We start from the raw sequence: 72,089 nt of genomic DNA on the forward strand, positions 1-72,089 counted from the left end.
TGATTGGTTATTTATTTATTTATTTGATTCTATTTTGTTGTTGTTTCAATACCTCTTTTTATTTGAAGGATTATGGCTAAGGGAAAGACTAAGAAGTTGCGAATAGCTACTACTCATTCAAATGGGAATGAAACAACTGCTGGAAATCAAGGGCAACTAAGTAACTTAGGTACCAGGGATGCAGATCAACATCATCAAAGTACATCTAATAGCCAAAATCAAGGAAACACAGATGCCTCTACACATGTTTCTCAACATGAAAATGGGAGAGTCCATGACTATATTATTCAAGGTATTAATTACTTCATAACCCTTTATCAACATGTTGAATCATTCATTTTGAGATTCATAAGTTTTTATCTGAATGGATGATTATTTACATGTATATAGACTAAATGTTCCACATTACAAGTGTTACAACACCAAAGAAGAGAAACAAAAGTGAGCGAGTGAATACGAGGGATACAAATCCTTTATTTATTTTTCTAATGACAAACCAAATTTTTTTTTTGTACATTACAATTATTAATTTTTTGTAACGAAACAGATCCAGAAGGAAATAGAAGACGAGGAAAAACTGTTCTAGCAGATGTATGGAATTTACCTGAAGGACATCACATTGTTGTTGATGTCAATAGTGAGATGCAGCCCATTGGAGATGAAGGAGGGGTAATAGGTTCATTTGGTGGGACTATTGCAAGAAATGGAAAGCTTTGCTCTCTAAGTTACACGAGATGGGATCATTTGAAAAAGGGTTGTAACAGAAATAATCAAGCAATGATACTAAAAGAAGTTGAGGTAAACAAGCTAAGGTCTTTATTTACGATTATAATTTAGTGAAGGATTTGATGTTACATTTTGATATAAAAATACTTTTATGCTTGTTTTTCTTACTCTTTTTTTTTCCAGGCTAGATTTCTTTATCCCAAAGCTACTGAGAAATGGATATTGAAATCAATTGGACATAAATGGAGGGATTATAAGTGTTACTTGAAAGGGCTGCATTATGATGAGAATACAGATATTACTGTTTTGCATAGTAATGTTCCACCAGATGTTGAATCAGATCAGTGGATTAGCCTTGTAAATTTTTGGAGATCAGATGAAGGAAGGGTGTGTTTTTACTCTTCTCGTACTTTGTCTCTTCTCGTTATATTTAAAGTTATGTTGAATTTTTTGAATTGTTATGGTGTGTTTCTCTGTTTTGTGATATATGCACTGATCATGAACTATGTTCATTTGGTGTTAATATAGAAGAGAAGCAAACTTGGTAAAGAATCACATGCGAAGGCTAAAGTGAAGCCAATTTCTACAACTGGTACAAAAAGTCATGCCCGTGTTGGTGCAGAAATGGTACAAAAAGATGGTTTATACTTTTTTTTTTTTTAAGATTAGCCTTATTCCTAAACTTAGCAGCCATATATCTCCTTCCTTATTTACCTTATTTTGATAACGTTTGGTGTATTTTTTGAAGAAAAAAAGGGTGAACAAGAGTCCAACAAGAACTGAACTTTTTTTAGAATGTCACCAACATAATAAAGAAGTTGATATTACGGTGTGTGTTTCTTGGTTATTTACTGATTTTGCAATATTCTTATTATCACCTGTTTGAATTTTCTATCTGAATTTATTACTTTTCATTATAGAATCAAATTAGGAAAATTGTTGATGAACAAGGCGGGCTAGAAGTAAGCTTAAATGATGATCCTGTTGCAAAGGTATTAGGTAAAGATCAATATAGCCGTGTTCGTGGTTTGGGATTAGGGGTCAAGCCGTCAGATTTTGTAGAATCTTCTGGGCCATCACGTCATAAAGGCCTAAACATGTCCACAAAAGATGAAACATTGGTTTTGTATTATTTTCGCAAACTGGAGGGTTTAACACAAAGACTAAGAAAACGTGTCAAAAGTCAGGGAATGACCATACATAAGTTGAAAAGGAAGCTCCAAACACATTATGGTTCTGACTTCGATAATTCTGACTCGGATGGCTTAAGTGATTCTGACTCTGATGGTTTAAGTGATACTGAAGCTGGTGAATCTGATGAAGAAGAAGAATCTGATATTCCGCTAACAGACAAGGTACTAGTTGTTTTTGTATTTTTAAATCTAAGGAAGAAAATAATAAGCTTGCTTTTGATAGATGTTGTACTTTACCTCTGTTCTGAAATTATGGGCATGTGAGGCTAATTTGATATTTGAAGTATAGCATAACTTCTTTTTTTTTTGTAAAATATATCTTCTCTGAAATTTTTGTCATGACTTTCTATTTCAATTGTGTTTGATATAGGGTCAAAATGCTTCAACTTCTAACAATGATGGTTCTCTTTTGCAACGCTCAAATTAGTTGTTGGTTTAACTTCCCAAGGGTAAGATTGTTTGCAATCTTATTTTCACAAGTTGTGCCATAATATTATTTGAGTATTTTATAATGCAAAGGAAACTAGCATGAGTATGTTGGGGAACTTTTTAACCTCCTAATATTTATTTCTTTTTCCAGATTAATCTACGAAGCAGCGAGATAGAGAAGTAGCTGATGGGAAATTATGTGGCGTAGTATGACGATCGAGGACAACACGGTCCCTTGATTTTTATTTTTTTAGGAACAACGCTTGTATGCTCTTTCTTAATTAAGCAAGCAGCAAGCTGAACATTTAAAGAGTATAAGAATATTGATTCCAGATTTAGCATTTGATGTTCTAGATACACTAGCATACCTTGAATTGTCTTGAGGACTAGCATACCTTGAGTTGTCTTGAAGGATACATGTTTGGTTGTTACTTTAGAGACCTTTGGAAACTATCAAACTATGTAATTTAGTTACCAATAGTTAAAATTTTGTTCTTTCATTTCATTTGTCTATTAAATTTATAAGTTTTTGGATATTACATGTGGATCATGAAAATGTAAGAAATGACAACCTAATTTTAGTTGCTTCATAAATATTTTGATGATTTTAATGGTTATTGTATGTACAACGGGATTTAAAATTGATACCAGCCAGCGGCGCTTTGAAAGCGTCGGCATATTCTTACGTCAGTACTACAGGGAAAATGAACCAGAGAACAACGGCGCTTTAAAAGCGCAGCTACTTCTGTAACGGCGCTATACAAGTGCCTCAGTAGGTTGCAAAAAGCGCCACAAATCAGCGGCGCTTTATTTGATATATACCGACGTTGTTAATTTGCGCCGCAAAAGGGGGTAGCGACACAAGCAAAGAGAGCGCTTTTGCTGGCGTCGGTATAAGTCTTAGCGACGCTATTTAGCGCCGTAATAGGGTAAACGTTTGCGTCGCTATAGGCTGTTTCCGCACTAGTGTTTGCGGGACTTGCTCCCACGTCATCACCGGTAATATCCTTCTAACTCACATGCATTCTTTGGGTTGGGCATCTTTATTGCGGGGCATTGGTTGGATGGGTAGTTGTGCCCCTCCTAGTTTCGTTTTAGGCCTTGAGGACATGGCCTAATTCGAGCTTGGGGGGAGATTTTATTGTTTGCTACTTTGATCTCCGTGTGATGGATTGCTTGATTTTGTGAATATTTTGGATTTTGTGCATATTTCTTGATTAGTTTCATTGATTTTGTGAATATTTTCTTTATTTTCCTTTTCTTTTCTTTTCATTTTCTTTTCCTTATTTTCTTTCTCTTATCTTTTTCTTTCTTTTTCCTTTTCAATCTTTTTCAAGGCAAGCTTTTCTAGCTTTTTAGGCATTATTCTTGATTTGGGCAAATAAAATTGGAATTTGTAGACTAGAATGCTTTTATTCCTAATTGGTAGATGGTAGCACGGTTTTTAATGTCTTGGGTCGAATCTAAGATTTGGTGTTAAGAAAGTTGGTTGAACTCTGGGTACCATGCGTCTTGAACCCTTGGCTTGTGGTAAGATGGTGTCGATCTCTCTAGTGATTTGAAACCGGAGAGAGTGGTATTTTCTCCTTTGTGAGGTTCATGTTCAAAGAAGCCCAAACACATATACATATATTGAGTGGCATGGATCCTTGGCATTGACTTTCTTACTTCCCAAATTTGACTATTTCCTTCCCGAGACCGCGACCGAACTACTTTAGGGGACGATAGAGGAATTTCTTTTGGTGACTATTTTTCTTTTTAGTTTAGGACTTTATTTCCTATTTTTCTCATATATTTTTGTTTGCATTTACCCCCTTGCTAGCCATTTGAGCCTTGCCCCTTCATTTCTTATGAGCACATTACAAGCCTATTAGCCTTTGTTTTATTTTCACCCTTAGAAGTGATAGTGAAGCTTTGTGTTATGATGCTTGAGGTTTTGAATGAATATGCAAAGTTGAGGAATGATTGTTATTGGCATGAATGGCAAAGTTTGGGAAGTATGTTGTATATAGTGAATAAATAAGCAAAAGAAAAAGTTTTGAAAAATCCAAAAATAGAGAAAAACAAGGCAATAAGAAAAGTTTCAATTGAAACACAAAAAAAGAGAAAATCAAATCAAGAAAAGTTCAAAAAGAGTTTTAGTTTAGTGTTGTTGTTGAATAAGCTTGGGGGTACCCCAAATAGGTGGTATGAGTTTGCTTTTGGTTCGATTTGCTTGAGTTGAGTTCATTCATTGCGCTTCACTTTAGGTATGAGCACCAAATCCCAAATTCGTTCCACACCTTACCCCTAGCCTACGTTTCACCCTAAAAAGTCCTCTTGACCCTTTTGAGTTGAGTCATTGTCGGTGGATGGAGAATTTGATCAAGTTTATGGAATGGGATTGTCATGCTAAGATGTCGGGTAGCCTAATCTTGTTTTCCGGCGCCTTCGCGGCGTCTCGAGACGCTATTCTCAAGGGTGGATAGGATCTAGAGATTTGACGTGGTATGCTCGGTTGAAGGGGAATTGATTAGTGCTTGCCCTTAGTTCGCTTTGCTTGACTCTTGAATATTTCACTCGATTTAGGACATTGGTTAGCGTGCATTCGTCTATTTAGTTAGTAATATTAGCATTCTCTTGTGCTTGTTCCATAATAAAGGCCCTTATCTTGAGTTTTGTAGTTTCGTTTTTCATTTTCTTTTCCTTTCTTTTCTTTTTCTTTTCTTTTCTTTCTTTTTCTTGGTTTGTTTTCCATTTTAGTTCTTGCCTTGATTCAAATTTTTGGAAGAGTTATGGGTGTTTCTCTTTGGAAACCCTTGCGAGATCCCACTCGCCCTTATGAGCGATTGTGGGGTTCAAAGAGCTTGTTTCATGCGCTTAAATGCAACCGTGATTCCTACGAAAGTGAGTTAGTGTGTATTCTTTTAGTTCTTATTTTCGTAATTTTGATTTTTAATAAACAAGCAAAGGGTTAGCTTGGGGGAGTTTGATGAGCGACATTTATGTCGCTCCTAGCTTAGGATTTTAGTTCATTTTATTAGCATTTTATTATTATTTTTGCTTAGTTTTATCGTTTTCGTTCGTTTATTGCATTTTTGCATTTATTGTAATATTTTCTCGTCTTGCGCATATTTTAGTCGTTTTTGCTCTAAACGTGCCTTTTGTGCGCATTCTTATTGCGTAAGGTTTGTTTTGAGTATTAACGTAATATTAATGTGTCATTATGCTTGTCGACGAGTTATATGTGTTACGATTTGTAAAAATGTTAAACGAATTAATAATAATGTTTTCGATTTTTAATAACGTGTATTGCGATTTTTACCAACAGCAGCAATACAAGAAACACACACGAGCCTTGCAAGTGCAGCCACACGAGCCAAGGCAAAGCAGCCCCAACAGCTACACTCGTGCACACACAGCAATACGAGCAAGTACAGTACAGCAGTAGCGCGCATTCAGCTTCGTTGCATTCATTTCCAAGCTCCTTGCAGCATCTCTTAGTGCCCATTTGAGTGCCATGATCCAATCCTTGCAGCAGCCACAACATACACGCAGCAGAACAGTCGCAGCAGCATAGCGCAGTCAGAATAGTCTTCTGTGCGATCGAACAGTCTTCTGTTGCGACCGAACAGTCTTCTGTGCGATCGAACAGTCTTCTGTGCGATCGAACAGTCTTTTGTGCGATCGAGTTTCAGGGCCGGTGCGGTCGCACAAAGCTGCGCCAGAAGAACAGAGTGTCTTGATTTTTCTGTGCGACCGAATGTAATTCTTTGTTCGACCGCACAGCTCTTGTGCGACCAAACAACCCATTGTGCGGTCGAATACGGCTGCGGGGCTGCTACTATAAAAGATTAAATCGCAGCATTGTTTCATTAGGTTTTTATTTGGTAAAAACACGTAATTAGTTTTAGGATTTCAAAATTAGAATTCTCTCTCTAGAACTAGTTTAGGGCTTAGATTAGAGATTAGGATTAAGGATTCTTAGCCTCAAATTCTTGATTCTAAATTCAATACAATCATGTTTAATTTTCAGATTTCTTTCCTTTTGCTTTGGGCTTTGTTCTTCATTTTGTTCTTCAAGTTTCATGCAAATTCTTCAATTCAAGGTATAATTCTTCTTTTCTTTTGATTTGTTCTTTAATTGCTTCATTAATTTCGTTTATGCTTTGATTTCATGCCTAAATTCTAGAATTAGTTTCATGCTTTGAATTTAATTGATTTTTCCCCAATTTTTGTAGTTTGAATTTTCTGAATTTTATTGTTTCAATTAGCTTCATTAGTTCAATTAGTTTCATGATTAGGATTAATATTAGTTTAATGTTGATGTTAATCATGCTAATTGAGTAGTTTAGTCTAGAGGTTAGGGATGAAGCCTTGGCATTGATTTTGGGGTATTTTAGGGAAAATTCATGATTGATGTTGTGATTAAATGTGATTTAGTGATAGGATTTTCTATGATCAATTGAGTAGTAGTTGCAAATGCTAGTTGATTGAATTAGATTGGAATGTATGATTTAGGTTTGGCAAGACATTGTGAGCCTAATTCATGCAAGTGAATGATAGTTCCTATTATATGCAAGTTTATCTAGTTTAGGATTAGAAAGCTTTCCATAGGCTAGGTTGCTTCGCGTGCTCCATCCGAGAGGTGGCGAGCACGTCATTAGTTTTCATTCCCCTAATTGCTATGTCGTTGCATATTCATAAATGTCTTGACCTTGTTATTTCTTTGATTCGATTCCATTGCCGATTCCCGAATCCTCTAGAATTTCTTTATTTGTTTGCTTTTCTAGCTCTGATTAGATTAGTTCAAAAACTCAAATTTCATTCGAACTAGCTTGTGAACGCATAGAGTGAATAGTCAAACATATCCATTCCTATGGGACGATCCCTATACTTGCCGTTTTAGTCCATATAGCCGGTTAGTTAGGTGTTTTATAAATTTTGTTTGATTTGGTGAATTTCTATTCAACGACGAAAAAATACCTTATCAAAATGGTGCCGTTTCCGGGGATTTTAGTTCATTTTATTATTATTTTTTCTTAGTTTTATCGTTTTTCGTTCGTTTATTGCATTTTTGCATTTATCGTAACATTTTCTCGTCTTGCGCATATTTTAGTCGTTTTTGCTCTAAACGTGCCTTTTGTGCGCATTCTTATTGCGTAAGGTTCGTTTTGAGTATTAACGTATTATTAATGTGTCATTATGCTTGTCGACAAGTTATATGTTTTACGATTTGTAAAAATGTTAAACGAATTAATAATAATGTTTTCGATTTTTAATAACGTGTATTGCGATTTTCTTATTTGCTATCGACTCTTTGCATGTGTGGCGACGAAGCCTTGTGTGTGTGCATACCAACAGCAGCAATACAAGCAACACACACAAGCCTTGCAAGTGCAGCCACACGAGCCAAGGCAAAGCAGCCCCAACAGCTACACTCGTGCACACACAGCAATATGAGCAAGTACAGTACAGCAGTAGCGCGCATTCAGCTTCGTTGCATTCATTTCCAAGCTCCTTGTAGCATCTTTTAGTGCCCATTTGAGTGCCATGATCCAATCCTTGCAGCAGCCACAACATGCAAGCAGCAGAACAGTCGCAGCAGCATAACGCAGTCAGAACAGTCTTCTGTGCGATCAAATAGTCTTCTGTGCGATCGAGTTTCAGGGCCTGTGCGGTCGCACAAAGCTGCGCCAGAAGAACAGAATGTCTTGATTTTGTTGTGCGACCGAATGTAATTCTTTGTTCGACCACACAGCTCTTGTGCGACCAAACAAACCAATTGTGCGGTCGAATACGGCTGCGGGGCTGCTACTATAAAAGATTAAATCGCAGCATTGTTTCATTAGGTTTTTATTTGGTAAAAACACGTAACTAGTTTTAGGATTTCAAAATTAGAATTCTCTCTCTAGAATTAGTTTAGGGCTTAGATTAGAGATTAGTATTAAGGATTCTTAGCCTCAAATTCTTGATTCTAAATTCAATACAATCATCTTTAATTTTCAGATTTCTTTCCTTTTGCTTTGGGCTTTGTTCTTCATTTTGTTCTTCAAGTTTGATGCTAATTCTTCAATTCAAGGTATAATTCTTTTTTTCTTTTGATTTGTTCTTTAATTCTTTAATTGCTTCATTAATTTCGTTTATGCTTTGATATCAAGCTTAGGGTTTTAGTTCATTTTATTAGCATTTTATTATTATTTTTGCTTAGTTTTATCGTTTTTCATTCGTTTATTGCATTTTTGCATTTATCGTAACATTTTCTCGTCTTGCGCATATTTTAGTCGTTTTTGCTCTAAACGTGCCTTTTGTGCGCATTCTTATTGCGTAAGGTTCGTTTTGAGTATTAACGTATTATTAATGTGTCATTATGCTTGTCGACGAGTTATATGTTTTACGATTTGTAAAAATGATAAACGAATTAATAATAATGTTTTCGATATTTAATAACGTGTATTGCGATTTTCTTATTTGCTATCGACTCTTTGCATGTGTGGCGACGAATCCTTGTGTGTGTGCATACCAACAGCAGCAATACAAGCAACACACACGAGCCTTGCAAGTGCAGCCACACGAGCCAAGGCAAAGCAGCCCCAACACCTACACTCGTACACAAACAGCAATACGAGCAAGTACAGTACAGCAGTAGCGCGCATTCAGCTTCGTTGCATTCATTTCCAAGCGCCTTGCAGCATCTCTTAGTGCCCATTTGAGTGCCATGATCCAATCCTTGCAGCAGCCACAACATACACGCAGCAGAACAGTCGCAGCACCATAGCGCAGTCAGAACAGTCTTCAGTGCGATCGAACAGTCTTCTTTTGCGACCGAACAGTCTTCAGTGCGATCGAACAGTCTTCTGTGCGATCGAACAGTCTTCTGTGCGATCGAGTTTCAGGGCCTGTTCGGTCGCACAAAGCTGCGCCAGAAGAACAGAATGTCTTTATTTTGCTGTGCGACCGAATGTAATTCTTTGTTCGACCGCACAACTCTTGTGCGACCAAACAAACCCATTGTGCGGTCGAATACGGCTGCGGGGCTGCTACTATAAAAGATTAAATCGCATCATTGTTTCATTAGGTTTTTATTTGGTAAAAGCACGTAATTAGTTTGAGGATTTCAAATTTAGGATTCTCTCTCTAGATTTAGTTTAGGGCTTAGATTAGAGATTAGGATTAAGGATTCTTATCCTCGAATTCTTGATTCTAAATTCAATACAATCATGTTTTCCTTTTGTTCTTCAAGTTTGATGCTAATTCTTCAATTCAAGGTATAATTCTTCTTTTCTTTTGATTTGTTCTTTAATTCTTTAATTGCTTCATTAATTTCGTTTATGCTTTGATTTCATGCTTGAATTCTAGAATTAGTTTCGTGCTTTGAATTTCATTGATTTTCCCCCAATTTTTGGAGTTTGAATTTTTTTGAATTTTATTGTTTCAATTAGCTTCATTAGTTCAATTAGTTTCATGATTAGGATTAATATTAGTTTAATGTTGATGTTAATCATGCTAATTGAGTAGTTTAGTCTAGAGGTTAGGGATGAAGCCTTGGCATTGATTTTGGGGTATTTTAGGGAAAATTCATGATTGATGTTGTGATTAAATGTGATTTAGTGATAGGATTTTCCATGATCAATTGAGTAGTAGTTGCAAATGCTAGTTGATTTAATTAGATTGGAATGTATGATTTAGGTTTGGCAAGACATTGTGAGCCTAATTCATGCAAGTGAATGATAGTTCCTATTATATGCAAGTTTATCTAGTTTAGGATTATGCGAAAGCTTTCCATAGGCTAGGTTGCTTCGCGTGCTCCATCCGAGAGGTGGCGAGCACGTCATTAGTTTTCATTCCCCTAATTGCTATGTCGTTGCATATTCATAAATGTCTTGACCTTGTTATTTCTTTGATTCGATTCCATTGCCGATTCCCGAATCCTCTAGAATTTCTTTATTTGTTTGCTTTTCTAGCTCTGATTAGATTAGTTCAAAAACTCAAATTTCATTCGAACTAGCTTGTGAACGCATAGAGTGAATAGTCAAACATATCCATTCCTATGGGACGATCCCTATACTTGCCGTTTTAGTCCATATAGCCGGTTAGTTAGGTGTTTTATAAATTTTGTTTGATTTGGTGAATTTCTATTCAACGACGAAAAAATACCTTATCAAAATGGTGCCGTTTCCGGGGATTTTAGTTCATTTTATTATTATTTTTTCTTAGTTTTATCGTTTTTCGTTCGTTTATTGCATTTTTGCATTTATCGTAACATTTTCTCGTCTTGCGCATATTTTAGTCGTTTTTGCTCTAAACGTGCCTTTTGTGCGCATTCTTATTGCGTAAGGTTCGTTTTGAGTATTAATGTATTATTAATGTGTCATTATGCTTGTCGACAAGTTATATGTTTTACGATTTGTAAAAATGTTAAACGAATTAATAATAATGTTTTCGATTTTTAATAACGTGTATTGCGATTTTCTTATTTGCTATCGACTCTTTGCATGTGTGGCGACGAAGCCTTGTGTGTGTGCATACCAACAGCAGCAATACAAGAAACACACACAAGCCTTGCAAGTGCAGCCACACGAGCCAAGGCAAAGCAGCCCCAACAGCTACACTCGTGCACACACAGCAATATGAGCAAGTACAGTACAGCAGTAGCGCGCATTCAGCTTCGTTGCATTCATTTCCAAGCTCCTTGTAGCATCTTTTAGTGCCCATTTGAGTGCCATGATCCAATCCTTGCAGCAGCCACAACATACAAGCAGCAGAACAGTCGCAGCAGCATAACGCAGTCAGAACAGTCTTCTGTGCGATCAAATAGTCTTCTGTGCGATCGAGTTTCAGGGCCTGTGCGGTCGCACAAAGCTGCGCCAGAAGAACAGAATGTCTTGATTTTGTTGTGCGACCGAATGTAATTCTTTGTTCGACCACACAGCTCTTGTGCGACCAAACAAACCAATTGTGCGGTCGAATACGGCTGCGGGGCTGCTACTATAAAAGATTAAATCGCAGCATTGTTTCATTAGGTTTTTATTTGGTAAAAACACGTAACTAGTTTTAGGATTTCAAAATTAGAATTCTCTCTCTAGAATTAGTTTAGGGCTTAGATTAGAGATTAGTATTAAGGATTCTTAGCCTCAAATTCTTGATTCTAAATTCAATACAATCATCTTTAATTTTCAGATTTCTTTCCTTTTTCTTTGGGCTTTGTTCTTCATTTTGTTCTTCAAGTTTGATGCTAATTCTTCAATTCAAGGTATAATTCTTTTTTTCTTTTGATTTGTTCTTTAATTCTTTAATTGCTTCATTAATTTCGTTTATGCTTTGATATCAAGCTTAGGGTTTTAGTTCATTTTATTAGCATTTTATTATTATTTTTGCTTAGTTTTATCGTTTTTCATTCGTTTATTGCATTTTTGCATTTATCGTAACATTTTCTCGTCTTGCGCATATTTTAGTCGTTTTTGCTCTAAACGTGCCTTTTGTGCGCATTCTTATTGCGTAAGGTTCGTTTTGAGTATTAACGTATTATTAATGTGTCATTATGCTTGTCGACGAGTTATATGTTTTACGATTTGTAAAAATGATAAACGAATTAATAATAATGTTTTCGATATTTAATAACGTGTATTGCGATTTTCTTATTTGCTATCGACTCTTTGCATGTGTGGCGACGAAGCCTTGTGTGTGTGCATACCAACAGCAGCAATACAAGCAACACACACGAGCCTTGCAAGTGCAGCCACACGAGCCAAGGCAAAGCAGCCCCAACACCTACACTCGTACACAAACAGCAATACGAGCAAGTACAGTACAGCAGTAGCGCGCATTCAGCTTCGTTGCATTCATTTCCAAGCGCCTTGCAGCATCTCTTAGTGCCCATTTGAGTGCCATGATCCAATCCTTGCAGCAGCCACAACATACACGCAGCAGAACAGTCGCAGCACCATAGCGCAGTCAGAACAGTCTTCAGTGCGATCGAACAGTCTTCTTTTGCGACCGAACAGTCTTCAGTGCGATCGAACAGTCTTCTGTGCGATCGAACAGTCTTCTGTGCGATCGAGTTTCAGGGCCTGTTCGGTCGCACAAAGCTGCGCCAGAAGAACAGAATGTCTTTATTTTGCTGTGCGACCGAATGTAATTCTTTGTTCGACCGCACAACTCTTGTGCGACCAAACAAACCCATTGTGCGGTCGAATACGGCTGCGGGGCTGCTACTATAAAAGATTAAATCGCATCATTGTTTCATTAGGTTTTTATTTGGTAAAAGCACGTAATTAGTTTGAGGATTTCAAATTTTGGATTCTCTCTCTAGATTTAGTTTAGGGCTTAGATTAGAGATTAGGATTAAGGATTCTTATCCTCGAATTCTTGATTCTAAATTCAATACAATCATGTTTTCCTTTTGTTCTTCAAGTTTGATGCTAATTCTTCAATTCAAGGTATAATTCTTCTTTTCTTTTGATTTGTTCTTTAATTCTTTAATTGCTTCATTAATTTCGTTTATGCTTTGATTTCATGCTTGAATTCTAGAATTAGTTTCGTGCTTTGAATTTCATTGATTTTCCCCCAATTTTTGGAGTTTGAATTTTTTTGAATTTTATTGTTTCAATTAGCTTCATTAGTTCAATTAGTTTCATGATTAGGATTAATATTAGTTTAATGTTGATGTTAATCATGCTAATTGAGTAGTTTAGTCTAGAGGTTAGGGATGAAGCCTTGGCATTGAATTTGGGGAATTTTAGGGAAAATTCATGATTGATGTTGTGATTAAATGTGATTTAGTGATAGGATTTTCCATGATCAATTGAGTAGTAGTTGCAAATGCTAGTTGATTTAATTAGATTGGAATGTATGATTTAGGTTTGGCAAGACATTGTGAGCCTAATTCATGCAAGTGAATGATAGTTCCTATTATATGCAAGTTTATCTAGTTTAGGATTATGCGAAAGCTTTCCATAGGCTAGGTTGCTTCGCGTGCTCCATCCGAGAGGTGGCGAGCACGTCATTAGTTTTCATTCCCCTAATTGCTATGTCGTTGCATATTCATAAATGTCTTGACCTTGTTATTTCTTTGATTCGATTCCATTGCCGATTCCCGAATCCTCTAGAATTTCTTTATTTGTTTGCTTTTCTAGCTCTGATTAGATTAGTTCAAAAACTCAAATTTCATTCGAACTAGCTTGTGAACGCATAGAGTGAATAGTCAAACATATCCATTCCTATGGGACGATCCCTATACTTGCCGTTTTAGTCCATATAGCCGGTTAGTTAGGTGTTTTATAAATTTTGTTTGATTTGGTGAATTTCTATTCAACGACGAAAAAATACCTTATCAAAATGGTGCCGTTTCCGGGGATTTTAGTACATTTTATTATTATTTTTTCTTAGTTTTATCGTTTTTCGTTCGTTTATTGCATTTTTGCATTTATCGTAACATTTTCTCGTCTTGCGCATATTTTAGTCGTTTTTGCTCTAAACGTGCCTTTTGTGCGCATTCTTATTGCGTAAGGTTCGTTTTGAGTATTAACGTATTATTAATGTGTCATTATGCTTGTCGACAAGTTATATGTTTTACGATTTGTAAAAATGTTAAACGAATTAATAATAATGTTTTCGATTTTTAATAACGTGTATTGCGATTTTCTTATTTGCTATCGACTCTTTGCATGTGTGGCGACGAAGCCTTGTGTGTGTGCATACCAACAGCAGCAATACAAGCAACACACACAAGCCTTGCAAGTGCAGCCACACGAGCCAAGGCAAAGCAGCCCCAACAGCTACACTCGTGCACACACAGCAATATGAGCAAGTACAGTACAGCAGTAGCGCGCATTCAGCTTCGTTGCATTCATTTCCAAGCTCCTTGTAGCATCTTTTAGTGCCCATTTGAGTGCCATGATCCAATCCTTGCAGCAGCCACAACATACAAGCAGCAGAACAGTCGCAGCAGCATAACGCAGTCAGAACAGTCTTCTGTGCGATCAAATAGTCTTCTGTGCGATCGAGTTTCAGGGCCTGTGCGGTCGCACAAAGCTGCGCCAGAAGAACAGAATGTCTTGATTTTGTTGTGCGACCGAATGTAATTCTTTGTTCGACCACACAGCTCTTGTGCGACCAAACAAACCAATTGTGCGGTCGAATACGGCTGCGGGGCTGCTACTATAAAAGATTAAATCGCAGCATTGTTTCATTAGGTTTCTATTTGGTAAAAACACGTAATTAGTTTGAGGATTTCAAATTTAGGATTCTCTCTCTAGATTTAGTTTAGGGCTTAGATTAGAGATTAGGATTAAGGATTCTTAGCCTCAAATTCTTGATTCTAAATTCAATACAATCATGTTTTCCTTTTGCTTTTGGCTTTGTTATTCATTTTGTTCTTCAAGTTTGATGTTAATTCTTCAATTCAAGGTATAATTCTTCTTTTCTTTTGGTTTGTTCTTTAATTCTATAATTGCTTCATTAATTTCGTTTATGCTTTGATTTCATGCTAGAATTCTAGAATTAGTTTCATGCTTTGAATTTCATTGATTTTTCCCCAATTTTTGGAGTTTGAATTTTCTGAATTTTATTGTTTCAATTAGCTTCATTAGTTCAATTAGTTTCATGATTAGGATTAATATTAGTTTAATGTTGATGTTAATCATGCTAATTGAGTAGTTTAGTCTAGAGGTTAGGGATGAAGCCTTGGCATTGAATTTGGGGAATTTTAGGGAAAATTCATGATTGATGTTGTGATTAAATGTGATTTAGTGATAGGATTTTCCATGATCAATTGAGTAGTAGTTGCAAATGCTAGTTGATTTAATTAGATTGGAATGTATGATTTAGGTTTGGCAAGACATTGTGAGCCTAATTCATGCAAGTGAATGATAGTTCCTATTATATGCAAGTTTATCTAGTTTAGGATTATGCGAAAGCTTTCCATAGGCTAGGTTGCTTCGCGTGCTCCATCCGAGAGGTGGCGAGCACGTCATTAGTTTTCATTCCCCTAATTGCTATGTCGTTACATATTCATGAATTTCTTGACCTTGTTATTTCTTTGATTCGATTCCATTGCCGATTCCCGAATCCTCTAGAATTTCTTTATTTGTTTGCTTTTCTAGCTTTGATTAGATTAGTTCAAAAACTCAAATTTATTCGAACTAGCTTGTGAATGCATAGAGTGAATAGTCAAACATATCCATTCCTATGGGACGATCCCTATACTTGCCGTTATAGTCCATATAGCTGGTTAGTTAGGTGTTTTATAAATTTTGTTTGATTTGGTGAATTTCTATTCAACGACGGAAAAATACCTTATCAAAATGGCGCCGTTGACGGGATTTTAGTTCATTGTATTAGCATTTTATTATTATTTTTGCTTAGTTTTATCGTTTTTCATTCGTTTATTGCATCTTTGCATTTATCGTAACATTTTCTCGTCTTGTTCATATTTTAGTCGTTTTTGCTCTAAACGTGCCTTTTGTGCGCAGTCTTATTGCGTAAGGTTCGTTTTGAGTATTAACGTATTATTAATGTGTCATTATGCTTGTCGACGAGTTATATGTTTTACGATTTGTAAAAATGTTAAACGAATTAATAATAATGTTTTCGATTTTTAATAACGTGTATTGCGATTTTCTTATTTGCTATCGACTCTTTGCATGTGTGGCGACGAAGCCTTGTGTGTGTGCATACCAACAGAAGCAATACAAGCAACACACACGAGCCTTGCAAGTGCAGCCACACGAGCCAAGGCAAAGCAGCCCCAACAGCTACACTCGTGCACACACAGCAATACGAGCAAGTACAGTACAGCAGTAGCGCGCATTCAGCTTCGTTGCATTCATTTCCAAGCTCCTTGCAGCATCTCTTAGTGCCCATTTGAGTGCCATGATCCAATCCTTGCAGCAGCCACAACATACACGCAGCAGCATAGCGCAGTCAGAACAGTCTTCTGTGCGATCGAACAGTCTTCTGGTGCGACCGAACAGTCTTCTGTGCGATCGAACAGTATTCTGTGCGATCGAACAGTCTTCTGTGTGATCGAGTTTCAGGGCCTGTGCGGTCGCACAAAGCTGCGCCAGAAGAACAGAATGTCTTGATTTTGCTGTGCGACCGAATGTAATTCTTTGTTCGACCGCACAGCTCTTATGCGAACAAACAAACCCATTGTGAGGTCGAATACGGCTGCGGGGATGCTACTATAAAAGATTTAATCGCAGCATTGTTTCATTAGGTTTTTATTTGGTAAAAACACGTAATTAGTTTTAGGATTTCAAAATTAGAATTCTCTCTCTAGAATTAGTTTAGGGCTTAGATTAGAGATTAGGATTAAGGATTCTTAGCCTCAAATTCTTGATTCTAAATTCAATACAATCATCTTTAATTTTCAGATTTCTTTCCTTTTTCTTTGGGCTTTCTTCTTCATTTTGTTCTTCAAGTTTGATGCTAATTCTTCAATTCAAGGTATAATTCTTCTTTTCTTTTGATTTGTTCTTTAAATCTTTAATTGCTTCACGATATTTATGTTATCATTCTATGTTATAATTTTCTTATATTATCGTCCATTTACTTTGTTATTTAAATTATTCCAATGCTTTAGTTTATGAGAGATGGGTAGTATAAGAAGGGCATATAAGATAGAATTATATGTGCATTAGTAGCTAGTCAATGCTAGCATAAGAAATTTATTGTTATGTACGTGCGTGTGCTAATTGTTTAAGTGTTACATTTAAATGTGCATAAAGAATTGTTTGCTTCCACCAAACTTATTGCGTTATTGAACTTTGTTTATAAGTTGGTTGGAAATCGTTAGTGAGACCCGGAATTGTTTATTTCAGGAATAAAATGTTTCTTTCCAAGTACACCAATATAGGATCCTTCGAGAAACTTGATATAGAAACCCCTGATATTTACGTGAAGAAAATTGTGTTTGGATGTGAATATCGTGCTAAAGTTCAAGGGCAACCTATCTTAATGAGAAAGGATACCATAGCAGCCACTATCATTAATTGCTTACCTAACAAATTTCCATACCTAGAAATCAAGGAAAAGTTTAAAGACATGCATTCTGATAATGGAACTCCAAACTTGGCTAAGTATGGGACTTGGGATGGTAGATGGAAATATGACTCAGAAATTCTGACCACCATTATTGAGGCGGCAGAAAGTGGGTTTAGAGACGGTAAAATCGTAGGGAGTCATGTTGGGGATGCAGTTACAGAAGAAACTATAGGAGTAGGTGTAAATAATGAACTAGAGGAAAATGATGTAGCTGTGGAGAATGAGAATGTAGGGGTTGAGACAGAGAATCCTAACCCAGTGGCCCATGAGCCAACCATTGAAATTTCTAGTGATTCAGATGCAGAGTTCGAAAGTGAACAGGAGATGGCAAGTGAGCCTAATCAAGATGAAGACATGGAAGAAGATGCAAACTTTGAGGAAGACCCCGATGAAGACCCTGAGGATGAGTTTGATGATCTTGAGATCTAAATTTCACTCCGCAAGTTTAAGGAGCAATTGATAGGCAAGAGGCCACAAATACTTTGAAGTCATAATAGTTAATTAACTCTTTTATGTTTTAAAGACTAAGTAGCAAAGCTACAACAATTTAAACTTAAAGTTTATTGAAGTTTGAAATGTTCTTTATTATTTTCAAGGATGTAATAAACCTTTATGGAGTTAGCAATAAAAGTTAAAGTTTTCAAGGAATTGTTCTTTATTCTATTTTGAGGATTCCATAATACCCCAACCTCTAGGTAGTACGTCATGGATTAATTGTTTATTGTTTGCATACTCAATGTGAATTCTGGGTAACTTTAATTGCCACAAAAATATTAAATGATTTGAATACATAAAGGAAGTGAGGGCCAATCTAGACCCTCATGACCAATATGATTCAAAATGTTATGCCTTATGTGCAGCGTGTGAATGTCTTTCGTGAATTATTGAGGATGATTATTTTTCAATGATTATTGCATCTTGTAGACGACCGTTGCACCTTCGTAAACGATTTTCGTGCCTTCGTAAATGATATGTATTAATATGAACATTGTTGGTTGACACGATCTTTATGGTCAATTCAAATATTAAATTGTATGGGATAACGTATAGGTGTTGTTTCAAACCTAAAGTAGAGTATACTAATTGCAGGTCGCGTACTAGAATGGCCAACAACAATGATCTAGCTGCTGCGATTCGCCTCTTGGCGGAAAAGCTAACCCAGGAAAGAACTGAGCGTCCCGATTCTGCAGGGGAAATGTTTGAAAGAATTTCCAAGGTTAAGCCACCGTATTTCAAGGGGCAAGCAGATCCAACCTTCCTGGAAAATTGGATTAGGGAGTTTGAGAAACTATTTGAGGCTGTGAGTTGCCCTGGGAGTATGAGAGTAAGTCAAGCTGTCCTTTACCTGAAAGATGAGGCCGACCTTTGGTGGAGGGAAAATGGAACTAGACTAAGTGCTGCTGACGGGTTCAATTGGGATTCATTTATTGTTGCCTTGAGGGGGAAGTTTTATCCTCCTTTTATGAGAAAGCAGAAAGCACAGGAGTTCATCAACCTTAGGATGGGGAATATGACTATTGCTGAATACTATAGCAAGTTTATAGCTTTATCGAGGTTTGCACCTGAGGTTGTAGCTACGGAGGAGCTGAAAGCTCAAAGGTTCGAGCAAGGGCTGACTGATGAAATTCAACTGGGATTAGGTGGGGAAACTTTTACATCCTTAGACATAGTGTATGGGAGAGCTGCTTATATTTATGGTCTGCAGTCTAGAAGGGACAAGAAAACTATAGTAATTGGGGAAAAGAGGAAAGATTTTAATACTGGGGACAACCAAGAGAACTTTAAAAGGAATAGGAACGGAAATGGAGATGGAAATTTCCAAGAAGGAAACAATCAGGGGCACCACAACAACTCGAACCAATCTGAGAGAGTGCATCATTGCAAGATGTGCAGTAACAATCACCCTGGTAAGAACTGCAAAGGAGACTTAGTGACCTGCAACTATTGTCAGAAAAGAGGGCATAGGGAGTATGAGTGTAATAACCTGATTTTTAAGCAGCTTTTAAGTAAATGCTAATCTATTTCATTGGCTAAATTTAAGTCTTAAAATTATTTTAAGATTAATTTTCAGTTTCTGGCTTACTTACATGTTATTAAACAAGTTAATTTTTATCAAAATCAATTAGATATTTTTTTTAAGCCTAAATTACGAAATTACCCTTATAACACTAAAAATGAGAAAGCCATCTCCACTCTCCTTTTCTCTTCTTTGATTGGTGTCAAATGGAGGAAGTGCCACCAAACTTGCATTGTTGTAAAATTCTAAGATCACTTCATCTCTCCATATTCACATAAAATAATTTGTCAAGCTAATCAAATGGAAAAACTCATCTTACTCTCACTAATACGAGTTAGAGAGAGGCAATGAAATGGAAGTGGGATGTAGATCTCCTCACAGCAACCTCCACTACGTATGTAATCGCTATTCTCCCCTCTACTACTGTCGCATCTGTTCCTCTCAATATGTATACATTTAGTTACTTTTTCGCAAATGATTTCTTCATAAAAGTTGTAGAACCATTTGTGTTAATGAATTTAGGCTCAAGAATCACTCAATTCGGAGCTGTATTCTAGGAGATAATCCCTTATAAAACTAGGTGTTGCTGCTGTTGTTGTGATGTCAGCACCAGATTTTGTTTCTCTTATTTCAACGATATTCTAATCATTTTGAGACTCTATTCTCTGAACAAGAATTGTATATATCTTCAACTTGATGAATTTAGGCTCAATAATTACTAAAATCGGAACCCTGAGCTAAGAGATAGGGTCTTCCGAAGCTGACAGTTGATGCTGCCAACGTTTTGTTGTTGTTGCCCCTCTTCCTTGTTACTTCTCACTTCCCCAACTTCTTAGTTGTGTTGTTGGCTTCTAAAGGGCAAGTGTTGGTGATTAATTTATGAAGTTCAGGATAAAATTGGAAGTCAAGATTATGAGTCATCTTTGGAGATTAAAGTATGAGATGTGTTCTGGAAGATTGAATTCGGATTTAAGCGATCGATGGTAATCGAGAAATGAGATTCTTGGAGGTTGGTGTGACGATTGAAGGTACACATTGTCCATCCATTTTTCTAAAAGTTGGCTTTTGTTTCCTGGATTTTAAGAATTATATGATTTACATTTAAGAATAAAATTTTGATTTATGTTCAAGTACTATGTTGCTGTGATTTGGAATTTGAGATTTCGGAAAGAAAGTATGAAATGTACATTTATTTTAACATTTCAAAGAACTTCCTATTTTGTTTTCAAATGTGAAATATGTGATTGATATGAATGTGTGAATTGTGAAAGCTTGAGTGTGAGATTTGTGAAAAGTAACGTGTGTATTGGTATATGATCGGTGCCAGATTTTGTTGAAAATAGTTATGCCTATATAAGAATGATATGGGTGAAGGAAATAATGCCCTTGGTCCAAGTATGCATATAATATTAAGTCTGAGATGTTGAGTGTGAGATGTTGCCGGAAACGGAAACATGGTACGTATCGGAAAATATTATCGGAAATGGAAACATGGTACGTGCGGCAGCGTGTGGGCCTCGTGGCAATGGGTTGCGAGCTCGCGGGCTGCACGCTCGGGCATGGCGCCCCTCGTGGGATGTTGTGCGTGCGTGTGTGTGTTTGTGTGCTATACGAATCCTAAAGCTATCAGGTTTCGATATATGATTAAATTCCTAATCCTAAAAGGATAAATTAATTAAATAAGAGTTCTATTAGGATTCTAGTTTAATTAATTTGTATCCTAATAGGATTCCAGTTCCTTTTCCATACCTCTATAAATAGGTGCCTAGGGTCATAATTTATAGAAACAATTGAAGTATTCTAAAGGTAAGATTTTGAAGAAAAAATCAGTCATACACTTGCACCATTATAGCCGAAATTCCTAAGCTACCTTAAGGGCGATTCTAGTTGGTCAAGCTTAAGGCGGATCCGGACGTGCTGTGGACTATCTACGGAGGGACGACACTTGGAGTCTTAAAGACTTGTTCTTGTTCGGTTCGGGCGCAGCTAGGGAGGGCACGCAATAAAGTGTATGCGTCTAAACTATGCTAAATGATTATGTGTAAATAATATGCTTTCCTGGCTTTATGGTTTTTCCGCATGATTTATGTTTTGTCATATGAATCATAACCTAACAGTGGTATCACGAGCCTCTTATTATTTTCATAATCTAAATTGCATAAACATGGTTAAATATTACAAATTTGCAAGGAATTAAAAGGGGTGATTAATTTTCGTAATTGTTAATTAATTGCAAATTGCGTTTATTTAATTATATGTACGCAGTTTTTCGGCAGTTTTTTCGTTACTCATCCAAATCGAGTGATTTTTGTGTCAATTCCGCATGTAAAAGGCATTCTAAAATTTTGACAAAAATAGTGTTTTTCGGCCGAACCCAGAATTCCCAAATTCGAAGCCTAACTATGACTTTTCGGAGGTTTTAGTTTTTCGAACGCAAAAGTTTGTAAATTTAAGATGTTAAATTAAATATTTGCGATTCTTGTTGATAAATCTTGAATTTTTTATTGACCTACAGTATATGTTTAACAAGTTTGAATGCCTAGCCTTGTTAATTATACAACCTAATTTGTAATTATGATTAATTTGTTGAAATTCGAATAATTTAGAATTAATTTGATTTTCATAATTAATTAATAATTTAATTAGGTACCAATGATTAAAAACCACCATAAAAATTGTTAATTTGTGTTAAATTTTAAATTTTTATGACCTAGATTTGAATCCATGTTAATCGGAAATTAATTAATTAATGAATTTTCGATTTTTCGCCATAAAATTATGAAATTAATATGATTTATTAATTTGTCATTAATTTTGGAAATAAAAGTTTTAATTTTTATGCAATTCGCTCATAAAACTTGCACGCACAAAGCAATGGACGCTACGTGTTACCCTTAAGAGGTTTTGTATAGTGCGGGCATGCGACGACGAGCAAGGGAGCTCGTCGCCCATGCGGTACGAATGCAGCGAGCAAGGCGAGTAGAACGCGAGCACATGGCAGCAGTGCCTCGCAGCACGAGCGCTGCCTCGCCCAGCCTCGCCAAGCAGCTGTTACGCTACGAAGCCAGCGAGCAATGCTGCGCGCAAGCGTGGCTTGGCTTGCTGCGTTTGCACGTGGCTGCTGCTCGTGCCTTGCTGTGCTATCGCTCGTGAGGGGCGATGCTGCCTCGTGGACTCGACGGGGCATGGGCGCAAGCTAGACCTGTCAAACGGGTCGGTCGGGTCGGGTTGTAAAAAATTACTTTCGGGTTCGGGTTAAATCGGGTCGGTCACTTTCGGGTTCGGGTTTGCAAATGCTTGTTCAAGACCCAGAACTTTCGGGTTCGGGTTGACCCAACGGGTTGAGAGATTTTAAAACGCGCATTATATTTTCATTAATTTAGGTTATAAAAATACAAAATATTGGGACAAATTAACAAATTTTCCTAAGAAAGTTTATATTTAGTCAAATTCAACCATAAAATGGCGTATAATTCAAATTAAAATCATATTACACACAACAATAGTAAAAACAACGTGTCTATTATGCTTAAATTTTTCTCATAATCTCATTTATTACTATAAATACAATGATTTTCAATCGGTCGGGTCCAAAACGGGTTCGGTCGGGTTTTGACCCATTCCTTTTCGGGTTGCTCGGGTTCGGATAAAATCGGGTTACGGGTCACAAAATCTTGTTCAGGACCCAGTATTTTCGGGTCGGGTTCGGGTCGGTTTCGGGTCGGGTCGATTTTTGACAGCTCTAGCGCAAGCCCATGGCCTCGTCTTGACCCGATTGATGCGCTTTGAATTTAGTTTTAATTTTCAGTTCGGAAACGATTTTAATTAATTTTAAAATTCGTAATTTAAATTGTTTTCTCTGATTTTAATTTTGAATATTATAATTATTATAAATTTTATTTATACTAATTATTTTACTAAAATTAAATCTTGAATTAATTTAAATTCGTTTTATTCAACTGAAATAAATTAAAATAATGGATTCGATTATAAATTTATATGAGCTTTAAATTTTAATTAAATTTGTATGTTTCCGGTTAGACTAGAAATACATTTTTATGTTTAAAATTAGTAAAGCATATGAATTTATTGGTTTAAGTGGGAGCGCATTTTTAGTCATAAACTCTTGATTAGGTCTACAAATCCTTTAAGGTTAAACAACTTGATTAGAATTAATGAGGACTGAATAATTGGTAGATTATTGGTGCCCTTAATTAATTGCTGCAAATATTTATGTGATGCATAACGTGTTTTACTAACCAGCTATGTGGACCATTCATGATAAAGAATGGGTGAATGGTATATATTGTATATGTATTGTTTTGCAGGTTATGAAGTGACTAGTATGGCCCAAATAGGATAGAAAATATGGTATGCGTACCATTAATTTGAATGTAATTGGTCTAAAGCACCAAAATTGTTTTTCAATTTAAATATGGTTTGCGTACCATCAAATAGTTGTAATTAGTTTAATTATAGCTTATCCTATTTGAAGAAAATGGCGCCTCCCACGGTGAAATTCAAGACGAAGTTACCATTTTCGAGACGGACTTTGAAGTTGAAGCTTCAAGATGAAGTCAGGCCATACTAGATCACATTTATCTTATGCATTCTTTAAGTTATTTATTGCTTTAAATATGTCTTAATTATGCATGAGATTGTGGCTTGATTATGTTGCATGATTAAGGATTTTAGTTCACTTAAAATCTAACCAACATAGTAAGAGCCTTAAGTTCCAAACTTAAAAATTGAGTTAAAAGGTGCCATGCCAAAATAAACACTTGCTTGGATATCCTTTACATCAATCTAGTAATAGTTTTCGCTCAGCGAGGTGTTACTTATTGGTCCTAAAGGGGTAAGGTACACAAATAATTGTGAGTACATGTCAGTTTTGGTGAAACTCAACGATATAAGTAAGGAGCACTAGTGGAAAAAATACCTGTTGAGGGGGGCATTTTGGGTTTATTGAGGCGAACAAGGCCCGCTGCGACAGACGTAGCTTCAACAGCTCAGTGATCTGTTGAGGCGGGCTTTGTTCGCCTCAACAGGTGATCTGTTGTGGGGGGCTTTCAAAAGCCCGCCTCAACAACCTCTACAGAAAAGCGAAAAATGAGGACCTGTTGAGGGGGGCATTTAAGAAGCCCGCCTCAACAGCCTCCTCTGTTGAGGCTCACTTCTTAAATGCCCCCCTCAACAGGTCCTTATTTTTGTGCCAATACCAGTACATTGGCGCCATAAATTCATATGTTGTTGAGGCGTACATTAAAAGCCCCCTTCAACAACATTAATTTTTTTTTTCCAAATTCTTTTAAAATATAAAATAGGCGGCAATAACCACAACTAGATATATACTCCATTGAGTATTGAAACCTGTACCCAATCAACACCAAAATAGCAAAGGTATGAATCTGCTTATCTTTGATAAATAAATCATTACATTAACTTCATTTATATTAACCCAACAGAGCAAATTAAAGCGTATATATAGTACGTATGTTTACAATTTTTAAACACCTAGCTAGTCTAACAAATTACAACTAATATTAACAACTAAAGACAAAAGGCTAGAGAGCTAATCTAACAAATGTCTCTAATCCAGCCACTTAGGTCCCTTTAGATCATGCATTACAAACCTTAAGTAAGGTCGTGTTGACTTTCTTCCAATCGACTCGATCCCTAGCCTGCAAGTTGCATGGAAGGAAAATATATATGAGTACCAAAGTTTACACTCACGATATTGTCTTTACATTCCATTGAAGCATAAAATTAAAAGATATAGTTGCAGACTATAGAGATAATTAAGTACGTTGTTGACCTATAACGACCTAATGAGCCTTAAATGTGCATAAATAGATTCGAATGAGTTTTAGAAAGTTAAAACTATGTATATTAGTCATGTAATAAGAATCAAATGAGTCCTTAGGTTCTTTAGTTCAAAGTTGGGAGCGGAAATGTCATTTTAGCTCTAAACATGACCTATAACGACCTAATGAGCCTTAAATGTGCATAAATAGATTCAAATGAGTTTTAGAAAGTTAAAACTATGCATATTAGTCATGTAATAAGAATCAAATGAGTCCTTAGGTTCTTTAGTTCAAAGTTGGGAGCGGAAATGTCATTTTAGCTCTAAACATGACCTATAACGACCTAATGAGCCTTAAATGTGCATAAATAGATTCGAATGAGTTTTAGAAATTTAAAACTATGCATATTAGTCATGTAATAAGAATCAAATGAGTCCTTAGGTTCTTTAGTTCAAAGTTGCGAGCGGAAATGTCATTTTAGCTCTAAACATGACCTATAACGACCTAATGAGCCTTAAATGTGCATAAATAGATTCGAATGAGTTTTAGAAAGTTAAAACTATGCATATTAGTCATGTAATAAGAATCAAATGAGTCCTTAGGTTCTTTAGTTCAAAGTTGGGAGCGGAAATGTCATTTTAGCTCTAAACATGACCTATAACGACCTAATGAGCCTTAAATGTGCATAAATAGATTCGAATGAGTTTTAGAAAGTTAAAACTATGTATATTAGTCATGTAATAAGAATCAAATGAGTCCTTAGGTTCTTTAGTTCAAAGTTGGGAGCGGAAATGTCATTTTAGCTCTAAACATGACCTATAACGACCTAATGAGCCTTAAATGTGCATAAATAGATTCGAATGAGTTTTAGAAAGTTAAAACTATGCATATTAATCATGTAATAAGAATAAAATGAGTCCTTAGGTTCTTTAGTTCAAAGTTGGGAGCGGAAATGTCATTTTAGCTCTAAACATGACCTATAACGACCCAATGAGCCTTAAATGTGCATACGTAGATTGGAATGAGTTTTAGAAGGTTAAAACTATGCATATTAATCATGTAATAAGAATCAAATGAGTCCTTAGGTTCTTTAGTTCAAAGTTGGGAGCGGAAATGTGATTTTAGCTCTAAACATGACCTATAACGACCTAATGAGCCTTAAATGTGCATAAATAGATTCGAATGAGTTTTAGAAAGTTAAAACTATGCATATTAATCATGTAATAAGAATCAAATGAGTCCTTAGGTTCTTTAGTTCAAAGTTGGGAGCGGAAATGTCATATTAATCAATATAGAACATAGAGAGTGTAAAAGTGTTCTCACCATAAGAAGTGTTCTTACATAAGGAGGTGTTCTCACCGGATTCCTCCCCTATATATATATATATATATATATATATATATATATATATATATATATATATATATATATATATATATAAAGAAAAAAGAGGACAATAAGCACTTGTGTCTTCATGCATAATCCAGGTATAAATTATTTGAACTTTCCCCAACCTATTGTAATACTCCGTATTTCTGAACTTACCTCTCCCAAAAAAGTAAATGCTCTCAATGCACCTCAATGCAAGAGCATACATGCATATTAGCAATATAAGCTAACAGTAAAGCCTAGAAAAGAGCATCACAAAATCACTCTCGGCAAAATCGTAGTCAGTATAGCCTCTGATCCCAACCTTTCAATAGATGTTAACAGTATCAGCCTGGTTAATATCAAGGTAAGAGTGTTTAGAGATTTTAATGACAGTATCTCTACTTTTACTATAGCTACTAACTGCTATAACATTCCAGAATCCAGAAACTTCACCAGAAAAAAAAGCTCTTTTGAAAACGCCTTTTATCCTTCTTTTGATCAAGGGTAACTATTGCATAGATCATGGCCTCCAGCCGCACTAACAGTCATATCTTCACAAGTCATAAGTTATTATTTCCCTCGTTCATTCATATCACAGCAACCAGTATAATAATGTTAAATGGTGCTTGAAACTAAAACTTGTTAAATTCTTACCACAAGGGATCATTCAACTGCAGGTGTGCAACAATGCCTCTGCATGTCCTTAAAGGAAGCATTCCAGACAGGTCAGCTAGCATGTCAACTCTAGCCCCAAGACAAACTATCACAACATCATATTCATCTGGATGAACAAACTGCAGCCAGTCAGCTCAATGGAAGGCACACTCTATCGCTCGTTTAAAGACAGAATGAGAAATAACCTCCCACTTCACTTAGTCAAGTGACAACTTTCTTGTGCAAAGCTATTTCCTTGCCAGGGAAACCTGTTGATGACAACCTCTTGGCCAAATGTTCACTTGCAAGAAAAAGTGCCTGGCATAAAAAAATCAATCAAATACATATACCACATACATATGCTCAGCACATAATATGATAATACAATTAGTGAGATGATCCTCACACCTTAAGATAGTGGTGGGGATTAACATTCACAGCTTTAGGCATAAAGAAGGCTCTGTTCAAAGGCGTAGATAAATTTGGTATAAGCTCTCTTGCAGCAACTTCATCAACGGCCTGTATTGGACAACTTGCTAGACAATTTTGAGCATTCTGCATATAACAATCAACCCGAGTTTATCCATTTTGGAGACATATTCTTATTTACATCCCACATTCTGCAAATTAGGTGAAGATAAATTACTTGATGCATGACATCCAAAATCTTTTCACTAACAGCTGGTCTCAATATGCCCCTGAAGTGAAGCTTACACCATGAGATATTTCACTAAGAATTATATTATAAGCATTGGCTTTATGAGATAAATTCAAGAAAAAAGACTAACGTTCTTCGAACAATGAAATCAGTAGTGTTGAGTGGAAAGTGAGGACTAGAAGCTGCCGTGGCAGCAGCTTCTTCAACATTTAGAAGATTCAAAAACTCAGTCCAGCATTCTTCACCCCTCCATAGAAGCTTCACTGATATAATATATGATGACTTAATGAGAAAAGCATCCAAAATAGTAAATATGGACAACATGAATTATTCACATAAAAAAAACAGTAACCTTTAGGGGAATAGGGGTGAACGAGGCCTCCAGCAACACCAGAAGCGCCGCCAGCAATGCCAACATCATCAAAAATGTCAACTTTTACTTTCAATTCTTTGGGGCTGTGCTGCCAAAACAAACAAACTATCGTATCTTAAAATTGAATACCCTGGTTTATGAAAACTGAAATGCAAGTATAATTGAAATACCTTAATTTGTGAAAACTGAAATGCAAGTATAATTGAAATACCCAATTTAAAAACTGAAATGCATGGTATAATTATAATTGAAAGAGAAAGGTTGAGAGTTGAGAAGAGAGAGATGCGTACGAATAGCAAATGCCACGCCACGGACAAGCCAGCAAAGCCGGCACCGAGCACAGCGCACCTAGTTCGCCAAGAAAACTAACCTAGCACGAGAAATTCAAACAAAAATGAAATTCAAGCAGGAATTCAAACAAAAAACAGATGGAGTTAGGTCGAGCAGGAATTCAAACAACAAACAGGGGCAATTAGGTCGATGAACAAGGGAAATCAAACAAAAATGAAATGAAGTGGAAAATGCACGAGAAAAAAGAGGATTATTACCCAAATAATTGCAAATAAAAACTAACCTAGCTTCACAAATCGATTGTGTGAAACAGATGGAGTCGCGCGAAGGTAGGAAAGACGACGGTGGGGAAACTCTCCTTCAGATGGTGGTGGTGGAGCCGCGCGGTGAGGAAGGTGGTGGTGGTGGTTATGGTGGTGGTGGAGTCGCGCGGTGAGGATAGGTATGCGTTGGAAGAGATGTGAAGTACGACGAGATGTGAAGAGATCTAGCTTATCTGTTTGGCGGTGGTTGTAATTGATTTAAATTTAATGTAGCCTATTGAGGCGGCCAATTAAAAGCCCCCTTCAACAGAAAGACCCTATTGAGGCGGGCAATTAAAAGCCCCCTTCAACAGCTTCTTTCTATTGAGGCGGGCAAGGAAAGCCCCCTTCAACAGCTTCTGTAGAAGCGAACACCACAAAAGCCCGCCTCAATAGAATAGTAAAATATTTGACCCGCGTTGACTAAGTAGCTATTGAGGCGCGCTTATGTATGCCCCCCTCGACAAGGGGGCTACAACAGGGGTTTTTTCCACTAGTGGAGTCCTTTTATGTCGTGGAAAAATCGATAGGTTTACCTAATAAGTTCTTAGACGTACCTATCAACCAAGAGTAGTTTCTAGACTACTAGCAAAAGACTTTTTCTTACCTAAATTATTTTAGAATTGAGTCAAAATACATAATGTGCTTAATTCTTCAATGATTTTAGGGTCTTGGAATCATTTTATTCACACCTGCCGGAACAATAAAATCGAATAAAATGCTAATAACTTGTTTGAATTGCATGATTGCTTTAATTTTCAAGTTATTACTCATGATAAATGTTTAGACTTTGCATGCTTCAATGTATGTTTTAATTATTGTTTATAATTAAATATTTTGCATTGCAGTAAATCCTTTTAGAAAGGTAACAGTAAATTTCCTCAATTGGTAGTGAATCCAAGAACGATTCACGGAAATGAGAGATGTGAGCAATTTAAAATGTACGTTTCTTTTAGCGACTTTTATGGTTGTTTTCGAGTATCAAAGTCGAATGGCAAACCGATTGGTGCTTGTGAATTCAAAATACAATGTAGTTTTGAGATCATAAAGCATTGATTTTAAACGCTCAGCTTTACCAATGGTTAACAACCTAATATCTTTGTCCATTTAATTCTCGAATGAGTCTAGTCCCTAGACATTCGAATAGATTGATGCTTAGAGAACTTTAGAAGCTTCTGGTATGATCGTCTAGTTGAAGCAAAACATTCAACATAAATAAAATGGTAAGAACTTTGTTGGAGTGACATTGGACATGTCTAAACAAAGTATAAAAGTCAACACTAGAGAATTCAATTCTTAAGGCTATAAGAAAGGGTACAAGAAATAGGAAAACAAGGAACAAATGAAAGGAATTTACAGTTCCGTTTCTACCTTAAAGTTTATGTTTATAGAAAAGTGACCTAGCAATCAAACTTCCTTGGTATCATATACCGCTTGAGGTTCTTACTTCGGTAATAACTCAAATAATGGAAGCTAGGCTACACTATTGACCTACAAGTGAGAAATGAAGCATGGCAATGCTACATTAGTTGTAGGGTCATCTAGTTTGTTTTAAATCCTTTCAAAGGCTGGAACTTAATGGCTATTTTGTTCCACAATCAGCATACCTAAATTTCTGTTTTCAAACACAGAAAGACTCACATTCAGAAGAACAAAAACAATGTTTGTTTGTTTATTTGAATGAAATGGTCATTTACGGGTTGAGTCAATATGTTTGATTAAAACAAACAACTCTTTAACAATAAAAACTTTACTAGGTTCAAATCAAACCCTTGATTTGAGTTCCACTAACCTTTAGCATTGTTGCTTAGACCATATCAACAAGTTAACATTCATAAGCTCTATTTTGATGGACTTTTGAAAGTTGATTGATTTCTAGATCAATTCAAGACAAGCTAGTCTTACTTGTTGAAAGTAACATAAGATATGAACTATTGTTAGAACGCCTAGACAATAGAGTTCAAAGCTAAAGAAAGGTTTTATGACTTTATTATTTCACATAGATTTGAGTGAATATAGGTTTATTTACTCAAAGTGATATAAGTTTGAATCTGTTTGGCTAGTTCAAAGATTCAGAAGTATAAATCCACTTGGCAAGATATCACAAAGGTCTAGGTTAGGTCATGTTGATGATTACATGAAGACCAAAAAAGATCATCAATGATTGTGTGTAGTAAATTCACAATCTAGCTCCATAAGATATGGCATATCTAAGTTGGAATGATCGAAGTCAATTAGTACTTGATTCGATCAATGATGAATCATAAAGACTTTTCCTCTAATTTCAAAAACAAAATGCTCAACTACCACGAAACTAAACCAAATTCGTCAAAGCTATTGAAAATTAATTTCAGAATATCTTTTCATAATATATATCTAGAGAGTTGTTAAACTCAGTGGGAGCTTAGTGTTTGTTGTTCAACAAACTAAGGCCCAAGTATAGATATATGTTTCATTGTGATTTATTCAAATGAGACACAAGGGTATTGTTTCTACCACGAATTTTTGAGAACATAATGTTTTTTTGCTCGAAATAATGTCCTTTTGAAGATTCGTTTCCAAAATGACAAGTCGGAGAAAATAGACCTCGAAAGTCTTCGAGGCGAATAACAAACATAAACGGACATTCAGGAGGCTTTTCGAAGTTCTTTAGAAAATCCGAACATTTATTCTTTAAGGACTTTAGAAGTGGCTTTAAATAATAGACATCTCTTAGAAGACTTTACAAGTGCTTCAAGGAGAACATAATATTCAAAGGACTTTCAAGTGGCTATTGATATTCTATTGTTTGATGTTCTATACCCAAGTAGGCATAGAGTTCAAGTCACTGAAACTATGAGATTCTTCTATTAGATAGTAAAGGAACATGGAGTTCAGGTCACTGAAGCTATCCGATTCTTCTAATTAGATAGTGAAGAAACCTACAACTTGCAGTCATACTATTATCATGTAGATTAATGAGTTTGTCACCTGTAAGAAAGCTATGACGAAACCTAGATTCCCTAAAATGGTTAGAGGCCATATATAGACTCAATGTTTTAGACGGTTAAAGGCCATAAAACATACTTAATGTTTTGATGACAAAATTGAAATTTTGTTGATTTGCAAGAATAGATTAAACACCTATTGATTGCAAATTGGTTTTAAGAATAAAAACCATCAAACATTGAATTGTGTTAACACACAAAGCTAGATTAGTTGCTAAAGGTTACAAGCAAATTCATGACATGGATTGTGTTGAAACCTCATGCATAATCATAATGCTCAAGTCTATAAATCAAGCAATGATTGCATATTGGTACATATGGCAATTGGATGACAAAACATATTCCTCAATCAAATGTTGGAAGAAACTATGTACATGACATGTCATAGGATTTGTGGATCCAAATAAATACTTGAAAAGGAAAGCTAGCTTATGAAATCTAAGTAAATATTTAAGCAAGCAATTGGGAATTAGAAATATATTTTAGTGAATCTAATAAGTATTTTAGTTTCATAAAATGTACATGACTCTTATAGATATATAAGAAGTTTAGTGGGAGTACATAAAAACTTAATTGGTCCTATGTGTATCACACACATATCTCTCTATTGTGAAATAACATTCAAATGCTAATGACTTAGATTTGAAATTATTCATCAATGATGGACCAAGGTGAAACTTAGTACATACTGGGTATTAAGATCTATTTACAAAGATCTTATATTAATGTTTTGGATTAAGTAATGGCATTTACTAAATCAAACACGAAAGACTCCATTGGAGATATTCGACCCATGTGAATAAATCTAAGTAAAGAATGTTTGAACTATGTATAAGCATTTACTAAGTTAAACATCAAAGGATCTAAGTAAGATTCTTAACCTATATTATATGTCAAAGAATTGAGCTGGATTTAGTATCTACTGAAACTAGATGAGCTAAAGTTACATGAATAGAATTCAATTGGGAATTATTCTGCAAAAGAATTTATCATGTATGATTTAATATGAGGATCGCCAAAAACGTATCGTATGACTTTAGGCATGACGAACACATACCAATCTCTATTGATCTAAGTGAAGATCAACTAGATTGAGATCAAGAATACTTATGGTACTTGAAAAGGTACATAGGAATAGTTCTTGATTCAAGGAAATAAAGATATGCTAAATATTGATGCTACACGCATAAACACTGGCAAATGATCAAGCAAGACCCTTTGGAGTGAACCATTGATAAGGACGAGCTATAGAGCATCGTGTTTTGAAATGGCAACATGGATTGGAGACCATGAGTTGTTGCGTGGGATATTAAAATATTAATTTCTATGTTCTAAGATACAGCTGGAAAGTATTCCACATATCTGTGAACTGCTTGGATAAGTAATTCCAAACAAAGCATCACTAGCAACCTATAAAGTTAAAGTAAAAGTACTTATTGCCTCAGAAGCAATAAAACAGGGTTGTTTATGTTAAAGAGTTCTTCACTGAACTTGGGTAGATCACATGTCTGCTGGCTTGATGGTTCTTCATTGAAAAATGCGTAGAACCACTCTTGAAGCAAGAAAAGACTAGATCACAAAATAAACATACTCAAAAGATCTTATCATCTAACTCGAAGAACATTCGATGAAAAGGATATTAAGATTGGCAAAGCATGATAACTAAACCTATGCAACAAGTGAGAAACAACAGTCACATTGTGGCACTGGAAATCAAGCATAGCTTTGAATTCCATGAACTGTTTTAAAGATGGGTTTGAGGCCCATGGTTGTAAAACATTGGGGTTGAACATTTATCATATATGAAATGTATTTTCATATTCCATTTAATCTTGGTTTAGTATTAAATGATGAGTCCCTTCAATTTGACGAAATATTCAAGATAGACTGTCAGGACCAGTCCTGTGACTAAGAAATGTCTATCAAGTGAACTTGAATGTCAAAAGTTGAAAATGGTCCCTGGTCGGAGTTTTCTATAAAGATGGACGCATAGAAAACGTTAGAAGACTAGAATGCAAGATGACTAGTAGTTTTGTTTCTTGAACTATGTGGACATGGCAATGTCGCAATCATTTGCATAGATACTTACTTTGGGAAGACTAGTATCGGACAGACCTATGGAACTTTACTGTAAGAGATGAAAATATGTCATAAGTAAATTTCATTAAAATTATTAGACACTAAATCCTCAATACCTGAGTGATTTGAGATTACTTGTTTGAGAACTGGTTTCTTTGATGTTGACCAACCGTCGCACCGTAAAAGGAGGCTATAAAGGCAACGCTCAGGTAATCACCTATCAAACGATGTCTAATCTCAAGATCACAAGATTGGGATTGTCCTCCCATAAATCGGGATGAGATGCTTAAAAGTTGTACAAGGCCACTCGGAGAGCTAGAAACTGTGAAATGCATGGCCGTGCTCGGATGAATCATAGGCTATGATTATTTGTTTATTTGATCAGTTGAACTCTGAAATCGAGAAACACCTCTGGACATAATAAGGATGACAACTCTTACCTTATGTTCAAGAGCAAGCATCGAGCGACAAAGGAATTAGGTAATGCACACTTGTCCCTAAGCAAGCCAGCGCGCCACAACGCACCAGCCAAGGCTGCGCCAGGCCCACCGCAAGGCAGGCCCAGCGCGCGCCAAGGCTGCGGCAGCGTGTGGGCCTCGTGGCAATGGGCTGCAAGCTCGCGGGCTGCGCGCTCGCGCATGGCGCCCCTCGTGGGCTGTTGTGCGTGCGTGTGTGTGTTTGTGTGCTATACGAATCCTAAAGCTATTAGGTTTCGATATATGATTAAATTCCTAATCCTAAAAGGATAAATTAATTAAATAAGAGTTCTATTAGGATTCTAGTTTAATTAATTCGTATCCTAATAGGATTCCAGTTCCTTTTCCATACCTCTATAAATAGGTGCCTAGGGTCATAATTTATAGAAACAATTGAAGTTTCCTAAAGGTAAGATTTTGAAGAAAAAATCAGCAATAAGGACGATTATAGTCGAAATTCCTAAGCTACCTTAAGGACGATTCTAGTTGGTCAAGCTTAAGGCGGATCCGGACGTGCTGTGGACTATCTACGGAGGGACGACACTTGGAGTCCTAAAGACTTGTTCTTGTTCGGTTCGGGCGCAGCTAGGGAGGGCACGCAACAAAGTGTATGCGTCTAAACTATGCTAAATGATTATGTGTAAATAATATGCTTTCCTGGCTTTATGGTTTTTCCGCATGATTTATGTTTTGTCATATGAATCATAACCTAACAATGGGTTGTGAAGTTATTAGTCATTTGCATTAAGGAAAACTATGGTCAAGCCTATGCTAGTGTAATTATGTTGGTATGTTCAATTTAAATATGGTTTGCGTACCATCAAATAGTTGTAATTAGTTTAATTATAGCTTATCCTATTTGAAGAAAATGGCGCCTCCCACGGTGAAATTCAACACGAAGTTACCATTTTCGAGACGGCCTTTGAAGTTGAAGCTTCAAGATGAAGTCGGGCCATACTAGATCACATTTATCTTATGCATTCTTTAAGTTATTTATTGCTTTAAATATGTCTTAATTATGCATGAGATTGTGGCTTGATTATGTTGCATGATTAAGGATTTTAGTTCACTTAAAATCTAACCAACATAGTAAGAGCCTTAAGTTCCAAACTTAAAAATTGATTTAAAAGGTGCCATGCCAAAATAAACACTTGCTTGGATATCCTTTACATCAATCTAGTAATAGTTTTCGCTCAGCGAGGTGTTACTTATTGGTACTAAAGGGGTAAGGTACACAAATAATTGTGAGTACATGTTAGTTTTGGTGAAACTCAACGATATAAGTAAGGAGTCCTTTTATGTCGTGGCAAAATCGATAGGTTACCTAGTACCTATCAACCAAGAGTAGTTTCTAGACTACTAGCAAAAGACTTTTGCTTACCTAAATTATTTTAGAATTGAGTCAAAATACATAATGTGCTTAATTCTTCAATGATTTTAGGGTCTTGGAATCATTTTATTCACACCTGCCGGAACAATAAAATCGAATAAAATGCTAATAACTTGTTTGAATTGCATGATTGCTTTAATTTTTAAGTTATTACTCATGAAAAATGTTTAGACTTTGCATGCTTCAATGTATGTTTTAATTATTGTTTATAATTAAATATCTTGCATTGCAGTAAATCCTTTTAGAAAGGTAACAGTAAATTTCCTCAATTGGTAGTGAATCCAAGAACGATTCACGGAAATGAGAGATGTGAGCAATTTAAAATGTACGTTTCTTTTAGCGACTTTTATGGTTGTTTTCGAGTATCAAAGTCGAATGGCAAACCGATTAGTGCTTGTGAATTCAAAATACAATGTAGTTTTGAGATCATAAAGCATTGATTTTAAACGCTCAGCTTTACCAATGGTTAACAACCTAATATCTTTGTCCATTTAATTCTCGAATGAGTCTAGTCCCTAGACATTCGAATAGATTGATGCTTAGAGAACTTTAGAAGCTTCTGGTATGATCATCTAGTTGAAGCAAAACATTCAACATAAATAAAATGGTAAGAACTTTGTTGGAGTGACATTGGACATGTCTAAACAAAGTATAAAAGTCAACACTAGAGAATTCAATTCTTAAGGCTATAAGAAAGGGTACAAGAAATAGGAAAACAAGGAACAAATGAAAGGAATTTACAGTTCCGTTTCTACCTTAAAGTTTATGTTTATAGAAAAGTGACCTAGCAATCAAACTTCCTTGGTATCATATACCGCTTGAGGTTCTTACTTCGGTAATAACTCAAATAATGGAAGCTAGGCTACACTATTGACCTACAAGTGAGAAATGAAGCATGGCAATGCTACATTAGTTGTAGGGTCATCTAGTTTGTTTTAAATCCTTTCAAAGGCTGGAACTTAATGGCTATTTTGTTCCACAATCAGCATACCTAAATTTCTGTTTTCAAACACAGAAAGACTCACATTCAGAAGAACAAAAACAATGTTTGTTTGTTTATTTGAATGAAATGGTCATTTACGGGTTGAGTCAATATGTTTGATTAAAACAAACAACTCTTTAACAATAAAAACTTTACTAGGTTCAAATCAAACCCTTGATTTGAGTTCCACTAACCTTTAGCATTGTTTCTTAGACCATATCAACAAGTTAACATTCATAAGCTCTATTTTGATTGACTTTTGAAAGTTGATTGATTTCTAGATCAATTCAAGACAAGCTAGTCTTACTTGTTGAAAGTAACATAAGATATGAACTATTGTTAGAACGCCTAGACAATAGAGTTCAAAGCTAAAGAAAGGTTTTATGACTTTATTATTTCACATAGATTTGAGTGAATATAGGTTTATTTACTCAAAGTGATATAAGTTTGAATCTGTTTGGCTAGTTTAAAGATTCAGAAGTATAAATCCACTTGGCAAGATATCACAAAGGTCTAGGTTAGATCATGTTGATGATTACTTGAAGACCAAAAAAGATCATCAATGATTGTGTGTAGTAAATTCACAATCTAGCTCCATAAGATATGGCATATCTAAGTTGGAATGATCGAAGTCAATTAGTACTTGATTCGATCAATGATGAATCATAAAGACTTTTCCTCTAATTTCTAAAACAAAATGCTCAACTACCACCAAACTAAACCAAATTCGTCAAAGCTATTGAAAATTAATTTCAGAATATCTTTTCATAATATATATCTAGAGAGTTGTTAAACTCAGTGGGAGCTTAGTGTTTGTTGTTCAACAAACTAAGGCCCAAGTATAGATATATGTTTCATTGTGATTTATTCAAATGAGACACAAGGGTATTGTTTCTACCACGAATTTTTGAGAACATAATGTTTTTTTGCTCGAAATAATGTCCTTTTGAAGATTCGTTTCCAAAATGACAAGTTGGAGAAAATAGACCTCGAAAGTCTTCGAGGCGAATAACAAACATAAACGGACATTCAGGAGGCTTTTCGAAGTTCTTTAGAAAATCCGAACATTTATTCTTTAAGGACTTTAGAAGTGGCTTTAAATAATAGACATCTCTTAGAAGACTTTACAAGTGCTTCAAGGAGAACATAATATTCAAAGGACTTTCAAGTTGCTATTGATATTCTATTGTTTGATGTTCTATACCCAAGTAGGCATAGAGTTCAAGTCACTGAAACTATGAGATTCTTCTATTAGATAGTAAAGGAACATGGAGTTCAGGTCACTGAAGCTATCCGATTCTTCTAATTAGATAGTGAAGAAACCTACAACTTGCAGTCATACTATTATCATGTAGATTAATGAGTTTGTCACCTGTAAGAAAGCTATGACGAAACCTAGATTCCCTAAAATGGTTAGAGGCCATATATAGACTCAATGTTTTAGACGGTTAAAGGCCATAAAACATACTTAATGTTTTGATGACAAAATTGAAATTTTGTTGATTTGCAAGAATAGATTAAACACCTATTGATTGCAAATTGGTTTTAAGAATAAAAACCATCAAACATTGAATTGTGTTAACACACAAAGCTAGATTAGTTGCTAAAGGTTACAAGCAAATTCATGACATGGATTGTGTTGAAACCTCATGCATAATCGTAATGCTCAAGTCTATAAATCAAGCAATGATTGCATATTGGTACATATGGCAATTGGATGACAAAACATATTCCTCAATCAAATGTTGGAAGAAACTATGTACATGACATGTCATAGGATTTGTGGATCCAAATAAATACTTGAAAAGGAAAGCTAGCTTATGAAATCTAAGTAAAGATTTAAGCAAGCAATTGGGAATTAGAAATATATTTTAGTGAATCTAATAAGTATTTTAGTTTCATAAAATGTACATGACTCTTATAGATATATAAGAAGTTTAGTGGGAGTACATAAAAACTTAATTGGTCCTATGTGTATCACACACATATCTCTCTATTGTGAAATAACATTCAAATGCTAATGACTTAGATTTGAAATTATTCATCAATGATGGACCAAGGTGAAACTTAGTACATACTGGTATTAAGATCTATTTACAAAGATCTTATATTAATGTTTTGGATTAAGTAATGGCATTTACTAAATCAAACACGAAAGACTCGATTGGAGATATTCGACCCATGTGAATAAATCTAACTAAAGAATGTTTGAACTATGTATAAGCATTTACTAAGTTAAACATCAAAGGATCTAAGTAAGATTCTTAACCTATATTATATGTCAAAGAATTTAGCTGGATTTAGTATCTACTGAAACTAGATGAGCTAAAGTTACATGAATAGAATTCAATTGGGAATTATTCTGCAAAAGAATTTATCATGTATGATATAATATGAGGATTGCCAAAAACGTATCGTATGACTTTAGGCATGACGAACATATACCAATCTCTATTGATCTAAGTGAAGATCAACTAGATTGAGATCAAGAACACTTATGGTACTTGAAAAGGTACATAGGAATAGTTCTTGATTCAAGGAAATAAAGATATGCTAAATATTGATGATACACGCATAAACACTGGCAAAGGATCAAGCAAGACCCTTTGGAGTGAACCATTGATAAGGACGAGCTATAGAGCATCGTGTTTTGAAATGGCAACATGGATTGGAGACCATGAGTTGTTGCGTGGGATATTAAAATATTAATTTCTATGTTCTAAGATACAGCTGGAAAGTATTCCACATATATGTGAACTGCTTTGATAAGTAATTCCAAACAAAGCATCACTAGCAACCTATAAAGTTGAAGTAAAAGTACTTATTGCCTAACAAGCAATAAAACAGGGTTGTTTATGTTAAAGAGTTCTTCACTGAACTTGGGTAGATCACATGTCTGCTGGCTTGATGGTTCTTCATTGAAAAATGCGTAGAACCACTCATGAAGCAAGAAAAGACTAGATCACAAAATAAACATACTCAAAAGATCTTATCATCTATCTCGAAGAACATTCAATGAAAAGGATATTAAGATTGGCAAAGCATGATAACTAAACCTATGCAACAAGTGAGAAACAACACTCACATTGTGGCACTGGAAATCAAGCATAGCTTTGAATTCCATGAACTGTTTTAAAGATGGGTTTGAGGCCCATGGTTGTAAAACATTGGGGTTGAACATTTATCATATATGAAATGTATTTTCATATTCCATTTAATCTTGGTTTAGTATTAAATGATGAGTCCCTTCAATTTGACGAAATATTCAAGATAGACTGTCAGGACCAGTCATGTGACTAAGAAATGTCTATCAAGTGAACTTGAATGTCAAAAGTTGAAAATGGTCCCTAGTCGGAGTTTTCTATAAAGATGGACGCATAGAAAACGTTAGATGACTAGAATGCAAGATGACTAGTAGTTCTGTTTCTTGAACTATGTGGACATGGCACTGTCGCAATCATTTGCATAGATACTTACTTTGGGAAGACTAGTATCGGACAGACCTATGAAACTTTACTGTAAGAGATGAAAATATGTCATAAGTAAATTTCATTAAAATTATTAGACACTAAATCCTCAATACCTGAGTGATTTGAGATTACTTGTTTGAGAACTGGTTGCTTTGACGTTGACCAACCGTCGCACCGTAAAAGGAGGCTATAAAGGCAACGCTCAGGTAATCACCTATCAAACGAAGTCTAATCTCAAGATCACAAGATTGGGATTGTCCTCCCATAAATCGGGATGAGATGCTTAAAAGTTGTACAAGGCCACTCGGAGAGCTAGAAACTGTGAAATGCATGGCCGTGCTCGGATGAATCATAGGCTATGATTATTTGTTTATTTGATCAGTTGAACTCTGAAACCGAGAAACACCTCTGGACATAATAAGGATGACAACTCTTACCTTATGTTCAAGAGCAAGCATCGAGCGACAAAGGAGTTAGGTAATGCACACTTGTCCCTAAGGACAAGTGGGAGACTGAAGGAAATAATGCCCTTGGTCCAAGTATGCATATAATATTAAGTCTAATATATGCGGTTCAGTATTAATTAACAAGTTAATAATTCAGTGAGATCAAGTGAGATGAATTCCTAGCTAGAGGCCGCTTCAGTTCAAGTGGAATTAATGATATTAATCCACAGCTTACTCTTGACTGAACCCGTAGGGTCACACAAATAGTACGTAAATGGATCAAGTATTTAATGGCATTAAATACTCCATCTATGGATATTCGGAATCGACGGATCTTGGTTTCAGTGGGAGCTGAGATCGTCACAAGCAAGAAATGAATACTCCGGAAACGATGATATTGCCGGAAACGGAAATATGGATCGTATCGGAAATATAAATATTATCCAAGTCGTAGATGTTGCCGGAAACGGAAACATGGTACGTATCTGGAAATATTATCGGAAATGGAAATATTACCGGAATCGAAAATATTGCCGGAAACGGAAATATTGTAAGAATCGGAAATATTATCGGAATCGGAAAATAATTCCGGAAACGGAAATATTAAATATTTGTTCGAAACGGAAATTAATTCCGGAATCGGAAATATTAAATGTTGTTCGTATCGGAAATAAATTCCGGAATCGGGAATTTAATCGGAAGCGTATCGTACGAATTAGCATCGGACGAGGCCTGCCAGACGAAGGCCCAGCACGAAGCTGGGCCATCGCCCAGCAAGCCAGCGCGCCACAACGCACCAGCCAAGGCTGCGCCAGGCCCACCGCAAGGCAGGCCCAGCGCGCGCCAAGGCTGCGGCAGCGTTGGGCCTCGTGGCAATGGGCTGCGAGCTCGGGGGCTGCGCGCGCGCGCATGGCGCCCCTCGTAGGCTGCTGTTAGACCTGTCAAACGGGTCGATCGGGTCGGGTTGTAAGAAATTACTTTCGGGTTCGGGTTGAATCGGGTCGGTCACTTTCGGGTTCGGGTTCGGGTTTACAAATGCTTGTTCAAGACCCAGAACTTTCGGGTTCGGGTCGACCCAACGGGTTGAGAGAATTTAAAACGCACATTAATTTTCATTAATTTAGGTGAAAAATATACAAAATATTGGCACAAATTAACAAAATTTCCTACTAATGTTTATATTTTGTCAAATTCAACCATTAAATGGCGTATAATTCAAATTAAAATTATATTACACAGAACAATAGTAAAAACAACGTGTCTTTTATGCTTAAATTTTCTCATAATCTCATTTATTACTATAAATACAAAGATTTTCAGTCGGTCGGGTTCAAAACGGGTTCGGTCGGGTTTTGACCCATTCCTTTTCGGGTTGCTCGGGTTCGGATAAAATCGGATTACGGGTCACAAAATCATGTTCAGGACCCAGTATTTTCGGGTCGGGTTCTGGTCGATTTTCGGGTCGGGTCGATTTTTGACAGCTCTAGCTGCTGTGCATGCGTGTGTGTGTTTGTGTGCTATACGAATCCTAAAGCTATCAGGTTTCGATATATGATTAAATTCCTAATCCTAAAAGGATAAATTAATTAAATAAGAGTTCTATTAGGATTCTAGTTTAATTAATTCGTATCCTAATAGGATTCCAGTTCCTATTCCATACCTCTATAAATAGGTGCCTAGGGTCATAATTTATAGAAACAATTGAAGTATCCTAAAGGTAAGATTTTGAAGAAAAAATCAGCCATACACTTGCACCATTATAGCCGAAATTTCAAAGCTACCTTAAGGGCGATTCTAGTTGGTCAAGCTTAAGGCGGATCCGGACGTGCTGTGGACTATCTACGGAGGGACGACACTTGGAGTCCTAAAGACTTGTTCTTGTTCGGTTCGGGCGCAGCTAGGAAGGGCACGCAACAAAGTGTATGCGTCTAAACTATGCTAAATGATTATGTGTAAATAATATGCTTTCCTGGCTTTATGGTTTTTCCGCATGATTTATGTTTTGTCATATGAATCATAACCTAACAATGGGTTGTGAAGTTATTAGTCATTTGCATTAAGGAAAACTATGGTCAAGCCTATGCTAGTGTAATTATGTTGGTATGTTTGATAAATAGTGTTTGAGCATCTTTCTAAGTATTCAAGCTATGGTGTGACAAATTTTGAAATAACTTACGGAGTACATGATTAGAGAATTATGAGTACGTGACTCATATATATTGACCTATTTTCGGGATTAATAAGGTTTATCAAGAACTACCAGTTGACCCATACGTGAGAGATAGATTTCTTTTGTACTCTTTGTTTTCTTGAACCATTATTTGAGCCATAAAATTTTATAACAAGATCTACAAATTATTTTTATGAGACTATTTTTTTCTTTATTTATGTTATGATTAAAGTTATCGCTAAATGATAGTTTCACCAATATACCAGTTATTGTATGATTTTAGTTCGAATATGACGAAAATGATTGGTTACAACGAAAAACACTTTTTGAACTAAGTTTTATGATTTGAGTAATCATAGGAAGTAAACTAATTGATCTTCTAGAATCTAGTTTTTGAACTAAATATATTATGTATTTTAATTAATTACTTGATTTTCCGAATTATGGAGTATGACCTATATTTAGCATGTTATCCTTTATCCAGTTGGGAAGCTCAACATTTTATTAAATTATTTCGTTAATTTGAGATCTTTATATGATTTTCTGTAAAGAGTATGTTTGAATTTGAAAGACCAAGATTATTCTTTCAATAAGATGAAATAATATATTTATATTTCAACACGATTAAATTGTGGATTTATATATCCGTTTTATACTTTAACCCTAATGAGAATTAGTCATAAGATATATGTGATAGAGTTTTGTACGTAACCATGTGCGATTGAGCATGAAGTTAAGTTTGACTAGTATGGACTGAGCTATTAAGCTTGTTTGGGTATAGTATTTTATTGAGAAGTCAGATTCATTTAGGATTACGTATAAGTGATCAGACTTTATGAAAAATACGCATTAAAAGGGTATGAGATTATTATGCTATTGTGATTATAAGCTAATGGTTTGGAGGTGTGATCTTTGTGTTACAAGCCAAATTGAATGTGCAATTGTGTAATTGAGATTTCGGATTTCGATGGATTAATAGTGAGTTGAAAATTTGAGCTGGAGAGTATGTTTGTGATAAGTTTAAGAAATATGATTTACCTTGAAATATAATTTATATTCGAGGGTTGTTGAGAATATTGGACTTTATATATATACCATGTTCAAAATTGTTTTCAAGAATTACGTATACGAAATTTGTGGAAAGTTTTGAGTAATTCATTGTGATATTTAAGCGAATATTTTGGACAAATTTATCACTTTGCCAAAATTTTCAATTGTTTTTAAGATTTCAGATGAGGTTTTGTTGTGATACTAGACTTTGAGTAAGTGAGAGAATATATATTTTCTCAATTTATTGGATAAGTTTTCAAATGTGTTTTTAGTGGGGAAGAAGCCGTTAACAACGGTTATGAACAACACTTGTGTATTTATGTGTCATTTGTGTAAATGCACAACTGTGCATCTGTGTAAATGTACATCTGTACATATGTGTGGGGACATGTCCTAAAGTCTTGCAAGCATGTGTGAAAAGGTGGGTGACGACCCCTAAAAGTTTGGAGACTATGGTTATTCAACCCGTCTCTATTCGTGTTCTCTTCCCCCGATTAGTATACATGTTTGACAAAAGAAAAAAAATATATATAATGTGTCTAGTTTTGCTAGAAGTAGAAATTGTGAAGCTTGTCAATGTGTGTGTGATTTGCAATGTAAATAATTTGCTAGAAAAATAAAATATCTCTTAAATCATTGATTTTGTGCAAGCTTTGAATTCTAAAGGATTTCTAAGAAATACATGTTAATATTATTATTTGATATTATTTCCAAAATAAATTACTGAGAGCAATCCGTATTTGAGTTCATTGTTTTCAAAATGAATATATATGTGCAAGCCTCAACATGAGATTTTGTTCATGTTATATTAGGGAATGGAGAATTAGTCTTAGTTGAGTTGTGTTAGTTGCTTAAGCTCGGGTAGACTCTGAGATACAAGTTTGAGAATATGTGATGCATTCATTCTCAAAACAGATGAGACTAGTTATGCTGAAAAAAATGGATTGAACACTTCTGAAAATATAAACCGTGCGATCTGTGGAAAAACACCTGGTGACTGAGTGCAAATATTTTCTTGATTTATTTATTAATTATAAACACCAAAGTTATGTTCAATGTTTCATGTGCTTTAAATTATTGCAATTTGATTACTGAGCTTGATTTGAATATGATTTGATTCGTATTGAATCGGTTTTATCTTTGAAATAAATAACTCACGAAATTATGTTTTAAGCCACTAAAATGAGTTTCAGGCTGGGCAATGTGTACTTAGTTTCCCCGACTTTGTTCTTTGAACCTGTCCTGGTGGGGGCAGATTCCTATTCGTGATTTTGCAGGTTTAGTTAATGCTCGAAGTTGAATAAGGGATCGCGAATGCGAAAAGGGATATGCTAGCTGAATTACATATATAAGGTTGTAATAGTTTTTGTATGATTATTCTTTAGTTAAATATGAAGAGTTATTGAAGATTATGGATTAATTCCTTGTGGGTTAAGACCTAATTTTGATCAATGCTAATAAGTAATTCTAGTTAATAGCTCGTTAAGAATGGGCTGTTACAGGTGGTATCAGAGCCAAGGTTGATTTGGATTTGCTATGATCTTCATATCACAGCATATCAGTTGAAAATGGGTTTATTGGATAGATTAAGAATTAATGGGTATATGACTTTTATTTGGGATATTAATTTCAATGTCTTGTGTTTTAGACCCAGGAATTAGGAATTGAAATGTAGTTTTAAACTATTGATAATTGAGCAGATGAAATATCTATTTGGAGATATGAAATTAGAAATCACTTGGGATATTTAGATATATGTTTTGAGAATGGTCGTAACTTCATTTGACCTCATGGGAAGAAGCGTTAGAGGAATCAAATTGAAATTATAGATATTGGTATGGATATGCATTGATAATGATGGAGCAAGGATTTAAGTTTCCTTGCATGTTTTGAGTTACTAAAATTGGAGTTCTTAATATATTGTTGGAGCTTAGAATTTTGGTGCTAAGATTGGGGCCTTACAAAATCTCTTGTTCTTTTGCCTTATCCTAATCGAGGTTGTTAGTGTTATCATATTCGACTCAAATCTATTAAGAAAATTGAGTTGTTCTCCCATCTACTTCAAATCTGTTAATAAAATTGAATTATCTTGGTTTGTTTATTACACAGTGATTTTTAGATATGATTCCAAAATTTTATCTTTAAATTATCTAAGTTTGTGTTTAGAAGTTTCGAGGTCGAAACTTGTTTTAAGGGTGGTAGAATGTAATAACCTGATTTTTAAGCAGCTTTTAAGTAAATGCTAATCTATTTCATTGGCTAAATTTAAGTCTTAAAATTATTTTAAGATTAATTTTCCATTTCTGGCTTACTTACATGTTATTAAACAAGTTAATTTTTATCAAAATCAATCAAATATTTTTTTTAAGCCTAAATTATGAAATTACCCTTATAACACTAAAAATGAGAAAGCCATCTCCACTCTCCTTTTCTCTTCTTTGATTGGTGTCAAATGGAGGAAGTGCCACCAAACTTGCATTGTTGTCAAATTCTAAGATCACTTCATCTCTCCATATTCACATAAAATAATTTGTCAAGCTAATCAAATGGAAAAACTCATCTTACTCTCACTAATATTCTCCCCTCTACTACTGTCGCATCTGTTCCTCTCAATATGTATACATTTAGTTACTTTTTCGCAAATGATTTCTTCATAAACGTTGTAGAGATATTTGTGCTAATGAATTTAGGCTCAAGAATCACTCAATTCGGAGCTGTATTCTAGGAGATAATCCCTTATAAAACTAGGTGTTGCTGGTGTTGTTGTGATGTCAGCACCAGATTTTGTTTCTCTTATTTCAACGATCTTATGATCATTTTGAGACTCTATTCTCTGAACAAGAATTGTATATCTCTTCAACCTGATGAATTTAGGCTCAAGAATTACTAAAATCGGAACCCTGAGCTAAGAGATACGGTCTTCCGAAGCTGACAGTTGATGCTGCCAACTTGTTGTTGTTGTTGCCCCTCTTCCTTGTTACTTCTCACTTCCCCAACTTCTTAGTTGTGTTGTTGGCTTCTAAAGGGCAAGTGTTGGTGATTAATTTATGAAGTTCAGGATAAAATTGGAAGTCAAGATTATGAGTCATCTTTGGAGATTAAAGTATGGGATGTGTTCTAGAAGATTGAATTCGGATTTAAGCGATCGATGGTAATCGAGAAATGAGATTCTTGGAGGTTGGTGTGACAATTGAAGGTACACATTGTCCATCCATTTTTCTAAAAGTTGGTGTAACACCCCGACAATTCTCTCTTTTCTAAAATAACCTTTTAATATAAAACGTAGAGAATTATCAAGGCATTATCGCCCGTGTGAAAACGTAACGGCTTATTCAGAATTTTGCAGCGGAAAACATAAAACTAACTTTAGGTTTATAAATAATCGATTACAGGTTTAGTCCCAAAAATCAACCAACGAAAATAAGGAAATGTAAATAGTACGACAAGTTTAAAGTCCAATTAAACAAACCCAAGTCAACTTAACAAATCAAAACTAAATACAAGCTCTCTATTCCCGATCCCAATGATGCAACATCTTCAAACCTGCAGATGGACAATGCTTATTGATCCTTAGAGACTGCTCACCAAAGATTGGGTCATCACAGGATCAATAAGGCATAGCCATGATCAACATGCACAAGCAAAAGCACGTAATCAGCAAAGCTGAGTACTACATACTAAATCAATAATAATCCTAACATGATTCTATTACACGAACAACCCTAACATGATACTAATGAACACAAACAAGGGCAGACAAAACATGATAGTTTGACGACCATACTTGACCAGACTAGACTAGGCTAGACTTTTAGCAATAATATTATTTTAGTTGAAATAGACAATGGACCGAGTTGACCGTCCAGAAGTCTTCACTAAGGAAGACGAGGTACGGGCGCGACTCCGTAACCTCAGTGACCTGCGATATCGAGGAACGTTTAAATAAAAATAGAACACGGTGATCAATCCGGTCCCAGAAAAGGCCATGGGCTACCACCATGAACCCCAACTCCTGTTTGTCCGTCACTTTAGACGTGCACAGTCTAAAGCTATTGCTACTCAGTTTCACTTTACATGATTTACAAATTGAGACTCTGTTATGACTCAACAACCACATAAGGCATACAATCCACATTCGTTCACAACTGTTTTTATCTTGAAATTAAGTAAGTGATCATAAAGGCATCAATCAAGACTCATTCCAATTTACCCAACCTTTCCTTTAACCATGATCAACCCTGTATATGGGTATAAAGTTTCAACTTACTAAACAAGGTCCACCGCCCTCATAAAGTAGTGAAAAGCTAAGAAGGGAACAATAATCAATCGATCCAAACCAACATATAGAATAATCTAGTGTTCCCAACCAACATGTTTGTATCAATCATCCATACTAACATGTTACAATTCTCATAATGCAATATAAGTTTAATATGTTCATCCCACAGTATCAAACATGCAATTTCAATCTGACTAAGTTCATCAACAACATTAACATAACCAAGTTCATCAACAATTCAACATGGTTTCAACAATTAGCACACATTCCAAGCACACAGGTATGTACGTACCTTGTATAAACAACTAATAGGCCACTTTAACACTTTCAAATATCGCCTAAAGAAAATTCTCCGCCTAAAACAACCAACAAATAATCCCAATCAATTTCTAATCATTCGCAACCATAATAAAGCATTCCAAATACATCCTAAATATACTTAGAACATTCCCCAGCATCAAAACTTGAGTATTTGATTTCCTAGCATAATAATTATTGAATCAATGATTGAAATTCGTTGAAAACTCTTCGCAAACATCATACTTTAATTTCCAGCAATATAACTACTTTCAAACTGCTCCAAAACATAATTAACATGTTTGAAATCATAAAAACAATAACTTTAATAATTCCTAAACATCCTACCATGATTTAAAATTATTAAAAACCTTAAAATTCATACTTTAAATAATTAAAAATCAATATTTCAATGCATTTATATAATCTGAAAATTAATAATTTAATTATGCAAACATATAATTCTTGAAATTCATAATCAAATCATAAAAGTTATAATTTTAATTCAAGAAACATAATTAAATTATTAAAACGTAATTAAATTCATTATTTAGTTTAGGGTTTAAGGAAATAACCAAAAGTTAGGAGAGAGGAAGGACGAAGGCATGGCTGGAGGCGCGGCTGGAGGCGCGGCTGGGCGGCAGGGTTGCACACGGAGGTGCGCTGGTGGCTGCGAACGCATAAACAACCGAGTAAGGTTGTAGAAAACGAACAAGAGAAAGAATGAAGCAAGAGAGGGAGGAGGAATAAGAGATTACCGGCGCAGCAAGCATGGAGGTGTCTCAACGGCGCGGCAAGGTGGTGGCGTAGTAGCGGCGACCAGGTGGTGGTGGTGTGCGAGAGGAACACGCAAAACAGAACCCATGAATAAGGAGGGCAAATCGAAAGAAAGAAAACGAAAGAGATGAGGAGGTGGAAGGATTACCGGACGAAGGAGGAAGCCGGGCGTCGGAGGAGAGCAGCGGTGGTGCGGCTTGTGGTGACGGCTGCCGGCGGCTGGGGTGGAGTTTTGAGGGTTCACGTGAAGTTGAAGGAAGGAGGGTTAAGGGTTTTCTAGTTCACGTGAATTTGATGGAGGGAGTGTTTGTAATTTTTTTTTCTTCTTGTTTTTGTTTTTTTTACGTACAATAGGAGTAGGGAGGAAGAGTTTTGGGTCTTATAGTTTGGGCTTTTCCAAGTGGGCTTAGAATTAGGATTTCAATCCAAAATCAATTAGGATCGTTTTCTAAATTCAATCGGTTTTCGTAATTCGATTTCTTTTCAACGTAAAATTCTAAAATTACTCTTGATTTCATAAAACGTTGAAATATTTAGAACGTATAAAATAAATTACGTTAAATATATATTTATTACTAAACTTCATAAATTCTATTTAATTATAAATAATATACGTTAAAATATATTTAATAAAATTTATAAATTTACGGGGGATTACAATCTACCCCTCTTAAAAGAAGTTTCGTCCCGAAACTTGACACGAAATTTCCCGCATTTTTCCCAAAAGCTTTTAACTTATTCTTACTAGAGAAGTACTTGTGCCACCGATGTGCACTCTTTTGCCAACTCAAAGCTATTTGTGTTACTCATGAACACCTTTTCTTATGCGGAGAATCTATTTGCTTTGCATTAACTTGTAAAATTTGCTAAAATAAGCAATAAAATGCATAAAAATTCCATAAAATAGGTAAAAAGCGCGAATTTCTATCGCATTCTACCCCCTTAAAGAAAACGAGTTACGCCCTCGTAACTCACCCCAGGGAATGACTTTGGATATTTCTACTTCAACGAATCATGCCCCCAAAGCTATATTTCCATTAAAATCATAGCAAGTGGGATTTCTACACTTCTTTCCACACAATGCCTCAACAGGTTCCATCTTAAAGCTCGCATAGTAACTATTGTTGCAAGAAATTCAATCACTCTAGTTGGTCTTCCCAATTACCCTTAAAGTCAATAACACAGGATCTCAACATATATTCCGTTAGTAATCTCAGTCTGTCTATCGGTTGCAGGGTGGAAAGAAATACTCATTTCAATGTCGTCCCCAAGATTCAACTGGACCTTATTGCCAAAATTTCGGACTTTTGTTCTCGGTAAGGATCTTACAAGTTGCCCTATAAAGGTAATGTCTCCAAATATTCGTAGATAACACCATAACAGTTATCTCTAAGTCATGGGTTTGGTAATTAGCCTTATAAGGTTTCAATTGACGCGACAACAGCTAAATCTAGAAAGCTTCCTCACATTTCTCACTTCACTTGAAATTCGATTCCTTTTTCATCAAGTTGGTCATTGGTTTTGCTTACTTCGAAAAGTCTTTCACAACTTCCTATAATAGTCGTCTAGGCTTAGAGAACTTCAAATATCGGACACGTTCTTTGGAGTAGGTCACTCACTCACATCTTGAATCTTAGCAGGATCTACAGAGACTCTTTCTGGTCAACTTTTCCTTTTTACCAAACCTCCTTATGTCATAACTCTTGGTCTTAACTCTTAGCACTTCCACCAATTCATACATTTTCATCTTTTCAAGACAACAAATGATTTCTAACGATCCTGGACCACTCGAATCTTCTCTTAATTTTATTCCCTTAAGTAACGTAGTTTTCAATCAATTTAGTCGTCACTTTTCCGTCGATGTTACTTATACACACATGACTTCAAGATCCGTATACTTAATTCATATAAAATAAATTCTTTCTAAGCGTCTCCAATATAATTCCCAAGTGTTTGACATGCTCTTTCTCATTCCTTGAATAAATCAGGATATCATCAATATAATAACGAACTTAATTCGGAATTCGTGGAAAATCTTATTCATCACATCCATAATTATGGCAGGTGCATTGTTTAACCCAAAAGACATTATTCTAAACCCATAATGACAATAACGAGTCCTAATGAGGTCTTAGGCCCTTATCAGCTATCCTTAATTGGTGATACTTCGAACACAAACCAATCTTCGAGAACACACTCGCCCAATTCAATTGATCCAATATTTCATCTCTCCTATGCAAAGGATACATGTTCTTGATGGTAATTAATTTCCTAAAATCAATGCATAATTCGATACCCTTATCTTTCTCCTTAATAAACAACACAGGAGCTCCTCACGGTGACGCACTAGGCCTAACATACTCCTTAACGAAACAACTCTTGCAATTGTGTCCTAATTAGATAATTTATAGGTGTCGTTTCAGGATTTAACTCTGTAGAGAACTCAAATGCTCTAGCTGGTAACATACTTGCAATTTCGCTCGGAAACACATCAATGAATCCACTCACAATGGCAACATCCTCAATTTTAACTTCAACTTCTTTACTCACCTCTAACACACTACAGAAAAATCGTTCACACTCTCTATTCATCAATTTCCTCACTTGCATTACAGAAATAACTAAGGTTCTTGGACTTCTCAAAACATCTACATGAGCTCAACCTTTCAATAGGGTTCCTTAAACTTACTTTCTGCATTTCACAGTCTACCTTAGCCTTGTACAAACTTAGCCAGTCCATCCCCAGAATTACATCCAGGTCCCTCAGATTAAACTTTTATCAAATCAGAAGGGAAAACGCAATCTTTTATCTTCAAAGGCAAGTTCTTAAATAATCTTATACACCTTATGGTTACACCAGTAGGCCTAATAACAGGTAAATCAATCATTCAAAATCTACTAACTTCAGACTCTTAATAAGAGATGACGAAACAAAAGAATAAGCTTTCCCTGAATCACATAACTTTCTAACTAGCACAGAGTTAATAGAATAGTAACAGAAACTAAGTCAACAGGTTGTTCAGCTTCATTTCGACTTATCACAGACAGTTTACCCGGGGCCTTGTTATGGTTGTTATTCTAATTAACATACTTATGGAGGTTTCCTTGGCTGTCTTGCGACCCTATAGGCTTCAAACTCTAATTTCTTGACTGGTTAAATCCCGACTTCACCTGGTTAGCACTCTCATTACCATTTTGTTCCTTTTTCCGTTTAGTAAAGCACTCATACTTCCTATGCCTCTTTTTCTAACAATAGTTACCGTTCATTAATTCTCCCTTACAATTCCTACCAGGATGGTTGTTATTGCACATCTTACAGTGATACACCTTCTCCGATTGGTTCCTATTGTTGTGCCCCTGTTTGTTCCTTCCTTGAAAGTTTCCATATCCATTCCCATTCCCATTTTCATTCATATTCCTCTTGAAATTCCCTTGGTTTTCCCCAGCATTACACATTTTTCTTTTCTCCCAAGAACAATATTTTTCTTGTCCCTTCTAGACTGCAAACCATAAATATGAGCAGCTTTCACATACACAATATCCAAAGATGTAAAGGTTTCCCCACCTAATCCTAATTGGATCTCCTCAGTCAAACCTTTCTTAAACCTCAGAACCTTTAGCTCCTATGTGGCTACAACCTCAGGTGCAAACTACGACAGTGCTATAAATTTGCTATAGTAATCGGCAATGGTCATGCTCCCCATACTAAGGTTTACGAATTCCTAAACTTTTTGCTTTCTCATAAAAGGTAGGGTAAAAATTTCCCTTAAGGCAGTAACAATTGAATCCTAATTGAATATCTCAGCAGTGCTAAGACTAACTCTATTCTCTTTCCACTATAAATCAGCTTCGTCTTTCAAATACATGACAACTTGACCCACTCTCATATTCTAAGGACAGTTCACAGCCTCAAACAATTTCTCAAACTCTCTAACCTAGTTCTCTAAAAAGTAAGATCAGTTTCCCCCTTAAAGTATGATGACTTAACTTTGGCTAGTCTCTCAAACATGTCCCCAGCAAAATCGGGACGCTCAGTTCTCTCTTGGGTCAGCTTTTCCGCCAAGAGGCGAATAGCAGCAACTAAGTCATTATTGTTGGCCATCCTAAAGCGCGACCTGTAAGTAATATATTCTATTTTACGTTCGAAACTTCACTTAACATTATCCTAGCAATGTAATATCACACCAGCATCCAGAATTCACATACATAAACAATCATTTATGAATGATATTCGCATACATGACATTCAATTGAGAAACAAGGAACAAATTCAATCATCACGAATAATAAGGCAGAATAAAAGAAGAAAACATTCTCTTTGCGTGCCCAAAATAAACTCTTGATCCTTTGGATAATCAATGATCTAACTCTATTCCTCAAAAGAATGATAATAACAATCCTAAATATCCACAACACACCTGTCCTCAAAATAAAATTAAAAGTTCTATGACATAAACATAAACTATTGTTGGCGAATTATGGAATTCTCACATTGGAAACGAATGCTTTAACTTTTATTGCTAATTCTATAAAGGTTTAATACATCCTTGAAAAGAATAAAGAATAACTCAAACTCTTATTGCTTTAACTTTAAACTGTTTTAGCTTTGCTACTTATTCTTTAAAACATAAAAGAACTAACTAACTTTACAACTTCAAATACTTGTGGCATCTTGCCTATCTGTTCTTTCCTAGGAAACTTGCGGAGTGAAATCTAGATCCTCAGTATTCGTCGATCTTCTCAAAGGATCCTATGTTGGTGTACTTGGAAAGAAGCGTTTTATTCATGAAACAAACAACTTAAGATCTTACTAACGATTTCCCAACCAAAGCATAATCAGAATTCAATAAAACAATAAGTTTGGTGGAATCAAACAATTTCTATGCACATTTACATGCAACACTTAAACATTCAACACATTCACATAGCAATTAACTTCTTATGCTAACAATTAACTACTAATGCACATATAATTCTATTATATATGCCCTTTCCTATATTACCCATCTCTCGTAATAAATCAAAATAAGTAAAACATTAAAACACTTAAGAAATAAACGAGACGGTTAATAAGAAAGGAATTTTATTAAACGAATAAATATTTATTAAACGAATAAATATAAAGGAATAAAGATACTTAAGGAATAAGTTTTTTTTTTTTTTTTTTTTTTTTTTTTTTTTTGTTCTTTTTTTTTTTATATATATATTTAATTTAATTTCGAAAAGAAAGAAAAGCGTACTTAATTCACATAAACGACAAATTTTGAATAAATAAGTTAATTTCGAACTTAAATAAGAAATATTAATGTACTTTCACACAAAATAAAATGAATATGGTCCCCCAAAAAAAAATACGCATTTTTGAATGATATAATAAGTAGTAGCTCAATTCTAGGAAATTCATTTTAGAAAACTAGCTAGTTTAGGCGCCTAAAAATCATTGAAGTAAAACCATAAGCTTCTAGATACCACTTTGTAACACCCCGACAATTCTCTCTTTTCTAAAATAACCTTTTAATATAAAACGTAGAGAATTATCAAGGCATTATCGCCCGTGTGAAAACGTAACGGCTTATTCAGAATTTTGCAGCGGAAAACATAAAACTAACTTTAGGTTTATAAATAATCGATTACAGGTTTAGTCCCAAAAATCAACCAACGAAAATAAGGAAATGTAAATAGTACGACAAGTTTAAAGTCCAATTAAACAAACCCAAGTCAACTTAACAAATCAAAACTAAATACAAGCTCTCTATTCCCGATCCCAATGATGCAACATCTTCAAACCTGCAGATGGACAATGCTTATTGATCCTTAGAGACTGCTCACCAAAGATTGGGTCATCACAGGATCAATAAGGCATAGCCATGATCAACATGCACAAGCAAAAGCACGTAATCAGCAAAGCTGAGTACTACATACTAAATCAATAATAATCCTAACATGATTCTATTACACGAACAACCCTAACATGATACTAATGAACACAAACAAGGGCAGACAAAACATGATAGTTTGACGACCATACTTGACCAGACTAGACTAGGCTAGACTTTTAGCAATAATATTATTTTAGTTGAAATAGACAATGGACCGAGTTGACCGTCCAGAAGTCTTCACTAAGGAAGACGAGGTACGGGCGCGACTCCGTAACCTCAGTGACCTGCGATATCGAGGAACGTTTAAATAAAAATAGAACACGGTGATCAATCCGGTCCCAGAAAAGGCCATGGGCTACCACCATGAACCCCAACTCCTGTTTGTCCGTCACTTTAGACGTGCACAGTCTAAAGCTATTGCTACTCAGTTTCACTTTACATGATTTACAAATTGAGACTCTGTTATGACTCAACAACCACATAAGGCATACAATCCACATTCGTTCACAACTGTTTTTATCTTGAAATTAAGTAAGTGATCATAAAGGCATCAATCAAGACTCATTCCAATTTACCCAACCTTTCCTTTAACCATGATCAACCCTGTATATGGGTATAAAGTTTCAACTTACTAAACAAGGTCCACCGCCCTCATAAAGTAGTGAAAAGCTAAGAAGGGAACAATAATCAATCGATCCAAACCAACATATAGAATAATCTAGTGTTCCCAACCAACATGTTTGTATCAATCATCCATACTAACATGTTACAATTCTCATAATGCAATATAAGTTTAATATGTTCATCCCACAGTATCAAACATGCAATTTCAATCTGACTAAGTTCATCAACAACATTAACATAACCAAGTTCATCAACAATTCAACATGGTTTCAACAATTAGCACACATTCCAAGCACACAGGTATGTACGTACCTTGTATAAACAACTAATAGGCCACTTTAACACTTTCAAATATCGCCTAAAGAAAATTCTCCGCCTAAAACAACCAACAAATAATCCCAATCAATTTCTAATCATTCGCAACCATAATAAAGCATTCCAAATACATCCTAAATATACTTAGAACATTCCCCAGCATCAAAACTTGAGTATTTGATTTCCTAGCATAATAATTATTGAATCAATGATTGAAATTCGTTGAAAACTCTTCGCAAACATCATACTTTAATTTCCAGCAATATAACTACTTTCAAACTGCTCCAAAACATAATTAACATGTTTGAAATCATAAAAACAATAACTTTAATAATTCCTAAACATCCTACCATGATTTAAAATTATTAAAAACCTTAAAATTCATACTTTAAATAATTAAAAATCAATATTTCAATGCATTTATATAATCTGAAAATTAATAATTTAATTATGCAAACATATAATTCTTGAAATTCATAATCAAATCATAAAAGTTATAATTTTAATTCAAGAAACATAATTAAATTATTAAAACGTAATTAAATTCATTATTTAGTTTAGGGTTTAAGGAAATAACCAAAAGTTAGGAGAGAGGAAGGACGAAGGCATGGCTGGAGGCGCGGCTGGAGGCGCGGCTGGGCGGCAGGGTTGCACACGGAGGTGCGCTGGTGGCTGCGAACGCATAAACAACCGAGTAAGGTTGTAGAAAACGAACAAGAGAAAGAATGAAGCAAGAGAGGGAGGAGGAATAAGAGATTACCGGCGCAGCAAGCATGGAGGTGTCTCAACGGCGCGGCAAGGTGGTGGCGTAGTAGCGGCGACCAGGTGGTGGTGGTGTGCGAGAGGAACACGCAAAACAGAACCCATGAATAAGGAGGGCAAATCGAAAGAAAGAAAACGAAAGAGATGAGGAGGTGGAAGGATTACCGGACGAAGGAGGAAGCCGGGCGTCGGAGGAGAGCAGCGGTGGTGCGGCTTGTGGTGACGGCTGCCGGCGGCTGGGGTGGAGTTTTGAGGGTTCACGTGAAGTTGAAGGAAGGAGGGTTAAGGGTTTTCTAGTTCACGTGAATTTGATGGAGGGAGTGTTTGTAATTTTTTTTTCTTCTTGTTTTTGTTTTTTTTACGTACAATAGGAGTAGGGAGGAAGAGTTTTGGGTCTTATAGTTTGGGCTTTTCCAAGTGGGCTTAGAATTAGGATTTCAATCCAAAATCAATTAGGATCGTTTTCTAAATTCAATCGGTTTTCGTAATTCGATTTCTTTTCAACGTAAAATTCTAAAATTACTCTTGATTTCATAAAACGTTGAAATATTTAGAACGTATAAAATAAATTACGTTAAATATATATTTATTACTAAACTTCATAAATTCTATTTAATTATAAATAATATACGTTAAAATATATTTAATAAAATTTATAAATTTACGGGGGATTACAGTTGGCTTTTGTTTCCTGGATTTTAAGAATTATATGATTTACATTTAAGAATAAAATTTTGATATATGTTCAAGTACTATGTTGCTGTGATTTGGAATTTGAGATTTCGGAAAGAAGGTATGAAATGTACATTTATTTTAACATTTCAAAGAACTTCCTATTTTGTTTTCAAATGTGAAATATATGATTGATATGAATGTGTGAATTGTGAAACCTTGAGTGTGAGATTTGTGAAAAGTAACGTGTGTCTTGGTATATGATCAGTGCCAGATTTTGTTGAAAATAGTTATGCCTATATAAGAATGATATGGGTTGTGAAGTTATTAGTCATTTGCATTACGGAAAGCTATAGGCAACCCTATGCTAGTGTAATTATGTTGGTATGTTTGATAAATAGTGTTTGAGCATCTTTCTAAGTATTCAAGCTTTGGTGTGACAAATTTTGAAATAACCTACGGAGTACATGATTAGAGAATTATGAGTACGTGACTCATACTTATTGACCTATTTTCGGGATTAATAAGGTTTATCAAGAACTACCAGTTGACCCATACGTGAGAGATAGATTTCTTTTGTACTCTTTGTTTTCTTGAACCATTATTTGAGCCATAAAATTTTATTACAAGATCTACAAATTATTTTTATGAGACTATTATTTTCTTTATTTATGTTATGATTAAAGTTATCGCTAAATGATAGTTTCAACAATATACCAGTTATTGTATGATTTTGGTTCGAATATGACGAAAATGATTGGTTACAACGAAAAACACTTTTTGAACTAAGTTTTATGATTTGAGTAATCATAGGAAGTAAACTAATTGATCTTCTAGAATCTAGTTTTTGAACTACTCAATATATTATGAATTTAATTTAATTACTTGATTTTCCGAATTATGAAGTACGACCTATATTTAGCAAGTTATCCTTTATCCAGTTGGGAAGCTCAACATTTTATTAAATTATTTCGTTTGAGATCTTTATATGATTTTCTGTAAAGAGTATGTTTGAATTTGAAAGACCAAGATTATTCTTTGAATAAGATGAAATAATATATTTATATTTCAACACGATTAAATTGTGGATTTATATATCCGTTTTATACTTTAACCCTAATGAGAATTAGTTATAAGATCTATGTCATAGAGTTTTGTACGTAACCATGTGCGATTGAGCATGAAGTTAAGTTTGACTAGTATGGACTGAGCTATTAAGCTTGTTTGGGTATAGTATTTTATTAAGAAGTCAGATTCATTTAGGATTACGTATAAGTGATCAGACTTTATGAAAATTACGCATTAAAAGGGTATGAGATTATTATGCTATTGTGATTATAAGCTAATGGTTTGGAGGTGTGATCTTTTGTGTTACAAGCCAAATTTAATGAGCAATTGTTTAATTGAGATTTAGGATTTCGATGGATTAATAGTGAGTTGAAAATTTGAGTTGGAGAGTATGATTTGTGATAAGTTTAAGAAATAATAATTTATATTCGAGGGTTGTTGAGAATATTGGACTTTATATATATACCATGTTCAAAATTGTTTTCAAGAATTACGTATACGAATTTTGTGGAAAGTTTTGAGTAATTCATTATGATATTTAAGCGAATATTTTGGACAAATTTATCACTTTGTATAAGTATAGTTTGTTCCAAAATTTTCAATTGTTTTTAAGATTTCAGATGAGGTTTTGTTGTGATACTAGACTTTGAGTAAGTGTGAGAATATATATTTTCTCAATTTATTGGATAAGTTTTCAAATGTGTTTTTAGTGGGGAAGAAGCCGTTAACAACGGTCATGAACAACACTTGTGTATTTATGTGTCATTTGTGTAAATGCACAACTGTGCATCTATGTAAATGTACATCTGTACATATGTGTGGGGGCATGTCCTAAAGTCTTGCAAGCATGTGTGAAAAGGTGGGTGACGACCCCCCTAAAAGTTTGGAGACTATGGTTATTCAACCCGTCTCTATTCGTGTTCTCTTCCCCCGATTAGTATATATGTTTGACAAAAGAAAAAAATATATATATAATGTGTCTAGTTTTGCTAGAAGTAGAAATTGTGAAGCTTGTCAATGTGTGTGTGATTTGCAATGTAAATAATTTGCTAGAAAAAGCAAATATCTCTTAAATCATTGATTTTTTGAAAGCTTTGAATTCTAAAGGATTTCTAAGAAATACATGTTGATATTATTATTTGATATTATTTCCAAAATAAATTATCGAGAGCAATCCGTATTTGAGTTCATTGTTTTCAAAATGAATATATATGTGCAAGCCTCAACATGAGATTTTGTTCATGTTATATTAGGGAATGGAGAATTAGTCTTAGTTGAGTTGTGTTAGTTGCTTAAGCTCGGGTAGACTCTGAGATACAAGTTTGAGAATATGTGATGCATTCATTCTCAAAACAGATGAGACTAGTTATGCTGAAAAAATGGATTGAAGACTTCTGAAAATATAAACCGTGCGATCTTTGGAAAAACACCTGGTGACTGAGTGCAAATATTTTCTTGATTTATTTATTAATTATAAACACCAAAGTTATGTTCAATGTTTCATGTGCTTTATACTATTGCAATTTGATTACTGAGCTTAATTTGAATATGATTTGATTCGTATTGAATCAGTTTTATCTTTGAAATAAATAACTCACGAAATTATGTTTTAAGCCACTAAAATGAGTTTCAGGCTGGGCAATGTGTACTTAGTTTCCCTGACTTTGTTCTTTGAACCTGTCCTGGTGGGGGCAGATTCCTATTCGTGATTTTGCAGGTTTAGTTAATGCTCGAAGTTGAATAAGGGATCGCGAATGCGAAAAGGGATATGCTAGCTGAATTACATATATAAGGTTGTAATAGTTTTTGTATGATTATTCTTTAGTTAAATTTGAAGAGTTATTGAAGATTATGGATTAATTCCTTGTGGGTTAAGAGCTAAGTTTGATCAATGCTAATAAGTAATTCTAGTTAACAGCTCGTTAAGAATGGGCTGTTACAATGAGTGCTTCACTAAGCACAGAAAGGAACAAAATAGTAATGGAGGTGGAAACCAAGTGAGGTTTAACCAGTCTGGAGGTCAAAATTCAAAGCCTGGAGGGGCACAAAACAATCAAGAGAACTATAATAAGCCTGCAAATGATAACAATAACCCGAATAAGGCTCCTGGAAAATTGTACATGATGAATCAGAATGAGGATGAACGATCTGCCGATATAGATTCTGGTACTTTTTCTATTAACTCCGCGCAAGTTAAGCATTATTTAATTCGTGGTGACTTGTTCTTTTGTTTCGTCATCTGTTGTGAAAATTCTAAAGTTAGTAGTTTTAGTGAAATAGGAATTTTGAGGATAGAATTCGTCGAAAGAGAATTTTGGTGAGTTATTCCCTAAGGTGAGTTACGAGGGCGTAACTCATTTTCTTTAAGGGGGGTAGAATGCGATAGAAATTCGCGCTTTTTACCTATTTTATGGCATTTTTATGCATTTTTATGCTTATTTTAGCAAATTTTACAAGTTGATGCAAAGCAAATAGATTCTCCGCATAAGAAAATGTGTTCATGAGTAACACAAACAGCTTTGAGTTGGCAAAAGAGTGCACATAGGTGGCACAAGTACTTCTCTAGTAAGAATAAGTTAAAAGCTTTTGGGGAAAATGTGGGAAATTTCGTGTCATGTTTCGGGACGAAACTTCTTTTAAGAGGGGTAGATAGTAATCCCCCGTATATTTATAAATTTTATTAATATATTTTAACGTATATTATTTATATTTAAATAGAATTTATGAATTTTAGTAATAATATACAATTAACGTATATTTATTTTATTTTAATTACGTTCTAAATATTTAACGATTTATGAAATCAAAAGTTTTGAATTTTACTTTGAAAAGAATTCGAATTCAGAAAACAATCCGAATCGATTTTTGATTCATACACTCAAACCCAAATCCTAATCCTAGCCCAATTTTGGAAAAGCCCCAAATGGATAAAATCCAAAATTGACTCACAAGTTTCACTCCTCTCAAACCCACATACAATTCACGTAAAACCAAAACCAAAACCCTCTCCTTGCTTCAGTTCCACGTGAAGTGTGTTGCTTCCCCTCTCCTTGCTTCAGGCCGCCGTCAACCACCTCGCCTGACCGCCGCCTACTTTCCTCCTCCATCATCCGGTAACTCTCCTCTCCTCTTTCGCCCTCCTCCTTCATTGCGGTTTCAATTTCTTTTCTTTCCTTTTAATCGTTGTTGTTTGCCCAGCCATACAACCACCGCGAGTTCTTCCTCGCCGCCAGCACAGCCGCCGCGAAAGCTTCACCGCCTCGCCGTCGCACGGTAGCCGTCCCTTCTCTCCTTTATCTCTTTCATCTTCTTGCTGTCTTTCTTCCTCCCTTCTCGGTTGTTCTATTGATCCTCTCTCACTCGTTTCTGTTTATTGCGGCAGCCACACTCAACTGCCCGTGCGCCACCGTGCCTCAGCTCGCCTCCGGTCCGCCGTCGCGCCTGTGCTCCGCCGGCCAGCCGCTTCTCTTCTCTTTTTTTTGGTTAATCCCTTGAAACCCCTACGTGAATTAAGTATTTGAAATTATGTATTAATTAAGTTTTAACACATAATTCTTGAATTTAAATTATATGTTTTTAGGATTTAATTTGAATTTTCAGATTTACATATTATGTCTAAATAATGAATTTAACTACGTTCTTATAATTTAAATTATGTTTCTTGAATCTAAATTATAAGTTTTATGATTTAATTATGAATTTCAGAATTATAGGTTTGCATAATTAAATTATTAATTTTCAGATTTTGTAATTGAATTGAAATAAGAGTTTTAATCATTTAAAGCATGAATTTTAAGGTTTTAATGGCTTTAATCATAATAGAATGATTATATATTATTAAAGCTATTATTTTTATGATTTTAAGAACGTTGATTATGTTTTGTGGACGTTTGAAATTATTTTATATTGCTGAAAATTTTAAAAGGGATGTTTTATTGGAGTTTAGAACGATTTGGGATCATTAGTTTAATAGTTATTATGCTTGGAGGTTATTTAGTTAAGTTTTGATATTGGGGATGGTTCAAAATGTGTTTAGGGTGTATTTAGAGTACTTTAGTATTGCTGTAAATTGTTGGAAATTGATTGGGAAATTTTATTGGTTGTTTTTAGGCGGAGAATTCTTTGTAGGCGACTTTTGAATTCGTTAAAGTGGCCTATCAGTTTGTTTACACAAGGTACGTACATACCTGTGTGCTTGAAATGTGTGTGATTTGTTGAAACCATGTTGAAATTGTTGATGAACTTGGTTATGATGAAAGTGCATGTTTAATATTGTTGGATGGACATGTTGAGCATATATATTTCGTTATGAGAATTATAACATGTTAGTATGGATTATTGATGCAAGCATGTCAGTTGGGAACTTTATTTTATATACATTAATTCAGATCGATTGTTCATTGTTCCCTTCTAGCTTCTCACTACTTTATGAGGGCCGAGGACCTTGTTTAGTAAGTTGAAACCTTATACCCATATAGAGGGGTGATCAGTATTAAAGGAAAGGTTGGGTTTAATTGGAATGAGTCTTGATTGATACCTTTGTGATCACTTACTTAATTCCAACATAAAAACAGTCGTGAATAAATGTTGTTGAGTCACAACAGAGTTTAATTTATAAATCATGTAAAGTGAAACTGAGTAGCAATAGCTTTAGACTGTGCACGTCTAAAGTGACGGACAATCAGGAGTTGGGGTCATGGGTCGCCTATGGCTTTTTCTAGGGCCGGATTGATCACCGGTTCTATTTCAGTCAAAAGTCCCTCGATATCGCAGGTCATTGGGGTTTACGGAGTCGCGCCCGTACCTCGTCTGCCTTAGTGAAGAAGTTTCTAGTAGCAACTCGGTCCATTGACTATTTCAATTAAAATAATGTTATTGTTATAAAAGTCTAGTCCAGTCTAGCCTAGTCTAGTCAATTGTGGTCTTCAAATTAATACTCCCTCCATCCCGGAATATTTGACCTGTTTTCCTTATCCGGTCGTCCCTTAATATATACTTGACCTGTTTCTAAAAATGGAAATATTCTAACAATATTATATTATTTCTCACTCCACCCCTATTAACCCACCTACCCCCTACTCCATACAAAAAATAATTAAAAATTCAACCCCTACTCTCCCCCAACCCCACCTCTTAACCCACCTCCCACTAACTACATTAAAATAATACCCCACTATCAACTACTACGTAGAAAAAACCCTTATTGCAGCGGGCTTTTAGACCCCTGTTGCAGCGTACATCGTATGCTGCAACTGGGGGGCCTGCAACAAGTCTGAACTTGTTGCAGCGTACATGTTCGCTGCAAAAAGTGATTTGTTGCAGCGGGCTTTTAGATGTACGCTGCAACAAGTGCCAAAAAATTGGCAAAATTTTGGACTTGTTGCAGCGTACATATAAAAGCCCGCTGCAACAGACCCAACTTTTTGCAGCGTACATTTATTTGTACGCTGCAACAAGTCTGAATTACTCAATTTTTTGCAGCGTACATTTATTTGTACGCTGCAACAAGTCTGAATTTTTGCGAAATTTTTTTCCCTTGTTGCAGCGTACAACATATATGTACGCTGCAAAAAAGCACTTTTGGCGGGAAAATTCTAATTTTGTTTAGGGATACCTAGAGTGCCTTGCACCAAATATAGAAACCTGTCAAAACAATAATAGAATAACGCAACCTGTATAACAAATATAAAAACAACAACTGGAGTTTTGTATATATCCCAAAACCAAAAGTGCACATACCGATACATTTAAATACATTTACGTTCCAATTTCAAAGTACGCATACATTTTAACATAAAAGATTGTTCTATAACATCTAAACCAACACGATCAAGCGCCATCAGGTCAATAATAAATACTTGGTGGTAAAAAACTTCGCCCATTGCTCACGAACCACATCAATTTCCTCACTAGCATAAGGCGCAGTCCTCGGAGTATAGACCTTACAAAAACAAAAAATTGATGGAGCATATATTAGATCGATTAAATGCAAATGAAATGTCACATTTTAACATTCAAGCAACTAATGACAATGTATTAATAGTCTAGAATACGAATCAATTAGTTACTTAATTACCTCATCTAGCCGGCCTTCATAGTCATGTTGTAACGTGACTATCTCTAACATGAACTTCATAACGTAATAGCCACACTCAGTTCCGCCGATTTGTTGAGCACACTGATTAAGAAACATAATACTTTATCTTGCAAGGCCAATAATTAATAAAAACAAAGCAAAAAGCTAATTAAGAAACATGTTATACCTCTATATGAATGGGTTTACACGACTTAAAACTCGTTTTATTCGGACAATGCCCACCATTGCACTTGTACACTTGGTATGCCCTAGAAAATTAACGAAACATGGGTACTCATGAATATGATTTTGGCTTAGGTTTCTTAAAGACTAATGTAATTTGTAAGCAAAAGAACTTACAAACTCAAGATTCCCCATGCATAATCTGTTCGACGTGGATCTCTAGCAGAATCGAAAATATATACATAACCTCTACGTAGGTCCATCACGTATAAATTCCAATGATTTCTGTATAATTTATAAATGATATATTAAATATTTAATAACAATAATAATTAATATTTTATATGAAACTTATATAATATAACACACTTACTCTTGATTATATGGGATTAAAAACCAATTAGTTAGGTTAGGATTACCCATCTTCTCCTTTTCAATTTCAGCTTGGAAAATGTTTTTCAAATACATTGTTGGCGCTCCAGGGTCGGCCTTGATTCTAGTGCTTGACATAATCTCGGGACAAATGAACGAAATCCGAGACATTTCAAATGATTTGGCATGATCGTGCAATAAACACCTACAAAATAAACAAGATTACACTATTAAGATCGATAAAGAGAAAAAACTTCAAAGAAATAATAGTTTTATTAACAACAATAAAACATTTAATTACAATATGTAGACTTGGATCGCTGAAATGTTTAAGCACGCCCCGCGAAGGAACTCTCCTATATCAGACGCAGTTATGTATGTTTCTTGATCAAAATCCGAGTGCCAAACTGAGGCCGCCAATGGGATGGTAGTATTATCATATATATCATCAGGCGCCGAAGTCATGATAAACTGCAAGTATTTGCATGACGGGCCAAGACCTTGAATTGCATCGTGTACAAGTCCCGCTTTCTTGCTTTTGGTGGTTGATTCTTGTGTTTTACGATCACAACTACCCACGACCTCTAAGTTGGACTTAGGCTTAGAATTCGACTTCTTTGGATGCGAAAATTCCTATAACAATAGTCAATTAACATTAGTCATATAATAAGAATCAAATGAGTCATTAGGTTCTTTAGTTCAAAGTTGGGAGCGAAAATGTCATTTTAGCTCAATATATGACCTATAACGACCCAACGAGCCATAAATGTGCATAAATAGGTTCGAATGAGTTTTAGAAACTTAAAACTATGCATATTAGTCGTGTAATAAGAATCAAATGAGTCCTTAGGTTCTTTAGTTCAAAGTTGGGAGCGAAAATGTCATTTTAGGTCTATATATGACCTATAACGACCCAACGAGCCATAAATGTGCATAATTAGGTTCGAATGAGTTTTAGAAACTTAAAACTATGCATATTAGTCATGTAATAGGATTAAAATGAGTGTTTAGGTTCTTTAGTTCAAAGTTGGGAGCGGAAATGTCATTTTAGCTCTATATATGACATATAACGACCCAACGAGCCATAAATGTGCATGAATAGGTTCGAATGAGTTTTAGAAACTTAAAACTATGCATATTAGTCATGTAATAAGAATAAAATGAGTCATTAGGTTCTTTAGTTCAAAGTTGGGAGCGAAAATGTCATTTTAGCTCTATATATGACCTATAACGACCCAACGAGCCATAAATGTGCATAAATAGGTTGGAATGAGTTTTAGAAACTTAAAACTATGCATATTAGTCATGTAATAGGATTAAAATGAGTGTTTAGGTTCTTTAGTTCAAAGTTGGGAGCGAAAATGTCATTTTAGCTCTATATATGACCTATAACGACCCAACGAGCCTTAAATGTGCATAAATAGGTTGGAATGAGTTTTAGAAACTTAAAACTATGCATATTAGTCATGTAATAGGATTAAAATGAGTGTTTAGGTTCTTTAGTTCAAAGTTGGGAGCGAAAATGTCATTTTAGCTCTATATATGACCTTTAACGACCCAACGAGCCTTAAATGTGCATAAATAGGTTCGAATGAGTTTTAGAAACTTAAAACTATGCATATTAGTCATGTAATAGGATTAAAATGAGTGTTTAGGTTCTTTAGTTCAAAGTTGGGAGCGAAAATGTCATTTTAGCTCTATATATGACCTTTAACGACCCAACGAGCCTTAAATGTGCATAAATAGGTTCGAATGAGTTTTAGAAACTTAAAACTATGCATATTAGTCATGTAATAAGAATCAAATGAGTCCTTAGCTTCTTTAGTTCAAATTTGGGAGCGAAAATGTCATTTTAGCTCAATATATGACCTATAACGACCCAACGAGCCTTAAATGTGCATAAATAGGTTCGAATGAGTTTTAGAAACTTAAAACTATGCATATTAGTCGTGTAATAAGAATCAAATGAGTCCTTAGGTTCTTTAGTTCAAAGTTGGGAGCGAAAATGTCATTTTAGGTTAATATATGACCTATAACGACCCAACGAGCCTTAAATGTGCATAATTAGGTTCGAATGAGTTTTAGAAACTTAAAACTATGCATATTAGTCGTGTAATAAGAATCAAATGAGTCCTTAGGTTCTTTAGTTCAAAGTTGGGAGCGAAAATGTCATTTTAGGTTCGAATGAGTTTTAGAGGGTTTACCTTGGATGGTAAGTCTGTTGTCTTCTTTTGGGCCGCTAACACCGTTGTCTTTTTCTTGGAGCTACCATCCCTCTCTTTAGAAACATTAGACTTGGACTTCTTTTTAGGAGGTGAAATACAATCCTTTAAAATTCAACAAAAACAAGAGTAGGTAAGATGTCGAATGTGCTTGCGTGAACATATACATTCTAAACAATAAAACATATATACCTCGCCGTCTTCGAAAATCACTAAGTGTATGGGCCATTGCACAAAACTACCCAGAGCACCGCCTAAGTTAGTGAAACCATCTCCCGTAGGTACCGGAAGAATATCATCAACATGTCCGTCGTAAACAAAATCAACTTGGACTTTATAGTGACCAGGCTTCATCGATGTAAAATGTTGGGGCAATGCACCATCTGAGGGTTGTACCATACCATCCGCCACGACAATGTTGTTGCCTGAAACTTTCTCCTCAAGGGCAAGACGACATGGAGTCCTTTCCTTCATAAACAAAGGTTTCAATGCAACTTTGTAAGTGATACAGATTATTAAGTAAATGTCAACTAAAAACATAAAAGGATCAAGCAACTATGTTAAAAAAGAGTGACTACGTCGTACCTTTAGCTCGCGTGGTTGCGGCACTAAGATGTGACGAGTGGTTCTTGTAGCACTAACATCAAGGTCAACTCTGGCAGAATCATTTAAGTGGAGGTCATCAGGTATCGGGGTAGAAATGGAGTTTAGTTGTCCTGTTTTTAACAAGGTGCTTAGTTGCTTTTGGAGGGCCTCTGCCACCCTCTTCTCTACCCTTTTCTCTAATTCACCTTCAAACTCCTTTTTCACAGAAGCTCTGATTGATTCGTAATTTTCTGATGAAGCTTCACCATGGTCACTTCTACTATGTCGAATACACGGACCGAAAGCCTTTTTGATACCAACCATGCCACCTGTTCCCTTGACACGCCCACGATGATCTTTTTTCCCTATAGCTTTAGTGAGGGCATCCTCACCCTGTTCGAAAGAAAGATTTCCTTTTTCCTCTTCTGCGATGTACTCTAACTGCCAATTAGGAAAGTAAAATTACTTTATATTCTCTAATCAAAGCAAGTAAATATTAATTAATTATCGCTACTTACAGCTTTTGTTGCGATTTCAACAACTTCTGAATCGTTCGGGTCAATTTCCCACTTTCCCTCTTTATTTTGTACTTGATGGGCCAAAATCCACTCCTTTGATCTGTATTTTCTAACTCTATTAACATTTGAGGTCACTGATGAGTTCACCGAGGAGCTACTCGAGATAGGTAAAGCTGCATCTGGTGGAAGTCGTCCATCCTTTATCCAATCTAGTCGCTTTCTATTATAACCCTTTTGGCCGGTGCGATGTGGGTTCTTGTTGCATGATGCACTTTTCCTCGCCTTTTCACTACGAAGCTGTCAAAGACAACATAAAAAGATGGAAATAAATGTTTTTTCTGATAACTTTTTGTCCTAGAACCAATGTCAGTTTGCTACATGAAAAACTCTTTAAGGACAAGTTAAAGAAATATTATCATTACCAATGACTCTGGCAGGAAATAATGTTTAACAAAAGTCTTCCAATCATCCTCTGTGATATGGTTGTAGACATCCCAAGGCATCTTGTTTGTTTGATTTTTTGGCTTCTTTTCCTTCATAGTTATCCATCGGCGCACCAACTTGCTCTTGAAACAACTAAATCGTTTCGCCACACAAGAATGAAAATATTTCTCCCTCGAATGATTAGAATCATCAGTAATGTGGAACATAAGCTGTTAATAATTAAAAAAAGTTAAATTATAAAAATAGTATTTAAATCAAATTAAATAATCCCTAAAATATACAAATCAAGTTAATATCCAATGCTTACCTTAGTCTCCTCCCAAAACCCCTTCTTGATTTGCTCATCTACCTTTGGATATAATGGGACGTTAATATTAATTCTAGTAGCACAACTCCCAACTTGCTTCCCGTATTCATGAGACCATTGTCCATCGGGGACATTATATACATTATACTCAAGGAACATAGGCTTAGCGACTTTAACACCTTTTGACGGACCACGGCCTTTAATGGTCTTTGTAATCGTACTAACATCTTGTGATTCGTCACGCGTTGTGGGAGTCTTGCCACCTTCTGATTCATGCCTAACAACAATTTGGTTTTCATTCATCGTACCTATGTTGTTCCTGCATCAAGTAAAACATACAGAAGAGTGGTTACAAAATGTGCGCGCAGCAGCAAATCAGTGCTCTAGCATACAGAAGGATATCAGATCAGTGCAGATATCACAGATCAGATCAGCACTGATCAGTGCAGATCAGATCAGCACTGATCTGCACTGATCAGATCAGCACAGATCAGCACAGATCAGTGCTGATCAGATCTGCACTGATCAGTGCTGATCTGATCTGTGATATCTGCACTTCTCTGTTCTGCACTGATCTGATCAGCACTGAACTGTGCTGATCTGATCTGCACTGATCAGTGTAGATCAGATCAGCACAGATCAGTGCTGATCAGATCAGCACAGATCAGTGCAGAACAGATCAGCACAGATCAGTGCAGAACAGATCAGCACAGATCAGTGCTGATCTGATCTGCACAGATCAGTGCAGAACAGATCAGCACAGATCAGTGCAGAACAGATCAGCACAGATCAGTGCTGATCTGATCTGCAGTGATCTGTGCTGACCTGATCTGCAATGTTCCCCCCTTGTTGATTTTGTTCGAATTATAACAATATGACTGTTGCATCTGCAGCTTGAGACAGGTAGTCAGGTAAGTCCATTTTTTTAAAGTGAAACCATAGAGGAACAATTGACACTATTTTAACCAAATATTTGGTTAATAAAATTTCATCAAGGATTTGCAGATGCTAGTTTTATGGCAGTCAGGAGAGATAAATCAAGGTCAATTTTGAAACAACAGCAACTAACAGTACCACTCCCCACCAATTTTAAGTCTCTAGTTTGTGCAAAGGGGATCATGCAAAAGAGATGGCACTAATTGAAGAATGAACGAGAAATTTAAGTGTAAATATGTCAAAGCTCAACATAATGGAAAATCAATAAGAACAGCATAGAGAGAAAGAAATTTAGGGGCTGTTTGGTTCCCCAGACTTCCCCCTGGACTTGGATTCCCCCAAATTTCTATCAGTCTCTCATTGGTCAATGACTCAATGGTCACCACCATCATCCCAAATCAATCCACCCCACCCCACCATCACCTCACCACCACTATCACCGTCACCTCACTAGTCACCACTAAAGCAACTCTCACTTCCACCCACCATGGATACATCACCAGAAAAACCAACCTTCACATCCCTTCCTTGATCCATTTCACCCCTTTTCCCTCTTTTTATTCCTCTCCGCTTTTTGTTAGGGACCAAAACATCGCTTTACAATGTAATTGAACAATTGATAGAATACTAAGTTGACACATGCTCCGGCCTTCAAAGAATCAAATCATATCAAAGAATTTGAACTCTATAGCAGCAACAAGCCAACAAGCATGAAAAATTATATATGTGGAATGCACTGATCTGTGCAGATCTGATCAGCATAGATCAGTGCTGATCAGATCAGCACTGATCTGTGCTGATCTGTTCTGCACTGATCAGATCTGCAGAACAGATCAGCACAGATCAGTGCTGATCTGATCTGCACTGATCTGTGCAGATCAGATCAGCACAGATCAGTGCAGAACAGATCAACACAGATCAGTGCTACCCTCATCTGATCTGCATTGATCTGCATGTGCTGATCTGATCTGCAATGTTCTTTGTCATTCTTGGTGTGTTTGTTGAGGCAATATGAGAATGCAGGGCAGCTAACTCATTCTATAAACAAGTTCTATTAATCTAGTATAGTACGGAGTAGTATGTAAGTTAGATCGTAAAATGAAATTATGTAATTGAGTTTCACTTAAACTCAAGCAACAATCATTAAGAAACTTAATGAGGAAATCTGACAATCTCACTTCTCTTATATCATGAAATCATATACTCATATGAGATAAGTCTAGAAAACACCACTTATGCTAAAATGAGGCATTTTCGCTCCCAGCTATGAACTAACGAACATAAGGACTCATTTTAACCTTTTAAATGATTAATATGATTAATTTTAACTTTCCAAGACTCGATCCGATCTATTTATTCACATTAGAGACTTGTTTGGTCGTTGTGGTTCATATTTATGATAAAATGAGGCATTTTTGCTCCCAACTATGAACTAAAGAACCTAAGAACTCATTTTTAGGCTAATATGACACTTTCGCTCCCAACTTTGAACTAACAAACCTAAACACTCATTTTAATCCTTTTAAATGATTAATATGATTAGTTTTAACTTTCCTAGACTCAATCCAATCAATTTATGCCATTTGAGACTTGTTTGGTCGTTATGGTTCATATTTATGCTAAAATAAGACATTTTCGCTCCCAACTTTGAACTAAAGAACCTAAACACTCATTTTAATCCTATTACATGACTAATATGCATAGTTTTAAGTTTCTAAAACTCATTCCAACCTATTTATGCACATTTAAGGCTCGTTGGGTCGTTAAAGGTCATATATAGAGCTAAAATGACATTTCCGCTCCCAACTTTGAACTAAAGAACCTAAACACTCATTTTAATCCTATTACATGACTAATATGCATAGTTTTAAGTTTCTAAAA

General features: G+C 35.4%; 4 protein-coding genes across 4 annotated transcripts in view; 1 reads left to right on the plus strand and 3 right to left on the minus strand.

The window, feature by feature from the left end:
- Positions 1 to 72: 72 nt before the first annotated feature.
- On the plus strand, positions 73 to 2,635 carry LOC110805917 (uncharacterized). The gene is made up of 7 exons (XM_056839372.1): positions 73 to 292; positions 548 to 798; positions 910 to 1,113; positions 1,255 to 1,353; positions 1,647 to 2,081; positions 2,290 to 2,368; positions 2,500 to 2,635. The coding sequence occupies exons 1-6, from the start codon at positions 73 to 75 to the stop codon at positions 2,344 to 2,346; spliced, it is 1,266 nt and encodes a 421-aa protein (XP_056695350.1). The 3' UTR covers positions 2,347 to 2,368; positions 2,500 to 2,635.
- A 24,747-nt stretch (positions 2,636 to 27,382) lies between these two features.
- On the minus strand, positions 27,383 to 44,642 carry LOC130469859 (uncharacterized). The gene is made up of 7 exons (XM_056839373.1): positions 44,617 to 44,642; positions 28,540 to 28,597; positions 28,229 to 28,337; positions 28,007 to 28,139; positions 27,865 to 27,916; positions 27,627 to 27,773; positions 27,383 to 27,536 (listed from the first exon to the last, which is right to left on the minus strand). Exons 1-7 carry the CDS (start codon positions 44,640 to 44,642, stop codon positions 27,441 to 27,443), a joined length of 621 nt encoding a protein of 206 aa, XP_056695351.1. The 3' UTR covers positions 27,383 to 27,440.
- A 19,609-nt stretch (positions 44,643 to 64,251) lies between these two features.
- LOC130470438 (uncharacterized) lies at positions 64,252 to 65,822 on the minus strand. Its single transcript, XM_056840573.1, has 6 exons — positions 65,498 to 65,822; positions 65,198 to 65,401; positions 65,002 to 65,109; positions 64,829 to 64,910; positions 64,642 to 64,743; positions 64,252 to 64,506 (listed from the first exon to the last, which is right to left on the minus strand). The coding sequence occupies exons 1-6, from the start codon at positions 65,659 to 65,661 to the stop codon at positions 64,405 to 64,407; spliced, it is 762 nt and encodes a 253-aa protein (XP_056696551.1). The 5' UTR covers positions 65,662 to 65,822; the 3' UTR covers positions 64,252 to 64,404.
- A 1,548-nt stretch (positions 65,823 to 67,370) lies between these two features.
- LOC130469860 (uncharacterized) overlaps positions 67,371 to 72,089 on the minus strand; it is a 10,762-nt gene continuing 6,043 nt past the window's right edge. Inside the window, exons 4-9 of the mRNA XM_056839374.1 lie at positions 69,273 to 69,591; positions 68,944 to 69,174; positions 68,522 to 68,818; positions 68,004 to 68,444; positions 67,611 to 67,886; positions 67,371 to 67,523 (exon numbers count right to left, since the gene is read on the minus strand). Of these exons, the coding sequence (XP_056695352.1) occupies positions 67,371 to 67,523; positions 67,611 to 67,886; positions 68,004 to 68,444; positions 68,522 to 68,818; positions 68,944 to 69,174; positions 69,273 to 69,575 (1,701 nt within the window). The 5' untranslated portion in view covers positions 69,576 to 69,591. The remainder of the gene's footprint in view (positions 67,524 to 67,610; positions 67,887 to 68,003; positions 68,445 to 68,521; positions 68,819 to 68,943; positions 69,175 to 69,272; positions 69,592 to 72,089) is intronic.

The sequence above is a fragment of the Spinacia oleracea genome, chromosome 3 (assembly GCF_020520425.1).
Source record: "Spinacia oleracea cultivar Varoflay chromosome 3, BTI_SOV_V1, whole genome shotgun sequence".
Classification (NCBI taxonomy): Eukaryota; Viridiplantae; Streptophyta; class Magnoliopsida; order Caryophyllales; family Amaranthaceae; genus Spinacia; species Spinacia oleracea.

Coding starts and splice junctions, on each gene's coding strand:
- LOC110805917 (XM_056839372.1), top strand. CDS start 73: ATGGCTAAGGGAAAGACTAAGAAGTTGCGAATAGCTACTACTCATTCA. Junction 1,114..1,254: donor GGAGATCAGATGAAGGAAGG/GTGTGTTTTTAC, acceptor GTGTTAATATAG/AAGAGAAGCAAACTTGGTAA. Junction 1,354..1,646: donor CCCGTGTTGGTGCAGAAATG/GTACAAAAAGAT, acceptor TTTTCATTATAG/AATCAAATTAGGAAAATTGT.
- LOC130469859 (XM_056839373.1), bottom strand. CDS start 44,642: ATGAACTCAAATACGGATTGCTCTCA. Junction 28,338..28,539: donor TGGCGTGGCATTTGCTATTC/GTACGCATCTCT, acceptor TTGTTTTGGCAG/CACAGCCCCAAAGAATTGAA. Junction 28,140..28,228: donor TCACCCCTATTCCCCTAAAG/GTTACTGTTTTT, acceptor ATATTATATCAG/TGAAGCTTCTATGGAGGGGT.
- LOC130470438 (XM_056840573.1), bottom strand. CDS start 65,661: ATGACTTCGGCGCCTGATGATATATATGATAATACTACCATCCCATTG. Junction 65,110..65,197: donor TTAATCCCATATAATCAAGA/GTAAGTGTGTTA, acceptor TAAATTATACAG/AAATCATTGGAATTTATACG. Junction 64,911..65,001: donor GCATGGGGAATCTTGAGTTT/GTAAGTTCTTTT, acceptor TTAATTTTCTAG/GGCATACCAAGTGTACAAGT.